The following is a 71,455-nucleotide window of genomic DNA, read 5'->3' as shown; positions in this document are numbered from 1 at the left end:
CTAACCCACACGTCTTTGGGATGTGGGAACAAACCGGAGCATCCGGGGAAAACGTGTGCGGTCACAGGGAAAATATGCAAACTCCACACACACTGCACTCGAGGTCAGGATCAAACCCGCGTCTCTGGCAGCCCCACTACCCGCTGCACCACTGTGCCGCCCCACACATTCTGTATAGACATGTCAAAAGGGCAACAAAAGTAAGATTCAACCATACCTGCCAGCGGGTTGTAAGCATAAAATCTCATCCCTAGATAACGGAGACAGGGTATGAGCTCCACTTCTATTTGCCGGGTTATGGCGTTATACATGCCCTGCAAACAGAAGATAAAATGATTCCAGGCCAGACTGTTTGTATTTGAGAAATATGCCACTACACGCCACTGTGGGCGTCAATTACCCAGCCCCAGATATTTAGCTTGAGGACAATCGATGAGCAATTACAATACACATATTCACTTAAACACAAGAGTTAAAGGTCAAAACATTTAACACTGAACTAAGGCAAGAGATATTAGAACAGGTGGTTCAGAAAGCTGTCAAAATATTAAGTTTTAAAAAATAAAATCGAATCTGCAAATACTGAGTGAGTCAAAGAGCACGCGTGGAGAGTTAGGTTTTAGGCTGATGATCTTTCAAAAAATGAAAATTTTGAAATCAACCATGCTCTAAATTTACAGTGGAGCTGGAGAAGTGGATATGACAAAAATGTCTCGGATCGGGTGGAGGCGGAATGACACAAATGGTGGTAGTGTCTCCAGCTGAGAAAGGGTTATAGAGCTATATGCAGCTTAGAACCAGGCCCAGTAGACCCACCCGTCCGCACTAACCCTCAAAACCATTCATTTTCATGTACCCTCCAAAAGTCTTTTAAAATTTGCAATTGCACCAATCTCTACCATTTCCTTCCAATTACTCACCATTCCATGTGCCCCTTGATTAGTACGGGTTTCAGGGGTTACGGGGAGAAGGCTGGATAATGGATTGAGGGGGTAAGATAGATCAGCCATGATCTGCAGAATAGACTTGATGGGCCGAATTGCCTAATTCTACTATCATCTCAAAATATGTGCGAAACAGTGGCAATAATCCATGTGGATCTATGGAAGGATGTAACGTGGCCCAGCTGAGTGAATATCCAGTCATGAAAAATCAGTCACCTGGAGCCATGGCTGAACAGGCAAAGGTCAGAGTTCAAATTTCTAAAACAATGAAAAAATGTTTTTCTTGACAAATGCAGGAAAAACCATTGAACCAGCACAACCATGAGAGTCGTTCACACAAGTCAACTCCTCCAAGAGGCTTTCACTCCTGACGCACCTGATAGACGGTGGGAAGAATCCAGTTGTTGTGTTTACAGATCGAATAGATTTCTGCCACCTCCCATGAAGTATAGTTGGAGAGGCCAAGTTCCTTAAACTTGCCCTAAAAAATAAGTTATTTTATAAGAAAATCTAAAACCAAGAGACAAGACTGTTTAATTGTTATACGTGCCGACAACGAAACAGTGAAATTCTCATTTGCAGCATTTTAACAAGCTTGTAAACACAATACACATAAATAATATGTTGGAAGGAACTGCAGATGCTGGTTTACAATGAAGATAGACACAAAATGCTGGGGTATCTCCGCGGGGCAGGCAGCATCTCTGGATAGAGGGAATGGGTAAGGCTTCAGGTGAAAACCCGTCTTCAGATGGGTCTCGACCCGAAATGTCACCCATTCCTTCTATCCAGATGCTGTCCGTTCCGCTTGGTTACTCCAGCATTTTGTGACTATCTTCATACATATATAACATATAATAAAGAAAAATGCAATAAAATAATAATCTCAATACGTGCAAAAAACCCATGTCCTTCGTACAATCAAACACAGTCCATAGTTCATGGTTGAACCAGATGTATCATTAACAGAAACATGTAACTTCTGATCACCTCAAAACTGCTCAAAGCTTCTAAATGCAATGAATTATTGAAAACCAGGAGCCTACTTTTCTTGCAAGGACCCAATGGACAATGATGAAACAAAGATTTAATCGAGAACTTCATTGAGAACTGCTGGCCATAACATCTCTAAATATTCCTGTTTACTTCATGACATGAAAGGGATCATTAACTGAGCTACTGCAACAGTCAGGTAAATTGCCTAATGAGGTGAACACGTGAGTTTCCTCCGGGTGCTCCGGTTTCCTGCCACTTCCCAAGGACCTGTGGGTTTGTAGGTTAATTTGTCTCTGTAAATAATATCGTGCCCTATGTAGGGTAGTGGATGTGAAGGTGGGATAACGGAACTAGTGTGAATGGGTGATCAATAGTCAACATAGGCTTGGTGAGCCGCAGGTGGGTTTCCACCTGTACCACTAAACTAAACTGAACCATATCCATGAAAAGCCGGGACACCTACATCTTCCACATCCTCTGCTTTAAACAGTAATCTCTGCATTGTACCTGTTTGTAAAGCTCTTGACAAGCAGCCAATGTTTCCTCAACTGGTGTCTCGTGATCTGGAGCATGGAGGTAGAGGATCTCAACACTCTTCCTTTGAAGGCGCTCCAACGACGTCTTGAACTGACATCGAACACTGTCTGCTTTCAATGTCTTCCCATCCCATGGATTTACTTTGGTTGCGATCAACACTGTACGATTCAGAAAAAATAACAGAAAACCTAACATCTGACCGCATTAACCTCTGGTGCCATCCATTGGTATAAAACTGGCATAGGAAATCACTCATAATTTAATGGGACTGCACGACTCCCACCCATTCTCCGGTAATGGTAACAGCAAAGGGAGTTGCATGAGTATGCACAACCACGTCGAAGGTGTGCGGGGCAAAAGTGCTTTTACACGGAGGGCGGTGGGTGCCTGAAATACGCTGCCAGGGGTGGTGGTGGAGACTGGTATGATAGTGGCATTTAAGAGGCTTTTGGGTTGTCATATGGCTATGCAGGAATGGAAGGATATGGATCATGTACTGGTAGAGATGTTGTTAACGTGGCATCATGTTCAGCACGCACGTTGTGGGCCGAAGGGCCTGTTCGTGTGTTGTACGTCCAGGTGTGTGCGCGTCCAGGTGGGCACGGGGAGGGGTGGGGGTGGTTTCTATGTTAGTCACCGTTGGGTTGTAAACGAGCGGAATATGAGTTTATCTTGGCTTGGAGTGTGGGCCGCGGGGCCTGTTACGAGGGGTGTTGTTACCCCAGTCCCCGGTCTCCGCTCACCTGCCGGGCCCAGCTCCAGGCTGCCGATGATCTGCTCCGTGCGCCCCTCCGCGTACATGAACGCGCCGTCCAGCTCCACGTGCCCGCGCTCCGTGAAGGCCTTCACCATGAGCGCGCTCTGCTGGGCATCGGCGCGGCGGCCGAACTCCATGGTGCCGAGGACGGTGCGGGGCCGTGCAGCCATGGCGCAGCCGGACATGAGGCGGTGAAGGAGCTCCGGCCGACGAGCAGCCCTGCTGTGTGACAGAGCGGCCGTCAACATGGTGGAATGGGCGGGAACCGCCCCCTGCCCTGACATTTAACCAACCCCCGCTCTCGACGCAGTTGTCATCAAAGATCATAATCATAGAGCTCTATGATCTTTGCTTGTCATTGCCTCGCTCTTCTTACAGTCATCCAGGCTGCCCAGTGCAAGCAATTCCTGCAATGTTTTTTTCAATGACATACACAAAATGCTGGAGTAACTCAGCGGGACAGGCAGCATCTCTGGAGAGAAGGAATGGGTGACGTTTCAGGTGGACACCCTTCTTCAGTGCACCAGCACCTGCACCTGCAATATTAGGCTGTCAGTAAGACAAAAGGGTGAACATTCCCAGAACAAAAAAAATTGGATCGGGACCGCAGATGCTCGAATCTTGAGCAAAATGCAAAGTGGTGGAGGAACTAAGTGGGTCAGGCAGCATCTGTGGAGTGAATGGATAGTCAACGATTCGTGCAGGAGACACAAGGAACTGCAGATGCTGGTTTACAAAGAAAGATACAAAGCGCCAGAATAACTCACCAGACCAGGCAGCACCTCTGGAGAACATGGATAGGTGACATTTCCGGGTCCCGACCCAGAATATCTGAAGAAGGGTTTCAGCCCTGAATGTCTGAAGAAGGGTTTCGGCCCGAAACGTTGCCTATTTCCTTCGCTCCATAGATGCTGCTGCACCCGCTGAGTTTCTCCAGCTTTTTTGTGTACCTCAGAATATCACCTATCCATGTTCACCATAGATGCTGTGGATGCTACCTGACTCTCAGTTACTGCTGCACTTTGTGTCTTAGACAATGGACAACAGGTGCAGGAGTAGGCCATTCGGCACTTGGAGCCAGCATCGCCGAGAGTACCCATAGTCTGGATCGAACCTGGGTCTCTGACCCTGTAAGGCAGCAACTCTACCGCTGCGCCACCCCCTTGTTTTGTACCAGTATGCTTTTTCATACTGAAAATTCAGCTGAACATTCGCCCCACAAATACTGTCTATGAGTTCTTCCAGCACTTTATATTTTTCTTAAAAATTGTATCATGGGGTTCATGTCACCGTGCATTCGAAATTCAATCAGAACACAGTGTTGGAGGAGCTCAGTGGGTCAGGTCAGCAATTAAGATAATTATTTCGCAAAGAAGGGCAAAGAGCAAATTAAAATGTAATCTACAAATTTGGGAATGCTAACTTCAATGGACTGGGCAAGGGTAAAGTCGAAATAAGATTACTGTTTCACTAGCAAATGGAACAATTTGGATTTTTTTAAAGATACATTAATCTAACATCGACAAAAAAAGGTTGAACCAAAGCCAGAAATGCCTGGTTAATGAAGGATATACACAAACTGATGGAACAAATACAAGACTTATATGCTGCATGTCACCTGAACAATAAAATGAATATAGGAAAATGTGTGGGGTAGGTAAAGAGGAAAACAAGACAAATAAATTAGATTAGAATGACTGTTAAAGGAAACCATAAACTATCACAGGGTTAACACAGGGGTATAGTGGATTAAGGACCAAGCTGACAACAGGATAGAGATCAAAGTTAGAATATTGTAGGAAGGAGCTGCAGATGCTGATTTAAACCGAAGATAGACACAAAAAGCTGGAGCAACTCAGCGGGTCAGACAACATCTCTGAAGAAAAGATTAGATGTGTTTTTCAGACCCTCCTTCAGACTGAGTGTCAGGGAAAGGAAAACAAGAGATATAGACGGTGATATAAAAAGACATCAGTCTTTAGCAAGGAAAATAACTTTTTATAAGGAAAATAAACACTGCCAATACCTCAGTCCAAACGAAAGTGATCGACTTGTCATAATCGTCTAATTAATCCAAGATACAAAGATTTTGCTAGGGAACTGGTGAGTGTCAAATATGTCACTCTTGTTCAAAGACAATACATGGCAACCACAGACCAGTTGATTGAAATGGTGAGGAGGCTTCTAAATAAAATTAGGGGGAAAAAATGCAGCTTTGGAGACACTTGTGTTAATAGAAGACAGTCAGGACCGAAGGATTAATGTCAAACATGACTGATTGGTTTGATAATTAACAAAGGAGTTTATTAAAGGAAATGCAGAAGATGTTACCAGATGCATTTTGGAAGATATTTGACAAAAGACTCAAACAAAAGGCTAATTATTAATAGAACTAAAATTCATAGTTTAAGGGATATGAATGAAAATTGACTCAGACAGAAAGCAGCGAGTTGAGCTAAACTGTTGCAACTCAGGGTCAATTAAGTTAAATAATGGTATTCCTTAGTGATCAGTATTTTGACCTTCAAAACATTTAACAAGATGTATGCAAGATTAAGGATTTGTCACGTTTTGATTGGTAAATTAAAAAACTCCCTTTAACTACTTTATTTCTTTCACAATTTTTATTTTATTTTAAAGTGTGTTAAAAATGTCTCTAAAATTCTATAAAACATTTCCCCACCCAGTGTATTCCAACTATGATTGGCAAATGGAACAACTGTTGTTCTTTGAGGCCCTAGAACCAGTCTGTTCCCTCTCCTTAAAGCACACAAACAGGCTTGATTATTTCTTCAAAATAAGCTGACATATCTCCTGGAGCAACTCCACAGCTTTTAAATTGTAACTTGCACATATTTCACATTAGTGCACAGTACATTCCTGGACAGTGTACCAAGCAAACCTTTAAAAGTAACTAGACCAAGGGGAACCCGTTAGGTCCCGTCCCCTCAACGCGCCGTTGCAGTGGGGGGGGGGGGGGGGGCGTCACACACACGCTAACCACCCCCCCCACACACACTCTAACCACCACCCCCCCCACGCGCACACAAACACAGACACTAACCACCCCCCTTGATATATTAACATTATTCATTCGCTCCTTTTACCCCATCCCCGCCCTATCCACTCACGCATAGCCCCCAACTCGCAAGTGTGTCTGGAGAGGGAGTGGGGGGAGAGAGAGAGCAGAGAGAGAGCAGAGAGAGAGCAGAGAGAGAGCAGAGAGAGAGCAGAGAGAGAGCAGAGAGAGGGCAGAGAGAGGGCAGAGAGAGGGCAGAGAGAGGGCAGAGACAGAGACAGAGACAGAGAGGGGCAGAGACAGATTTTAACCCTGGCTCAAATACAACCATCAATGTGCAACAATTTCTCCTCATCCTTAATGTAGACAGCACAGCTCATGGTCAAACAACAAGCTATTATTACAACAAAATAATGTTAAAACTCAACCACAGATTCCAATTCATGACATGGTTCCACATAATGCTTCACATTTCATACATTTTCAAAGTTCTTTCCTGTGCGACAAAACAGTTCAGTGATGAAGCACATCCAGTGCCTTTGGATGTCTATTCAACTTGGTCTTATAAGCATTTAGTCAGAATATTTTCTGAGCTCTTTCTTCAACATACAATTGCATCTGTAAGGCAAACAAAAGCACAAATCAGGTGCATGTACCATTGTGAAGATTTAGTTTAATGATACAACATTGAAACAGGCCCTTTGGTCCACTTAGTCTGTGCCGACCAGCAATCCCCTGTACAGTAGTTCTATCCTACACAATAGGGGCAATTTACAGAAGCCAATGAGCCAACAAACCTGCACCTCTTTGGAATGTGGGAGAAGCCGGAGCACAAGGAAAAAACCCACGCGGTCACAGGGAGAACATCAAAACTCTCTGGCGCTGTGAGGCCACAACTCCACCACTGCGCAAATGTGCCGCTTGGTTGTACAGTGTCTTGTAGAATGCAGACTAAAACAGTGATTAATATTTCAGGTGTTACATAATTTTATTTTTAAAAAGACATGAGGCTGCAGTAGGTTAATTCTACAGCCTTGCATAAGTCAATTAGATCAGAAAGTTAATAAAACAAAATAAATAACCTAATTGTGACATTTTCCAGATTTGGAATCCATTTTTCACCTGCGACTACAATTGCCAAAAAATGACTACTTTACCATAAAAATTGTTCTATTAACATGTGAAAAATGTACAGTCCTTAAAATGCACAAAAGTTACTGTCAAATCAACTACAAGTGCAACACAAAATACATCTTTAAAAATAGAAGTGTTACCTTCAAGATATCTGATGTCATGGTTTTCAGTGGGATTAGCCTTGGCTCCCGCATATTCACTTCTTGTTCATCTGCATGAATCCAAGGGAAGTCCTGCGCAAGGATTAAACTCATCAATAAGAAGCAAGTGGCAGAAATACACCACTCTTACTTTCCACATATTGTTCTCTTGCTGTCTATTTTCAAATTGCCCCAAGGAGGTCAGCCACCTTTAATTGCTCCAGTAGACAAAAATGCTGGAGGAACTCATCAGAAAGTGATTGGAATCTGGAATCAACAAATGGTTTATCTCGGTCTGTCAGAGTCAATGCTCGATTGTCAAATATATTGACACCCCTACACCTCCAACGTGATTAATGTTGATTCAATTACTCATCATTTAATTTTTTTGCCGTTCTTTTTACCAAAAATATTTTTAGGTGGTGAACAATACACTGTACAAACATTTTTGAAAGAGAAGAGCATTCATTACTGAGGAAAGGAGATTCATCGATAAATCTAAGCAGAGAGGTTAAGGTTTGAATTCTAGAGTGTCAGTGACAAATGGATATTTGGAAAATCTCGCTCTTACTGGGTACGCATGCAACATCAAAAACACACAGATATCAACATAGTGCATATTCAAGACCAAAGCCATTGTAAAAATGCACCTAAAGAGATTGCTCACCTTTATCACCTGAATCTTCTCCATGTTTCGAGTGGCAACATCTCTAGTGTGAACCAACACGGTGAAGGTACAGCCTAGAAATAAACAGCAGACATAGGAAGCACTGCTACAATCTAGAAACAGACGTGCTCTCTCAATTGCATGACTTGCTAATCCTGGCATCAAACAAGTAGACTGAGAATACCCCTGGCCTTTGTTAAATCACCTGAATTTCTGGGGTAGCAGTCATGGCGACAATAAAAATAAAAGCAAATAAATTAAAATCAATATGTATGTCCCCTCCTGCTTGCTTTTATTTATTTCAGACATCTAGAATTTGCATATTTAAATCCCCCCCCCTCATCATGACTGGATTCTGCCTCTGAACTCCATCCAGGGTCCTCTGGGGATTAATAATAATAATACATTTTATTTATGGGCGCCTTTCAAGAGTCTCAAGGACATCTTACAAAAATTTACACAGGAATAAGTCACTGAGCTCATTTTGGAAATGTGGGGATGTGGTAATCAAGGATGCATTTATCCCCGAACAGAACTATTATCTAACAACCAGTATCACTTAACCTGTCAAGAGTGTTTCACTGTACTAACAACAGTTCAATAAATTCTTAAATGCAGTAGCATAACAAAGCAGTGAACACAATACCAATAGATAACAATGATATAAATAAAATAATGCAAAAAGACCCTAGGTTCTAGTGCAACCACAGGGAGCCGTTGTTCACAGTGGAAGCAAGGTTGTGCGTGTTCAAGAGCCTGATGGTTGTTGGGAAGGTATTCTTGAACCTGGTTGTCTATTAAATGCCTTGGAACTAAATACTGCTTAATCTAAACAACATTTCCAATTAGATTTGTCAGATGGATCCTCTTGAGAAAACCATATTGACTTTGCCTATGAATTTCCAAATATCTGCAGCAAGTTTCCTAATAATGAGATACAACAATTTCACAACAAAGGATGTCAGGTTAACTGGTCTATAGTTTGCCATTTCCTCTTTTTTCTTTGCTTCTTGAATAGTGTTATCATTGCCAACTTCCAATCCGCTGTGACCTGACCATGAAAGGTATTAACAAATGAAAATTGCCCAAAGGCAAAAGGTTAGATAATAAAAACATGTAAATCCTACTGACGTATTGTTCAGCAATCACTCCCAAGAATTGACAATTAAGTCAAGAGTTATTTTTAATTGCCATATGTACCGGCAATGGAACAATTAAATTCTTACTTGCAGCAGCTGAATGGGCCTGTCGTCAAAAGGGCCTCTAGCAAATTTGCAATAGATTCATAAACATCGAAAAAATAACCAGCCAAGCAGTTGCAAATTCACTCTTCACTTCCAGTTTCAATTTTATTACACATTCTGGAAAGCAATATGTGCCCAAAAAAAAACACGCTCCAACAAAATTAAATGCCTTCAGGCGACAAGGGAAAAAATACAAATTAAACACAAGAGCAGAAACCATCCCACTCACACATTATATTTCATCCAGTCAGTTTTTCTACCAATCTAGCTTGCTATAAAAGTGAACGTAAAATAAAAGCATTCCTAATCAAAAATTGACCTGGAGGGTTGGTGTCCAGAATTGCATCACAGACACTAATCTTCAGAATCGAAGCTCGAAGGAGTTGCTCAACGCGGGACAGCAGCGAGTCAGAACTACAAAACAACAAAAAGATTTAACTCACACCGAGAAATCCAAACAAAAACAACGTTTGAGCATGCAAATGTAATTCCGTATTTTCCCTTTTAAACCACTTCCTCTAAAAGCACAAGCTCTTCACGAGTTATGCACAGCAGATATTTGTGTCAGTATGAAACTCAATTGCTTTTGCGGGATGCTTATTTATTCAGTCATGGAAATTGGACATCACTGGCAATGCCTGTATTTATTATTCATCTCTAATTGCCCCTGAAATTAGGAGGTAGGTGAAAGTCTCGTATGGAAGGGCCACAAGAAACTACTTATACTGGAATCTTGAGCAAAACACAAAAGTGCTGGGAAAAACTCAGCAGGTCAGGCTAAATCTCTGGATGGAATGGACAGACAATGTTTCGAGTCAGGACCTTTCTTCAGACTCGGAACCGTAAACCAAAATTGCCTGCTTTTTCTCTCCAGAGATCTTCCAACACTTTGTGTGTCATATAGAGGATCAGAATATAAAGGTAGAGAGCTCTTTCCACAATTGCATATGGCACTAGTTTTCAAGCCTCAAATGCCATAAACAAACAGTACACCATTCCCATCCTCTCCACAAAATGCAACAGCAGACTCAAATCATGGTATTACATGCATATTGCCCAAGATACTCTCCGAGGGAGATTGTTATATTACCCTAAACTGCAGTTTATCAAATTTCTCCAAAGTAAAATCTACAACGGGCAGCATGGTGGCGCAGAGGTAGAGTTGCTGCCTTATGGCATTAACAGTGCCAGAGACCCAGGTTCGATCCTGACTACAGATGCTGTCTGTACGGAGGTTGCACTTCTCCCCATGACCGCGTTGGTTTTCTCCGAGATCTTCCATTTCCTCCCACACTCCAATGTAGTACAAATTTGTAGGTTAATTGGCATGGTATAAATGTATATTATCCCTAGTGTGTGCAGGTAGTGTTTTTGTGCGTGGATCACTGGTGGGTGCGGGGATCACTGGTGGGACCAAAGGGCCCGTTTCCATGTTGTATCTCTAAAACTAAAGAAAACTAAAACATGTCTGATACAGATACAGAAATATATTGCACAGAAATATTGTGCAATTCTTCACAAATCTTGTGATACAAGCCACTGTAACATTATGCTTATGACACAACTCCAATCACATTACATTCTGGCTCTAGTGTTGACAATTGAACCATTTCACTGTGATCTAATTGTTTAGTCCCAATGGATTTGTTGATTGGATTGAGGAAGAAGCATGTTAATGGTTATGATACATAAAATCTGATCAACATCCGAACCAAACAATTATAGAGAATGTTCTATTTATAACATAAATGACTCAGCATATGGGGAGCAGCATCTTGATATACTGCAACAAAGTTCAGATTGGAAATAATAGTTCAGTCGCATTGAGATACCAGAATAGAGAAATTCTCTCACCTGACGGACAGCAAAGGGGGCTGCGATATCTCAAAGACAAAGCGCTCCACAGGATGATGTTCTTTATCCAGGATCACCACCACTACCCGATCCACCTCATTCTAGAAACAAGGAAATGGGTCACAAGCCACATTCCAAAAGATGCTCATTCAACCAGGCAATGATCTGTGTATTTTTTTTAAATACACAGATCAGGGGAGGGGACAAGAACACTCCTACAAACTTCACTTTTTTTCCCATTCCCGAATAAAGATATGAATGGTGGATCTCGCCGAATTTTTGCTCACCACATAAGGTTGCTTCCAGCCAGTGGTAAATCAAGTATTTTAACGAAAGAAATGGAGTAAAATCTTACAACATGAATACAGTCCCTTCAGCCCAACTTGTCCATGCCAATGAAGATGCCCCATCAAACTTAGTCCTATTTATCCACATTTGGCCCATATCCCTCTAAAACTTTCCTCTCCAGATACCTGTCCAAATGTCTTTCAAATGTTGTTATAGTACCTGCCTCAACTACTTCGCTGGTTCCATCTACATACGATCTGTCCTCTGTGCGATAAAGAACAATAGATACCCGGACCCAGATAATTAGAACTTGGGAGGTGGCTGGCGTTTCCAATGGCATTGTTTTTTTTATTTATAGAGCAATTTGCAGGTTTAGGTGAAATAAGTTGGATTTGCCATAGTGTACATGTTCATAGTGCACAACAGAGAGAAAACGGATGGATGAAGTGTAATAGCAGGGTGCTTCGTTAAATGTGTGACTCGGTTTTTCATCACATTAAAATGTTATTGTAATAGCAGCCTTAACAAGGGTGGCACAGTGGAGCAGTGGGTGGAGCCACAGCGTCAGGTTTGAACCTGACCTCGGTTGCTGTCAGTGCAGTTTGTACATTCTCTCTGTAAACGCATGGGTTACCGCTGGGTGCTCTGGTTTCCTCCCACATCCCAAAAATGTACATGCGGTAGGTTAATTGGATTCTGTAAATTGTCCCTTGTGCGCAGGATGCAAAAGTGGGATAGTATGGAATGAGTGTGTGGGTGATTAATGGTGATTAATGTGACCTGGACAGTGTGTCAAAAGGCTATTTCCATGCTGTATCTCTAAACTAAATCATGTGACTAGTGTCTTCTTGGAGGTGAAAATAGTGAGCCATTCAGCACAAGGCTCAATCTTTGGCTCGTTCTTTTATTTTTTGAAGAATCTTAAATACATGAAATGGACAGAAACAAGAAAAGAAAATTGTACTGCTGCACAAATGAAAAGTGAGCGATACACTCAAGCACTGACTAGCATCCCAGAGATATCCCGTGCACGTCTCAGTATCTGCCTTGTATAAGTAGAGATGCACCAGGTGAAGAGGAGTAGAAACTAATTGAGTGCAAATTCATACAAACAGTTCCACATTATGACAAAAGCAGGCAGTTACATTTTTCCTCACCTTCTCGATCAAAGGCTTGATACAGTGCAGCGTGTCCTGGATGTACTGGTTAAGCTCCGGGTGACACGACATCTACACAACCACAACATTGAAAGGTTGAAATGGAGACATAAGGAACCGCAGATGCTAGAATATTCAGCAAAACAGAAAGTGCTGGAGGAACTCAGTGGATCAGGCAGCATCTGTGGAGGGAAGGGACATGTGACGTTTTTAAATATTCCAACGGAATTAGGTTTCTCCCCTTCTCTTTTTTATGAAAACGTCATCAGTGCATTCCCTCCACAGATGTTGGCTTGCTGAGTTCCTAGGGCACTTTAAGTTTTACTCAACGGGTAAATAAAGTTTATTTCAGCAAAATAATGCAATTAACAGTTTTCAAAAGCACAACATTTCTAAATAACAGCTTCAGAAGCTGAACAAACTATAGAGTCATACAGTGTGGAAACAGACCCTTCAGCCCAAATTGCCCATGCTGACCAACATGCCCCCACCACCTGCCTGCGTTTGGCCATATCCTCCTAAACATATGTTATCCATGTACGTGTCCAAATATTTTTTAAATGTTGTTATCATACCTGTCTCAACCACCTGCTCTGGCAGTTCATTCATATACCTATCGTCCTTTGTGTAATAAAAAGTTGCCCCTCAGGTTCCTAAAAATCTCCACCCCCCCCCCCCCCCCTCCCCCTCCTCATCTTAAATCTTTTGGTTCTTGCTTCACCTATTCTGGATAAAAGACGGTGTATTTACCCTACGTATTCCTCTCATGATCTTATACACCTCTATAAGATCACCCCTCATCCTCCCATGCACCAAGGAATTTAATTTTCTCACCTGAACAGGTACATTGTACTTCTTCCTCTTCTGAAAGATTCCAATTGGGTACACCTCCCTCACGTACAAAATCAAATGAATAGCCACTTCTAGAAACTCACAGAGTACGTCTGCAACCACTGAAAGAAAAAGAAAAGAACTGCATGATGGATAGAAAATCATTGAGATACAGTCGCTAGTGTATATATGGGGAAAGGCAGGAAAGAAAACTGGATGATGCAAATTTTGAACCCTGAGGTCTCATCAACTGTTGGCAGGGGAGGGAAACATAGTCAGTATTTTCACTTTTAAACATCCACATGTTTAAACCCCCCCCCCCCCCATACATACACAACTTGCAGAGATAATAGAAAACTAAAAACAATTGAAAAGAAAACAAAGTACTATCAACTGCCCAGATTAAATTATCAAATATTGCACCTTGTCCAAAATTGAGGTCCTGTCGTGTTAGAGTGGCCATCTTCACAAATACCTAGAGAACAATATTATAAGCAATCAGAAGGGTAATATTTAACAAAACTCTAAATGTTCCATTTCCAACAGAGAGCAACTTGGATTACATAGCACCTTTAACATAACAAACACCCAAGGAACCTCAAAGAAGTAATTATCACAAACAAATGTTAAGGCAGGTCACAAAACTGTTCAACTGTTGGAGGAACTCGCCAGATGTAGCTTGACTCACCGAGTTCATCCAGCAGCTTGTTTTTGCTCACGACTGTAGCATCTGCAGTCTCTTGATTCTGCAGAACCATTCACTTTGACTAAGCATTCAAGGAAAATCATAACAAAGGAAAAAAGAGTGAAAGCTAATTCCATTAGAATGGTCCCTCCACAGATATTGCCCGATCCAGCACTTTGTGTTTTGATGAAGATAATCAGTCACATTCCCTTTTAAGGAATATTGGCAAACATTGAGCACTTGTCAGGAAGGAGCAATTTGAACTCTGTTGTTAATGCTGGGTTGCTATTAGGGCCTCTCCAATCCCCAAGTGTACAGATTGATTAATCTGGCGTCAGTCTGGAGTGTTTAATTGTCATGTGTACCAACAACAGAACAATGAAATTCTTACTTGCATTGGTATAACAGGCCTGTAAACACTATACTCATATATAAAATATAATAAACAAAAAACCCCAATAAATCTATAACTTCAATACTCGGGTAAAGGAGCCCGAGCCTGAATAGTTCATTGTAGAAACAAGGGACTGCAGATGCTCGTTTACAAAAACAGACATGGCCTTGTGCGTAACTCAGCAGTACGTGGAGAGACAGCGTATCTGTATCTTGACGTACAAACACCATCACTGGTACATCACCAAGCTTAGACTCGGTCTTGGCCCTGAAACGTCGCCTATGATCCCCAGAGATGCTGCCAGACCCACTCCAGCACGTTTGTCTTTTTTTTGGTCCATAGTTCAGTTTGTGTTTTGCAGTTCAAGGGCATGGTGATCAATCAATCAGTGATGTGGAATTCGCCTCCCCTCTCCCACAGCGCTGATCGCCGCGGTGTTTACCCCGTCTGTCGGCTCGTGTCAGTCACCCGGCCTCGCCCATGGCCAACCGAAGCCGCGACCCTCGCATCCCCCTCGCATCCCTCGTCAAGGCCTCGACTGACTGACTGACCGCCCACTCTCCGGCCTCACCTCCCGCAGCCACCAGCAACCGCGCCGCCCGGGCTACGCAATGCGGAGTGACGTCATCGGCATGCGTGCAAGCGGCAGAACCACTAGCCCCGCCCTGTCTGGCAGACCCCGCCCCAGACCCAGTAGTCCCGCCCAGTTCCCTCCACTCAAGATAGACACAGTCAAAGATCATAGAGGAGCTCCTCTATGATCTTTGGACACAGTCGTTCCAAGTCACATTTATTTATATAGCACATTTAAAAAACAACTCTCGTTGGCCAAAGTGCTTTACATTTGTTAGGTGCGACAGAGGTTCACCTGCATCTCCTCCAACCTCATCTATTGCATCCGCTGCTCTAGATGTTGGCTGATCTACATCGGTGAGACCAAGCGTAGGCTTGGCGATCGCTTCGCCGAACACCTCCGCTCGGTCCGCATTAACCAACCTGGTCTCCCTGTGGCTCATCACTTCAACTCCCCCTCCCATTCCGAATCCAACCTTTCTGTCCTGGGCCTCCTCCATGGCCAGAGTGAGCACCACCGTAAATTGGAGGAGCAGCACCTCATATTCCGCTTGGGCAGTTTGCACCCTAGCGGCATGAACATTGACTTCTCCAATTTCTGGTAACCCTTGCTGTCTCCTCCCCTTCTCAGCTCTCCCTCAGCCCTCTGGCTCCTCCTCTTCCTTTCTCCTTTCTTCTCCCCGCTCCCTCTCTCCCCACCCTACATCAGTCTGAAGAAGGATTTCGGCCCGAAATATTGCCTTTTTCCTTCGCTCCGTAGATGCTGCCGTACCCGCTGAGTTTCTGCAGCACTTTTTTCTGCCATAGACACACAAAATGCTGGAGAAACACAGCGGGTCTGGCAGCATCTCTGGAGAGAAGGAACGGGCGATGTTACGGGTCGACTGAGACTTCAGACTGAGTTCCCCAGCATTTTGTGTCGGTGTAAACCAGCATCTGCACTCTCCCTGCACCCACGCGCCGGATCCGCTCTCAGATGTGTCGGCCTATTTCTAATCCAACCCCTGTACCAAAGATCCCATAGCGATCTTTGCCCTGTACTGTAAGTACTGTCAAGTAACAAGAGAGTCAAGTGTGTAATTGTCATTTGTACCAGCAACAAAACAATGAAATATGAGGCGCTGTTCCTCCAATTTGCGCTGGGCCTCAGTCTGACAATGGAGGAGGCACAGGACAGAAAGGTCAAATTGGGAATGGGAGGGGGAGTTAAAGTGCTGAGCAACCGGGAGATCAGGTAGGTTAAGGCGGACTGAGCGGAGGTGTTCAGCGAAACAATCGCCGAGCCTGCGCTTGGTCTCACTGATGTACAGAAGTTGACACCTAGAACAGTGGATACAGTAGATGAGGTTGGAAGAGGTGCAAGTAAACCCCTGTCTCACCTGAAAAGACTGTCAGGGTCCTTGGATGGAGTCTAGGGGGGAGGGAAAGGAACAGGTGTTGCATATCCTGCGGTTGCAGGGGAAAGTGCCTGGGGAGGGGCTGGTTTGGGTGGGAAGGGACGGGTTGACCAGGGAGTTGCAGAGGGAATGGTCTCTGCAGAAAGGGGTGGAGATGGGAAGATGTGGCCTGTAGTGGGATCCTGTTGGAGGTCGCAAAAGTGTTGGAGGATTACATGCTGTATGCGACGGCTGATGGGGTGGAAGGTGAGGACAAGGGGGACTATGTCATTGTTGGGAATGGGGGGAGGGGGAGCAAGAGCAGAGCTGCAGGATATCGAGGAGAGCCTAGTGAGAGCCTCATCTATAATGGAAGAGGGGAACCCCCATTTCCTAAAGAATGAGGACATCTCTGATTTTGCTGAAGAGTAGTTAGTGGTGTTAGTAGTTAGTAGTTAGTTCATATATGAAACTTTAGTTGATGTTCACAGTGTTTAATAGCCTGATGATTGTTGGGAAGAAACTGTTCCTGAATCTGGTCATCACAGTTTTTAGACTTATCTACCTTCTTTCCTATGGCAATAGTAAAATAAGAGCATGGCCATGATGTGGGTCCTTGATGATGCTGACTGCCTTTTTGAGGCACCCCCTCCTGTGGATCCCCTACAGAGTCCACCAGTTTTTGTAATCTCCTTCATTCCTGGGCAATTGAGTCGCCGAACCAGGCTGTGATGCAGCAAGTCAGCATAACTCTCTACCATATAATAATAAATTTTATATTTAATGGGCGCCTTTCATACAAAATCTCAAGGACACCTTACATAGTAAACATATAATCGGAATATAACAATAAGGACATCACAGAGACACAAATTAAAAACAGGATTCAATCCAAAAACAGAAAATCAAAAACACAGTGTGAAGAGGGAGCAGCGGCAACCAAATCGCGCCAGCGTCCACTCTCTCTTCACGGCAGCCATCTTGGACACAGACCTACAAGACTACAAATAGACAAAAAAAATCATCCCCCCACAGTGGATAGCATATACCTGTTGAAGTTCAAGAGAGTAAGGAAGTAGAGGCGTTGATGGGATTTCTTTATGGTCACATCAAAGTGCTGGGTGCAGAAAAGATCTTCAGAGATATACACACCCAGGAACTTGAAATTGTCAGTAAAATCTGGTTTTACTGATATTGAGGGCAGGTTGTTGTTGCAATATTCAATCAGAAGATCGATCTCCCTCCTATACTCTGACTCATTGCTCTCTGTAATTCCTCCAACAATGGGGGTGTTGTTGGCAAATTTAAAGATGGAGTTGGAACTGTGTCTGCTAGAGTCATGGATATAGAGTGAATAGAGCAGTGGTCTGAACACAGAGTCTATGGGTGCCCCTGAGCTGATGCTCACCAAGGAGGGACTGTTCTTGCCAATTGCTGATTAAGTTCTGCTGATGAGGCAGTCGAGGATCCAGTTGCAAAGGGATGCACAGAGACACAGTTCCTTGTGCTTGGTAACAAGTTTGAATGGGATGTTGGTGTCGAACGCCAAGTTGTAGTTTATGAACAACAGCCTGATGTATGTGTTTTTATTGTCCAAGCAGTCCCATGCAGAGTGGAAAGCCAGAAAGATTGCATCCCCCATTGATCTATTGTGATGGTTGGCAATTTGTAAAACAGGGGAGCAAATGGAAGAATTTTATAATGTTAACGTTTTTATTTGTGAAGGATACTGAAAGGCATAAGGTTCTCATTCTGTAAGTTCAAAAAGGAATTCAGAAACATGTTCTTTACCAAACTGGTTGGAATGAACCCCCCCCCCCCCCTTGAGCAAGCTGATGTGATTTATACAGATGAATTTCAGAGGAAGCTTGAAAAAAAAGCATGACTGAATAGAAGTGTATACTAATAGAGTAAATTGAAATGTGATAGAATGGGGACTTTCTAAACCCTATTGCCCAGTACAGATAAATTAAGTCCGATGGCCTGTTTTAGAGCAGGATAGTCACTGTGATTGCTTTTAGTAGTAAAAAACAAAATTAAAACTCCCAGTCTGCATTCCCTCCCTCTCCGATGCCACTTAAATGCCCAGACACTTAAATGTTCAGGGAAAAGTGCTGTCCAGCCAGTGACTTCTGCGTTGCTTTCGTTTATTTGTTCTCTATTGTTATTTGCCACCCATAAAATAAAGCAGGTATCTCCATCATCAGCTAGCAGGTAAGTTTAATTTAATCACATTTTCTTGTCGTTTATTTCGGTTTAAATAACCTCCGTTTTTTCCTACCAAGCAATTTTCCTATAATCGCATTTACCTGCTTAGTTTGAATTTTAGGAATGTGCTTCTCTGTTGAGCACTCCAGATAACCAAGTTCCACCGCTGTTGAACGCTTCAACAGCCAAAGCCTATATTGCATTTGTCCACTCGCATTATGGTCATATGTGTGTCAGGCCCATTCAGATCAATTGTTTCAGTTTGTAGAAGGGTTCCGACCCGAAACGTCACCCGTCTTTTTTCCTCCAGAGATGCTGCCTGACCCGCTCAGCTACTCTAGCACTTGTGTCTATCTTCGGTATAAACCAGCATCTGCAGTTCCTTCCTACACCTGTTTATGAATCATGGGTCTACAGTACAACTGCTGTGACTGTACGTCCTCGTTTATATTCGTTTTCCCGAATGAAACCATTAATCTTTGAGATCTCTTTTACCAGTTAGCATTTATTCTGAATCGAGTACCTCGTCTCTAAAATCTCTTTGTTCATCGGTCCTCATTCCTTTTTTAAATTTGTCTCCCACATTTAGGCGCTACCTCTGTGCGATGCGTCTCAGCTAGTTGGTCCATTCTCATCTAACGGCTGATGTATAATGTCAGCCGCTTCCAACTTCTCTCCGAAGATATTTCTTGGTTTTATTTTTCTATTTCCAAAATATTTTAGACATTTTAGTTGATTCACCGTTACCTGGGCGACCGCATAACGGTTCTACGTGCCCCGACCAGTTTCTCATCCAAAACACCAGGATCCCTTCAACTGCAGTGTCTCACGTGTTGACCAACCCCTTCATCTCTCTCCATTCACCTTCACAGCAAGGTTCAGACAACGAACCTCTTGCTTGGACATGATCTCCGCGCCTCTGTTCGTATCTTCATTTGTGTTTATCTTGTTGCATTTCTTCCTTCCTTCAGTTTGTGCCCGCCCCTGTCTATCGCTGACATCATCGTCGGGAGCGCGCCCGCGGAGCGCGCAACTTCATTCCTCTCCCAGCCTCTGAGATACTGGATCTTCGCTTCTATCGGGTTGCCGGAGCGGCCGCTCTCCGCGTCCCGTTTCCGGGTAATAGGCAGGTAGGCAAATGTTTCGGCCAACGACTGGTATATCTAGTCCCGAACGACGCGTATTTATGTTATACGGATCGAAGATTGTGGCACCTGCAACTCAACTGTCAATGGGTATTTGACGATTTTCAGAATGTTTTGTAAAGGCTACACAAAAGCAACGTGTGTGTGTGTGTGTGTGTTCCTCTGTCTATCAGAGTATGTCTATCAGTGAGTATACACCTGTCAGTGTATGTAACCAATCACGAAGGTGGTGGATTTATGTATAAATTGTTTCCTTCCAAACTAAAAAAAATGAGTCAAAGGTGTGTTTGGATGGCAAGCATTGAACATGAAAACTACCTTGTTAAATGGATGCATTTGATCGCCGGTAGTTTGTTTGCATCGAGAATGGTTCTCTTAAGTGCGAGGAGTTGTGTGGGGGCAGAAGTTCGTACGTTGCATGAACCCTTGATATTGGTATTGTACGTGCGCCAGACGACAGGACTCCGGCAAAGCTTTGAACATTTGTCCAGACGCGGGAGAGATACCAAGGGCAGCGTAATTGGAAACGCCGCTTTGTGCAGCTTGAGCTAAAATAGCACAAAGTGTTGGAGGAACTCAGCGGGCAAGGCAGCATCTGTGGAGGGAGTGGATAAACAACGGTTCAGGTCGGGACCCTTCTGCAGATTGATTGGGGTAGGAAAGAGAAAGCTTTGTGAATCTGACACCGAGCCCATTCATGATTGTTTGTGGGCTAGTTTAAGGCAGAAAGAAGCTCAGTCGCCGATGGTGGAGATGAAGATGGAGAGCTAGAATTTTCAGACAGCGGGTTGTTGTGTGGGGTACAATAGAAGATGCTGTAAACATAATCCTGAAGCTGGAAGTGATGTTTGGTCCTGGAGCAGATGGGAGGTGAGGGAGATTCCCCCGAGAGCAGCTGATAATTAATATTGACCCTGGTGGAATACCAGTTACAAAATTGAGATGTTAAGTACAAATACATTTCAGAAAATGGCTCTCCTTTCCGACTACTATTTTTCTCGGCAATTTTAATAGCTACTGCTTTATTTTGATTTCAAAACGATCGTGTGGTGTTGTATTGTGATTGTGTGTCATGGTTTGTAAAGCCTAATCTTGTGGTTCATCAATCACATTGATCTTTTCCTCTACATTCCCCCCACCCCCTTCCACAGTTCCACAGTTCCATCCATACATGCATTAGCTCAGTGCCATATGTCCCATAGTAGGATCACTACCGACATAAACCCTACCCTCGTCTAATGCACAGCAGCTACTTGTGCATCTGGTTGGAAGCACTCAATGTTATCCAGGACAAGATGTCAATGAGTTCTCTCTCCCTAAATCTCGGTGTAGAAATATTTGTAAACAAGAGTGAAACTTTCTTTGTATGATCCCATATGGTATGTAGAAATGCACGTCTGATTCTCCTCTACTCATTGCGGACATTGGACATTGTATCTGGAACTTGTGCTACAATGCTGAGAACTACAGGATATTCTGCACTCGCTATACTCCCTTCACTCTAGCCACTGCACTTGATTTTGGCTTTATTGTATTTATGTATAAATGTATAATGGAAAGCATTCTAAACAGAGCTTTTCACCGTACCTCAACGCATATGACAATAATAAACCTAATGGTTGATAATTATTTTGGGAGGAAATCACTCCAATTATGTTGCGATGGGGGATGCCCTTTGATGTGCGCATTGTAAGAGCTGAGCTCTGGATTTAGTTGGTCAGTTTGTCTCCTTTTTTCCCTTGAAGGCACCATCTGTTACAGGGGAATGGGTCCAGTGGGTATTATTGCATTAGACCAGAGTTAAATTTCCCCCCACTTTGTTACCTAGGGACATGAAGATAAATTGAACTGCTCCCATAATCAATCTAATTATATCAGCTGGAACTAACAAGCATTTGAATTCCAACCCCCTACCAGCAGCTGAGTATAATACAGAGTCTTTAGCATCTAAGCTATTGGAGATGTTTGCACTGTCTTTACACACTCTGAAGCTGAAAAGTGGTAAGCATGATTAATCTGTGCCTAAATGGTGTGCAAACCATGCACCATAGAAAGTATACTGTAGACACGAGGATTTGCAGTGACTGATTGACAAAAAAAAAGACACAAGGAACAGAAGTAACTCAGCGAATTATTTCTGGGGAACATGGATAGGTGACATTTTGGAAGAGAGGTGGGTCGGGACAAATCCTGGCAAGTGATAGATGGATACAGGTGAGGGGGGTTTAGAAAGCAAACTGTCCAGTTGCGTTTGGGAACAGTTCTCCCCAAGAGCATAAGAAATTACAGAGCAGTGGATGTAGCCCAGTCCATCATACAGACTAGACTCCCCACTGTCGACTCCATCTACCCTTCACACTGCCTTTGAAGAGCAGCCAACATAATCAAAGACTTGTCCCAACCCGGTCATTCCTTCTTCTCCCTGCTTCCATCTGGCAGAAGGTACAGGAGCTTGAAAGCATGCTCCAACAGATTAGGAACAGCTTCTTCCCCTCTGTTATCAGGGTTCTGAATGGTCCTTTAATAAGCTAGGGTTCACTTCTACCGCATTGTGGAGATAGGTCTATGGAACTGGTGCGCTACAATGCTGAGAACCATATACTGCACTCTGTATCTTCCCCTTAGCTCTATCGATTGTACTTGAGTTTGACGATTGTATTTATGCATATTATCTGATATGATTGGATAGTATGCAAAACAAAGCTTTTCACTGTACCTTGACAATAATAAACCTAAATCTATATCTAACCACCTGATCAGCAGTTGAAATCAATATCATTGGTTCACCTCGTGTGTTTTTTTTCTTCAGTTCAATCATAAAAAGGAAATGGCACGGTGGTACCTCATGCCTCCTTTCCTCTTCATCCTGGCGTTTGATGCTCTGAGTCAGGTTTGTGCTCTGGAAGCTGACAACAGAGATAAGAAGAGCATACAGCAACCATCTGACAGCAGCAACAATCTGAAGAAACATGACTCCTGGCCAGACCTGCCCAGACCAGGGCGCAAACATGGTACCCAGAGGAAGGAAAAAGCCAACACAATGGTGACCAGAGTGATGGATGGAGACAGGCCAGATGGAGATGGTGTGGGATTGGAGAGTCTGACACCAGTACGTGTGGAGACAGACAGTCTGGAGAGAGCAGCCATACTGGAGGAGGGAGCTATAGATCAGAGTGGCCAGTTTTATCCTCAAGAACTAGAAAATTACCGCACAGTGGAATCTGCAAATAAAGGGAAAAAACACCACAGAGATCACAAGAAACACAATCGAAGAGAGCGAGCCCGACAGAATAAAGGTAAGAGGGACCATGGAATGGTTTGATTGATTGACTGATTGAAAGATACAACATGGAAACAGGCCCTTAGGCCCACCGAGTCCACTTCGACCATCGATCACCTGTTCACACTAGTTCCATGTTATCCCACTTTCCCATCCACTCCCTGCACACTAGGGGAGGTTTACAGAGGCCAATTAACCTACAGACTTGCACATCTTTGGGACATGGGAGGGAACCCGAGCACCCTGAGGAAACCCACATTGTCACAGGGAGATTGTACAAACTCCACACAGATCAGGTCGAACCAGCATCTCTGGCACTATGAAGCAGCTGCTCTATTAGCTGCATCACTGTGTCACCCTTGTGTTCTGATGAATACATTTTTATTTTAAATATATTCCATGAGCTGGAAAGATTCTCTAGGATTAGAAATGCCCAGCGAAAATTAGTTGTTATAACATCGCATGTTAAAATTAAAAATAATGTATAACTTATGTAAATCCAATTATAGTGTTGATAGTGTAAGTGTTTTTTCATCAACATTATTAATTTGAAAAAACCCAAGAATATCAATCCCAGAAAGTTCCAGACTGAATGACTGTTTTTACAATTGTCCCATCATCTTGTGTCTCATTCTGTTCATCTCCTACCCTGCATATACTGTGGTCATCCGGAATTCTGCAGCCCATATTCTACCCCATGGTAAGTTCTGCTCATCCATCACCTCTGCTTTGCCAGTTTTAAATACATTTGAAGCCCTACTCCTTCCTGTCTCCGAAATATTTTCCAGTTTAATAACTCTCCTGAAACTTAACGGTTCAAACTGCAGTCTCTTTCATATCGTGTACACATCTCCACCCCCCACTCCCCCATTCCACATTTAGTGCCTTTACCTTCGACCACCAAGATATTGTAGAATTGTCTCTCTTAATTTCTCTTCACCATTTCACCAAAAGTGCAGAAAAATACTTTAGTAGTGGCACAGGACAGGAGAGATGAAGGTTGCCATTACTGCAGAGATGAAAGTTAAGATTTTACTGATAGTTTAGCTTTGGTGCTTAAATTTTAGTCAGAAAGGATGTCCTAGGTTGTGTTCATCGGGTGCAGGATGGTTGAGGTGTTCGAAAACATTTGGTAAAGGGAGACATAATGTTGAAATAATTGGCATTACTTTTACATACAAATCAGTAGAAAGTCTGATTATTATTTCCAGCATTTTTTTTTTGTCGGTCTAAACTTCCCAAACTGCGATGGTGACATTTGCATCTATGTCAGACCTTCATATCTATCTCAGTGCAAAAAGCAAAGTGTGAGAGGAACTTAGTGGGTCAGGAAGCATCTGTGGAGGAAATGGACATATAACATTTTGGGTCAGGACCCTTCTTCAGATTTCTCTATTCCCACCGCATATGCTGCCTGACCCACTGAATTCCTCCAACACTCTGTTTTTTGTTCATGATTCTAGCATGTGCTGTCTCTTGTGTCTGCATTTTTTCCCCTCGGTGCCCGAATTAAAATTTTCACCAGGTTGAGATTGATAAATCACCTAGTGATTTCTTTCATTTACTTTAAAATCTACTTTGAAATTCATGTATGTGATTAATTTGTCCTAATTTGGTCTTTGTTCAAGTATCCTTATTTTGTACTCTTTTGAACATATTTCAAACAAAAAGCATTATATACACCTGTGGTCTATCTGCTTTCATGTTTTCCTGTTTTCATATGTTTATTTCAGTATCTCATCCTGCCTTCTGTTTCCTTTCACACCCCCCTCCTTTTCCCAATAACTATTTTTTTGCATAAGCTTTGAAGCAATCTTTGCCTCTCTCTACCTCTGCTGCCACTTTTCTCCTCTTCCTTTCTGTGCTTTCCACATTATTCATTGTCCCTTCTTTTTATTTAGATTTTCTCCACTTCTTCTTCCTCGGTCTCTTACTCTCATTTTCTCTCTCTCTCTTATGTGTTCCTCTCCTTGCTTTTCTCGGGCATTCACTTACATTTCCTTCAGGGCATGCATACGGTTAATTGAGGTTATTGCTCTTGAATCAAATTGCAGTTTTGGTCATAATTCTGCTAGACAGGACGAGCTATACCATATCTGTTCTACCCCCAGCCTTGCTTGGGGGTGTTTGCTACATTCCATCTGCACGCTGTCTGCTCTGGTTCAAACCTTGTTCAGGGACTCTGCATTCTATTTGCATCGCTTCCATTCCTATTTTTGGATATGACATGTCTGAATAAATGTGCATTTGAAACCAAAAGTAATGTAATCAATTGCTGGACTAGTGTACTACAGTCATTGGCTGCTACATGCAAGATAAAAAAAAGAGAAAAAAACAGACAGGAGAAAAACGCAAATTAATATGAACAAGAATATTCTTGCTGTGGTTTGTCCAAAACCTCACCTCTTTGTTCATTGTGTGAAATAATAATTTGATATTAAGAGGCAGCTCGGATCTCTCTGACAACGCTTTTTGTATTTCAGCTGCTTGGGTGATTGGATAGGTCGACCCCTATGGTGAGAATGTAAAACCAAGTGCACTGACTCCCTGCTATTGAGCCTAATTTGGTGCAGCTTAAGGCAAGAGGCTTAAAGAAATGTTAGCTGAGTCAATGGGGATAGCTGTCTGTGACCACACCTGCGTCTACCTGACTGTTATACAGATCAGCATTGTACTTTTGGCGTCGTTTTCTCCAACATACAGAGCTGGAAGTCCCTGATCACGGTCGCGATCAAGGAAAGCCAATTTTCTTTTGACAAACTGCATTTAATTTATTTGTAACTAGCATTCTCTTCACTCCATGCTGATCATTTATTAGCAAAGAAGATTGCCTCCAAATTCTCTACAGCAGAATTACTGATTGAAGCAAACAACGGCTCTGTAATTGCTTCCAAGATATATTGAAAATACCAACAATCATCCTGATTTACAACTTTTATCAGCTCACATTCTCTTTGATCTCACGGTGTTTTGGTGAGAACATGTTTTTTATGATCAACGCTGTGTATGTTTTGTGCCCTTCTGTGACTTGATTAAATAGAACCTCCAAAATTAATCTGAAATGGCCAATGAAGTCTCTTGCAAAATCACTGAATTTGTCAGTATAACCTCATTAAAAATATATCAAATAACAGGCAGTGTAATGTTAAATAAAGACCAGTACACCAGTACATTTTAATGGGGTCTATGTACCAGCTATATAGCTGCATGGAGTCTTGTGTAGTCAGTAGAGTTCCCTGGGGATTCAGTTCAACATTCGTCTACCAGCCTACATTAGTAAAAGCACATGTTAATTTCCTCATTGTTGTTTGAGGCGTCGTGCTGCATCTACATTTAGTTCCCCATTTCAACATTTCCACCTACCTTTTTAAACACTTTACCATCACTGAGTACCCCATCATCAACAACCTGAAACTCAAGACACATAATAGTCCAGACACATAAATAAAGTACAAGAGAAGATCAGATATTGGACATCATGCAGCAAGTTACTTACAGCCAGATACACTAAGCATTTTGGCTTTCTTGGGGAATGTTCCCCATTTCCCTGGATGTGTGCAGCTCCAACAATACCAGAGATGTTTAACACCATTCAGGGCAGTGCAAAATGGGATGAAGAATGTTATTAAGGACATATTCATGTGGTAGATCAATAATGTACAGGGCATTAGTTTGGAAATGATCAAGCTGAGAGCAAACTACTCCCTGTCGATCACAGCACTTAGTAAAAGCAGCAGAGGAAGAAGAGCTGAGAATTAACTTATGTTCAAAACACAAAAGTGCCGGAGTAACTCAGCAGGTCAGACAACATCTGAGGAGGGAATGGACAGGCAACGTTTCCGGTCAGGATCCTTCTTCAAACTGTTCGCAGAAGGGGGGAGGTAGCTGGAAATATGAGATGGGGACATGACTGGGGGGGGGGGGGGGGGGGGGGGGGGGGGGGGGGAGAGAGGAGATATGAGCCTGACGCCATTTGGCCTTTTTCTTTCATCCTGGCTCATGTTTTCAATCTTAAACCAGTTGTTACATTGTAAATGCTAAATGAGGATTATCTATGGTATATTAATTGATTGAGATGATTATTTCTTTACTTTTCACAGCAGTGAGAGTGAGCAATTGTGACAGGGAGCATAACAACCTATCAAGTGACACAAACTAGAGGCTACAAAATAAATAGATGATTATGCAATCCAGTCACACCAAGGTGTCTCTCTTACTCTGTCACCCATTGCCTTCTAGTACAGTAACATTGCTGCTGCACAGCAAGTTCTTGGCAGTCTACCACACAACAGGTGTTCTTTACTCTGTTTCTTCCTGCCAACCGACCTTTGTCATCTTATTGATTTGTTTTTTTTTAAGCATCTGCTGATTAATCTGTCACTTTTTGATCCTCTCTTGGCAGTGAAAGTATCAGAAGCTGCGTTAATCTCATCCATAAAGGGTATGACACAAGGCAAGGTGAAGGATGAGCTTTCCACAAGGCCCCTGACGATGTCCAGCGGTGTGGTGACCAGCACTTTGCTGACCACCATTACAACAGAGGAAGTTCCGGCAGTAAAGACCAGACAGCAAACCAGAGAACAGGTAAACCAATTGTACCTGGTCACCCTCCCATCACCAGCAACAGCAAATAGCATAAAGTGCTGGAGGGACTCAGTGAGTTAGGTAGCATCGGTGGAGGAATGGACATTTCAGGTTGGGACCCCTTCAGACTGACAGAATAGGGTAAAGAAAGCTTAAAAAAAAGAGGGATGGGGCGGGATAAAGCCTGACAAGTGATCGGTTGATGCAGCTGAGAGGGATGATTGGCAGATTCCCGGAGTAAGTAACAAAAGCTGGAGGTGAAAAGGAGATGAAGAGTGTCAGATAAGGAGAGAAGAGGAGTGAAATGTAAAACAGAGGGAGGGTTCTGGAGGACAAAGAGGAGGGTAAAGGGTGAAGATAAAAGGGAAATGGGGGACTTGGGATGGGAGTTGAGTGTAATCTTATTTCAACAGAGTTTAAAGAAGAAGAAATGTCTTTATCAAGGGAGGTTCTCATTGTAATTCTATTAAATCATGCTGTGATAAGTGATTCATGTTGTTACATCATGATCAGCCCTCCCTCAGGAGTTTGTGAAGTCCATCGCGTAACATCACTGACATGTCACAGAGCAGCAGTGGTACTTGGAGGCTTGATTATCTCCAGGAAAATGCATCTGAATCTTCCAATCACAAATTAAGAACAAAAAGGAAATTGAATATTTAAAGTTTGGCTCAACAACTGGTTTCTTTTCCAACTATTTCATTGTTGTTCATAGATTGCCATCACAATTGTGGTAAATACATACTCATGTGATGTCTTTGTTATAGAAAACCTCTTTGGGGAACAAATCAACTTTGGCCCAAAGTGTAGAGAGATTTAGATAATGGCAAGGATTTTTAAATCAATACACTGAGGGAATAGTATTGGCTGAAATTTCTATATGCAGGCAGTGCTAGATAAAATGTAGGGAGTTTAATTTTACAGAGTGGAACTTATAAAGGTTAAAAAGAACCACGCCATGTAAAGCGGCAACAAAAGTGCTGAAAAATACTTTAGTAGTGGCACAGGACAGGAGAGATGAAGGCTGCCATTACTGCAGAGATGAATGTTCCGATTTTACTGATAGTTTAGCTTTGGTTCTTAAATTTTAGTCAGAAAGGATGTCCTAGGTTGTGTTCATCAGGTGCAGGTTGGTTAGGGTTCAGAAGGCATTTGGTAAAACTTCCCAAACTGCGATGGTAACATTTGCATCTATGTCAGTGCATAATATCTATCTCAGTGCAAAAAGCAAAGTGTGAGAGGAACTTAGTGGGTCGGGCAGCATCTGTGGAGGAAATGGACATATAACATTTTGGGTCAGGACCCTTCTTCAGATTTCTCTATTCCCTCCGCATATGCTGCCTGACCCACTGAATTCCTCCAACACTGTTTTTTGTTCATGATTCTAGCATGTGCTGTCTCTTGTGTCTGCATTTTTTCCCCTCGGTGCCCGAATTAAAATTTTCACCAGGTTGAGATTGATAAATCACCTAGTGATTTATCTCTGAATATTCCTAAATTGTTGCTGTTTCCCAGTCATCTCTATTCGTAAAATATAAATTCTTCCAATCTAATAGCCGTGACTTTCTTTGCTGTTTCATTTCATTACCACTCATTGCCATGACCTCTACATCCTTTTTAATATTCTTTATTTTACTTCTCAAACAATTAATTCTCCTTTAATGACCCCCCGACTCCATTGGCCATTCATTTCTCTGCTTCCCCTGCCCTCATCTCTGACCCTCTCATCATTGCCCTGAGCTCATGTAGGCTGGAGTAAGAACAGTCGCTGAGGTAAACCCCACACTCGACATGACGCTCTTTGACTGGACAGATTATGAAGACATGAAGCCAGATATGTGGCCTTCAGCAAAAAAGAAAGGTAACAGATGGAGGCACAAAAGGATGTTGGCAATGTGAATATAGGGAGTTGGGGGCATGGGGAAGTGAGCGTGTATGATTGGAGTGAGCCTCACTCAGAAATTTAATTACTTTGGAACGGGAGAGTGCACTTTATATCTACATTGTGTGGAAATATTTTTTCTTAACACCACCCCTTTATTATTTTAATGTTATTTCCTCTTGATTTGAATTTCTCAACCAGAGGAAATAATTTATTTTCATCTGATCTTATTCATTATAGAAATGCAGTCCCTTTGGCCCAACTCGTCCATGCCGACCAAGATGCCCCATTTAAGTCGGTCCGTGTTCGGCTAAAATTCCTCTAAACCTTTTGCATCCACCGACCTGCCCAAGTGTCTTTTAAATGTTGTTATTGTACAACCTGCCTCAACTGCTTCCTCTGGCGGCTCGTTCCATACACCCACCAACATAGTATTTCAGGTTCCTGTTAAATCTTTCCTCTCTCACTTTAAATCTATGCCCTTGACTCCCCCTACCCTGGGAAAATGGTTCCTGCTCTGACAAATCCTCTAATTATCATTAATATCTCAGTTAATCATCAATACTTGAGGGTATGCAAGCCTGTCGGTACAATCTGTCCTTAATATTTAACCAATTTGCCCATGGCTTGGTGAATCTGAGCAGTCACACTACTGGCATGTATTTCCTCTTGAACGCTTGTTTTTTCTTTTCCTTGCAGATAAGCGTCGCAGCAAGAATCTGAGTAATGGGAACCTTACGTCTGTGGCTGAAGTAGAGCCGTGTGATCATCACCTTGACTGTCTGCCTGGTACCTGCACAATTCCTACCCAGCCTGAGGCTTTAACCTTTTGTTCCTTTAAAATAATGTCTGAGGCATTCACTGTTACAATCAGAAACCAGTCGTCTTCTAACTGTGACCTTAAATGACCATTAATTGCAAAGACAAGCAGTCGGCTCATGACATTGCTGTTGGGAAATGGATTGAAATGCCGTTGCTAAGGTTTGAGATGTGTGTGACTGTCAACATTACGGTTCAGCTGTAGTCTCCTCTTTGGTACCATGGCCATTGTGGCAGTTTAATTGAAAGGTAATGAGTTGCGAATGTGTCCTGATGCTGTCACCAGTTCTGCGTCTTGCTGTGGTGTCAGAGTGAGAGGAAAGTAAAAGAGACACAAACAATACACTGTGAGTGACAGCACCTTGGTTATTAGTAGCATCTTGTCTTATGTTCTGGTTTGGCTGAGTGAGAGTCTAGAATGTCAGAGGTGCTCCTCTTTAAAAATGCTGTTAAGCTGAAGACCATTATAGATGCAAGTAAAAATCAAACAACTCTGTTTGAACGACAGCAATTCTCTCCAGCATTCTGGTCAAATATTCAAGATTCAAGAATGTTTAATTGTCATATGTACTGACATGGGAACAATTACATTCTTACATGCAGTAGCTCAATCGGCCCATAAACTCAGTCAATGCACACAGATAAATACAATAAAAAATATAATAAATTATTAACCTTAAAATTAGTTCAAGATAAAACAAAGTCTGTCGTGCAGCCAAAGACATAGTCCATATAAGTCAATAGTTGTGGTTCGTGTTCAAGAAGGAACTGCAGATGCTGGAAAATCGAAGGTACACAAAAATGCTGGAGAAACTCAGCGGGTGCAGCAGCATCTATGGAGCGAAGGAAATAGGTGACGTTTCGGGCCGAAACCCTTCTTCAGATTAGTGTTGTGTTCAAGAGCCTGTTGGTTGCTAGGAAGAAGCTATTCCTGAACCTGGTGGTCACAGCTTTCAGGCTTCTGTGCTTCTTCCCGATGAAAGGAGTGAAATGAGAGCCAGGATGGTGTGGGGTCTTTGTTGATATCAGCTGCCTTTTTGAGGCAGTGCTCCCTATAGCTCAGCACCTGTGAAGGTAGTAGGCAGAGTCTACCACTGTGATGATCTTGGGGCCATGTTGTACAAAAATTGGCTGTCGTAATTTCCCATGGAACCACAGTGAGCACACAACATAAGTCCTTCACCAGCTGAATGCAATTTTAGATTATCCCACAAGTACTACATAAATAGAAGTTTCTTATGTTTAAATGTAATTGGCTGAAAGCTTATTTGGTTAAACCTCATAGTAGGTACCCTGGTACACGTCAACATAAACCCTGAAATGGTTAATCTAATTGCTTACTTTTACTTCATTCGACCCAGTTATATTTGTTGCAGACCTTTCTCTGAACATCCCCGACATGCCTAGCTTTTCAGACTCTGTGCAGTTAATTAAACAGAGACTGAGAAATCCAGTGGGAGATTCATTAAGATTAATTGCTGAACACAATAATCTAATGATTTTGGAGAATGGGGGGGATTAACTGTGAATGCTGCAGGCAGCAAAACATTGGCACTTTGGAGTTACCAACTCATGCACGGAACAAAGGCACTCTGGATCGTGTCCTGTGGTGCTGTGCCTTATGCACATTCTCTGTTCTGCTGCCATCTCTACACAGCTGCTGTATAATCACTGGAGGCACTGACTGAAACAGTTATAAGGCGCACGTCACATGCCTGTCTTGTGATCATTTATGTCATTCCTGATATCAAATGATTTATGGAGATAGTTGGATTGCTGGGAAGCAATCAAGGAAATCTTGTCAACCTTTCTTCGTTTTCTGTTCTCTGAGGCAGAAGAGATCCTCCCACAGTCTAAAGTGGTCTGTCCATCAAGAGGTAGATGGATATTATCTTCACTGATCTTGGCTGCACTATAGATGTTCTTTTTGTACTAATATTATGGTTATTAAAGTGATAAATGTAATAACTAGCATAAACCACTGTACATAAAAAAGGCACAAAGTGCTGGAGTAACTCAGTGGGTCAGGCTACATCTCTGGAGAACATGGATAGGTGACCTTTGGGTCAGGACCTTTGTTCAGACTGAATTTTGGACTTTTTAGGGGTTATTCATTTATTGATTTTTTGTCCATTATCTATTACTCATGAGTATTGTGTTTATTGTGTTTACTGTTGAAAGTAAGAATTTCATTACTCTGAGGTTGCAAAGATGGGAAGGAACAAAGTAATGGGGGAACTGAGGGAACTGAAAATGAGGAAGCATTTGGAACCGTAAGCCTATAGTATACACATGCATCATGTTCTACACAGATATTGTGGGCCAGAGGGCCTGTTCTGTACTGTTATATGTTCCATGTAATCATTAATGTGAAATGGTGCAAAATAGGATGCAGGCAGATGCGATTTGGATAGGCTGATGATAATGGAGCAAGAGTGGGAAACATGGCCAAAAAAACATTGCTGTAAGTTAGTGTAGAGATAAAAAGCATAGAGCATGCTTTCAGGAGCAAGTGAGGCAAGTAAGGGGCAGAGAATAATGTTACTAAGATAGACTATTTTAAGAACAGAGATGATATAGGATCATATGCTCAGTTGGGTGTTCAATGGGACAGATAAAGGCTGCAAACAACCCGGTTCAATCTTAGACATTGCCCAAACAGAAGCATAAGAAAAGAAGGTAAGAAAGAAATGAATAGCAGCAGGGACTGAAAGGATTTGACCTTCCCGATAGTTAATTGGAGAAAACTTCTACTATAACTATGTATTTTATATCTGACATATATCTTTGCATTATTAGAAACAGAAAATACTGCAACTACTTAATCAGTTCCTGTAAGTGGAGAAATTATGATAATATTAATTTAATACATCACCAATTTCTCTCTTCACAGGTACATCCTGATTATTTAGTATTTCCAGCATCTTTCTGTTTAGTTTTCAATTTTTCAGCTTGTAATTATTGCTTTCCTATTGTTGCAGTGTTTTTCATTATGGGTGGAGTCTGTCTTTCTGTCTGCCACCTTTTCAGCAATTGTGATAATTTGCGGCACAATCTCCCTTGTAAACCCGTAAGTGAAGTAATTCGTTTGTACCCTTTTCCACAGGTTGGTGCTGTGATCTCCGACAGCACATCTGTAAAGCCCATAACCGCGGCCTCAATAACAAGTGCTATGATGACTGCATGTGTGCAGAAGGTGGGTGCTACCTATGGTTTAGACTTTAAATAATGGATATTAGACCAAGACTCTCATATGTTGGGTAGTCTACAACCCAATGATATGAACACAGAATGCTCCAATTTTAGGTCATCTTTTAACAGCCCCCACCCGCCCCGTTCTCGCCTTCCCCTCCACTGTACCTCATCTGGACTTGCACCTATTTCTTCCCTCCCCTCCTTCCTACATTCCTACTTCTGGCTTCACAATTTGCAACTCCTCAGTCAGTCTGTCTTACATCTTCTCTTTTAATCTCTGACCTTTGTTCCAACCATCTACCGTTCAAACAAAACTTGCCTCTGTCCACCCATTATCTGCCACACTTTGTCCTACCTATCCTCTCTCCCAGCTCCCCCCCACCCCCCCTACAATTAGTCTGAAGAAGAGTCCTGACCCAAAATGTCACCTATCCATGTTCTCCAGAGATCTGCTGAGTTACTCTAGCTCTGTCCTTTTCAGACCTGTGAGTGTTGTCTCCTCATTAATCCATTCAGTGATCATTGAAGTGACAGGAATGGTATTAGTGTGGGTTTATGATTGGCACGTGCTGACATAATTGTAATAAACTTTGTTTTGTTTGCTATCCAGGCAAATCATATCATTCTTGAGTACAATAAAACCATAAATGAGCACAACACATAGTGTAGAAAGAGAAAGGAAATAGAGTGCAAAGTATTACAGCTGATAAAGAATATGCAGAATTAAAAAACAGTGCAAGGGCCGCATCATGATATATTGGGAATACACTTAGTAGTCCATTCAATAGGCTGGTAACAGCGAGGAAAAGCTTTTGTATCAGATTTCAAGCTTTTGTACCTTCTGCCTGATGGGAGAGGGTAGAAGAGGGAATGATTGGGGTTAAACGGTCCTTCATTATGTTGGCTGCTTTCCTGAGGTAAAGTGTAGATTGGAGTCATGGTTTGAGGGCAGGGGGGGACGGGGGGGACAAGGCGGTTTGCACGATGAACTAGACTGTGGCCACAACACTGACATTTCTTGCATTCTTGGGGAGAACAGTTGCCAAACCAAGACCTGATGAATCTCGATAGGACGCATTCTGTGGTGCATCTGCAGACATTGGCAAGAGGCATTGGTCACATGCTGAATTTTCTTAGCAGTTTGAAAGAAACCCAGTATCTCGTGAATGCAATCCTATACTGCCCCTGAAATCAGCTCAACATCTCCCATTCATGCTCACAGTCCTTCACTAAAATTCTATTCTCCTCTTGGTGCTGTGTAAGGTATAAACATCTACTGTAAACTGTTAATTATAGGTTTCAGCATGGTAAATAAGGAAAGGGAACGGATCTTGTTGCTGTAGTTAAAGCTAATAATCAAACCATGTCCAAGTAAGCTGCAAAGCCTGAATCCCTTTATAATTCTTCTCTGTTCACCAGGTCTCCGCTGCTATGCCAAGTTTCACCGGAACCGGAGAGTGACTCGAAGGCGAGGGCGTTGTGTGGAACCTGATTCAATCAACGTTGATCACGGATCATTCATTACGGTCTGAAAAGACTTGAGACGGAATCCAGCTTAATTGGTCCATGCAACCAGTCAAGAAATGATCTCAAAGTAAAAAGTGGCTAAAATCTTGATGATTCCAACATATGCCTGATAGACCAAGAGCTGCCTGGAATATAATCAGTCCCATGTCATTCCACATCTAGCCCATCCATTCCACTGTCAAACTCATACCCAACATTACAATCAACATTCTCCTGTTTCCCAACATCAGTCAGTACCATCCAACACGCTCTCTTTGCAATACATTGTACTCACTCATACCCAAAAATTCAATGTGACAATTCTATTCTCCCACACTGAATCAAAAACTCCATGTTCAATCAACATCCAAGATATACTGCAGTTGTAACCAATATCTCACCACTCCAATCAAATATACTTAACATATTCTGTGTCCCATAACTATAATCCTATTTCCCTCGCTGGTCCAATTTAATATTTTCCATTCATGCCCAGAATTCCATTAGCATAATTCCGCTTTCATTTCACACTTTTTACCTATTACTTAAGCATCACTATCCAAAACCCCCCAATCATATTCAATATCCTTTATGCCACATTAACATTTCCACTCATAGCCAGTATCCAGAACCCTATCACAACAATACAACATTCATACTCAAGCTAACACCTCCACCTATACATATTACCTAGCTTTCCATTAATGCAATCCAGCACCCAAATCTAAATACCATCATTTCAATTCCATACCCCCACTAATACCCCCCATTACTGACTACTGCCGCCATTGCTTCCATTGCCCCATTAATACCCATGTCTTCATACAAATCACCATTCCCACGTACTCAGTACATATCACTTTAATCCACTATCCTCCACTATTGCTCCACTACTCAATAATTCATCACTATAATTTAGTAAACCTTCATACACCATTACTTGTTGTTGTTTTGATAGTCTGTTCCTGGCTATTACGATTAATGTTAAAATTAACATTTGTATGCAATGTTTATAAATTGATCTTAATGTCATTTCGAGAAAAGGTAGCTAGAACAAACTGCAGTACCCTGACTCCACTAATGATGCATAACATTATGCTGTCAACATTTATTTCCGAGAAGCCTCTCTACTGTACACTCAATCAACTTCCACCTAAGGCTACCCCCCACCAGGCCATCATCTGGCAGATTCTCCTGCCCCCCATCATGTGTTGCTCTTTACCAAGAAACTGTCTATCTCCCTAATTATACAATCACCATACACATAAACCTCCTCATTATGATATTCTTGCCCCTTTAATATCTTGAAATACGAAGTGTGCCCTGGATTACTCTGCCACCTTTTAATACCACTTAAACAAATACCCACCAGAGAGCTTTCATTGCTACTGCAATAGAATCATGCTTTTAAAGTAAAATGTAGCTCTGCTCCAGTTCAAGCCTGCGATCTACTCTATTTGTTGCGTTGTGTACAGTTAATCCACATGAATCTAGCAGCCTAATCCTACCCATTTTAATTTAAGCCTCCTTGGATGCTGTATCTGCTGGCATCTTTCCCGACTGACTATTGGTTCTGTGTGAGTCTAGACTTTACAATTAAGTAGACGAGAGACACAAGGAATTGCAAACACTGGAATCTGAGCAAAACACAAGGAGCTTGAATATCTCAGTGGATCAGGCAGTATCTGTGGAGGGAATGGACAGTCGACATTTCAGATTGACAAGTTGACTATGGAATGCTATATTTGCCCCATTCTCATGTGACATTTGGGTTGCCTACTAATCAGAAACACTGGGACACAATCATCTCCCAAAGCCGACTTAGATCAAGGTGGTGTGATGTTAATAGGACTGCATGTACAACATAAATCGTTTATGGACAGACTTCAGATAGATGATAATAATCAGCAGGTTTGCCATTCTCATTCTGGGGAGGAATGCTGCTGCCTTCCCAAACTGGTGGCCAAATGACTTCCATTCCATAGCAATGATTCATTCAATGATCATGGAAGTTTCGCAAATACTTAAGAACAGTTAGAACCTGAAACCAACCATAAGCTCAGCACAGGCTAAAATGCAACAATATAAGAAAAAAAATAGTTGCTTGTCTCTTTGTTTTTTGTTGTAGTTGAATTGAAGCATGCCAAGTAGCATCATCGAGTATTGATGCAGACTCTGTGCAATATTTAATATCATCGCCAATGAGGTGCGATCACTTGAGGAACAGCTGGCCTTTCCTATTTTCAGAGCACTGCATTAATTTATGTTACTAGACATTTTTACAATTATTTTACAATTTCTGTCCTGTCTGAAAAAGGGTTCCAATACAAAACGTCAACTGTCCATTTTATCCAGAGATGCTGCCTGACTCGCTTAGTTATTCCAACATTTTGTGTCTATCTTTATTTTCTGTCGCTTGATTCAAAAATTATTTCACAAATGTCTTACTACCTTTCTAATTTGTGTAATAATCAAGAAAAGGATAACGTTTACAAATAGTGAAAGCAATCAGCAGATTGATACAGAATGGAGACTCGCCACGTCAGCTTTAGACACTGGAAAAGTATCTGCATTTTTCTATTTCAGTGTGCAAGTGACTCGTATCCTGTAACTCAGACAAATACGCTGATTATCTACTGTGACATTGGATAATCTTACAGAAACGGTCTGTAAGGCTCATGCCAGAGATGATACATCCTCCATTAATAGCAGTTCATTTCAGCCAGTCTCCTGTATTGTAAGGTGGCATCAAGTCAGTGTTGACTCCTGGTGACCTCTCAGAACGACCTACCCCAAAAATACATCTTGAATTTGCTGCATAATACTAGTGGATTTTTGACTCCATGCATCTACTTTTTTGCAGCCACATTCTTCTGTTTTCTTCCAGTTGTATTAAAACAGCGTAATAAAGATATCACTGGAAACAGGAGAGTGTGATGTGAGAATCTCCACCTGTGAGTAACTAGGCGGAGACACAAGAAACTGCAAATGCTGGAATCTTGAGTAAAAAACAAAGTGCTGGAGGAACTCAGATGATCAGGCAGCATCTGTGGAGGAATGGACGGGCAACATTTTGGTTTGCGACCCTTCCACAGACCATAGGAATGTAACTCGCATAAAGCCACTTTTAAAAATAAAGTGTTTAAGAAGGAACTGCAGATGCTGGAAAATCGAAGGTAGACAAAAGTGCTGGTGCGGCAGCATCTATGGAGCGAAGGAAATAGGCAACGTTTCGGGCCTGAAGAAGGGTTTCGGCACGAAACTTTGCCTATTTCCTTCTCTCCATAATGCTGCCGCACCCGCTGAGTTTCTCTAGCACTTTTGTCTACCTTTAAAAATAAAGTGCTCAGATTGAAGAAAGGTCCTGACCCAAAACGTCGTCTGTCCATTCCTCCCAGTCACTGCCTAACCCGCAGAGTTGCTCCAGCACTTTGTGATTTACAAATAACTAAATTGAGAGAAGAACAGCACGTTTCGTTATAATTATGCTGTTTGGCATATTGGTTTCCTTACATTGCTTCACACTTGTAGTTATCTTGCCTGGCACAACAATGCTGGTTTGTACATATATCACCATCTCTTTCTCAAGAGCAATTAAGAATGGGTAATAAATAATGGTCTTGGTAGCAATTCTACTTTCCCATGAATTAATTAAAAAGTATTGTTTGGATTACATTGCACGTCTTAAAACTATTTGTCACACTATTATACATTGCTTGTCATTTTTAAAGTCACATTATTCTTCAAACATAGTTACATTATTTAGATATTTTATAGTTACACTGTACATCATGTTATTTTAGTTATGTTGCTTGCCAATGTTAAAGTTACATTATTACAGTTACATTATTTATAGTTACACTTTTGACAGTTATACGTAATGCATGTGAATTTAGTGATGTAATGCATGATGAAAGGATGGTATCACCAATTTTTTCACTTCTTTTGTTTTCTATTTAATTTTAACTTGAACCACATGAACCAAACTATTGGACAGCTAATAAATAGTATGAAATGAAAAACCTTGGCTCAGTTCATCGTAGAGCTCAATTTAGAGCAAATTTCCTTTGTAATTGTATTGTGAGGAAAGTCATGAAATCCATGCTGAACAAACAGGCATTCCCTGCATAGGGCTCTGTGGGAAAGCCTTGGCCACATGGGCTAAAATAATTCATAAAAAGCCTATTGTCATATTTCCAGGTGAAGTAGATCTGGACTACAATTACTGGTTTTGTCAATAACATTCATATCTGAAGATTACTATATTTTGAAAAAAAACACACTTTTTGATAATTTTGATATCAAATAGTTTTCAGATACTGATTGAGTGAAAGATACAGCGTGTAAACAGGCCCACTCATTACAGGCTGACCATCGATCACCCATTCACACTAGTTCTATGTTATCCCACTTTCACACCGACTCCCTACACACTAGGGGCAATTTACAGAGGCCAATCAACCTACAAACCTGCATGTCTTTGGGATGTGGGAAGAAACCGGAGTACCTGGAGGAAACCCACATGGTCATCGGGTAAACTCCACTTAGGCAGCACCTGAGGTCCGGATGCCACCCTTGGCAATAAATAAACCAAACACTAGGCAAGTTTGACTGTGCTTATGATCAAATAGTCTTCAGATATTGATAGCATCTGTGGTCTGAAGCCAGCTGGGCATGTTCACTGATAATTGTGCAGTGTTCACTCTATTCACAATCCTTCAAGTAACATTGTCCATGCCTAGCATGTTTGGATGGCATCTCTATATAACTAAAAGTCTTCATCTTGTTTGTGCACACGATGTGTCTCTGTGTCAATCTGGTTAATTCCTATCTTCTTCCAAACGCTAGGCCACAGCCTTCCCATTTTCACACACCCTACTCACATTTTTCCCGTGGTGGCGATAAACATCTTCCCGTCGCATTTCCACCTACATTTCTAAAGTTATTAATCATTGAAATTTAGAAAATAAGCCCGATTTCTTCAAACTCACCCATTTCGGGAAAAAAGAAATCCGAGTGACATCACAATGCACTTGCAAGGCTGGACGGCCACTCCGGGAGGGAGAGAAGGGGCACTCCAGCGCTCCAACCCCCCTCCCCCCCTCCTCCACCTTCCCTCCCCTCCCCTCCCCTCCAACGTTCGTTCTCCCCACCACCCCCTCCCCCCTCAGTTTTTCCTCATCTCCGTTCTAAATGGCCTACCCCTTATTCTTAAACTGTGGTCCCTGGTTCTGGACTCCATAACATTCAGAACATATTTCCTGCCTCTAGCGTGTCCAATCCCTTAATAATCTTATATGTTTCAATAAGATACCCTCTCATCCTTCTAAACTCCAGTGTATACAAGCTCAGTCGCTCCATTCTATCAACATATGACAGTCTCGCCATCCCGGTAATTAACCTCAGAAGGGCGTGCTGGGGTAATGGGGGAGGTGCATACTGGGGGATAGTAGGTGGGTGTCACCTAAAATTGCAGAATCCAGGGTGCCTCTCGGCACACTCTAAAATGCTCGAGGAACTGAGCAGACCAAGCAGCAAACGTTTCAGGTGGAGACTCTGTATCAGGACCAGCCTCCACAGATGCTGAGTTCCTCCAGCCAGCAGTTTCCTTTTAAAGCACTTGGTGAAATGTACAGTTACACTCGATGCAATAATAGCTAGCTGCTCAGCGATCACTTGATTGTGGGCCAAATGTTCCGGATGAATATTAATCTGATTTCATGCGCGGAGCAGCTGATCTTCACAAAAACACACATCAGGCTGCGGGGTTGGTCAACTCGAGGTTGAACGGTTAATTACTGGAGCAAAATGTCACAAACGTCGAAGACAGAAACTTTGAACCTTGGATTATTTTCGTTTGACTGTTACTAAAGATTAAGTCGGACGCTTCGACAGTACACTGAAACAATAGTATTAAACTTCTTGGTGTCCCAATTTCCCTTACGAGTGGTGAAATACAAGTGGGGACGGGCAGGAGGACCCGGGAGCCGAGGAAGTGCCCTGCAGAAAGTGGCCTGGAGTCATGTGGTTGTGGGACACGTGATTGTATTTGAAGTTTAATTCCGGGAGAAGAAGCAACGATGGGTCTGCCGGTGATTAATCTGAAGGTAAACACTCGGAAATTAACAACGGGACAGGGATTGTGGAGTAACCTCGGGTTTTCAGAGACATTCGAAGGCAGGGTTAGTGGTGCCGATCTAAAAGCGGTAAAAAAAAAAACCAGGAAAACAACAGCACAATTACAATACAACGCCCCAATCAACTTCAGACAAGTATCCAACCCCCCAAAAAGTGGTGTTAACAGTTCCTGACCAAATACTTGCTCAAAAATGCGCACGATATACGGGAGGGTGAAATGACTGGAGAGGACGGCAGAGAAATGAAGGGAGAAATTATGGAGGAAAAAAAAGTGACGTCTGTAGTTCCATTCTTGACACTGCTTCAAAAGCAGCCAGCATGGATCAGCAGATATAAGGTTAATGGGTGAATGTAACTTGGTGCAAAGTGTTGAACGACCTTGTATTTATGTAAGTTTGGACCATGTAGGATAGTTAGGAGTTTGTTTAAATAAATCAATTCCACGTGATATTTATTTTAACTGCTGTGATACATTTTTTTATCTAAGTGCTTTCGAATCTCATTGAGTCACCCCACCCAATTTCATTTTCCCGGTTTATCTGTGGTATTTGCTGTGGTGATGTGACTTTCCACACAGATCCTTGAGATATTTTTTCCTTCAACTCGGTTTCTCCGAGTCACACACGATAGTTCTCGTTTGCATTTTGACATAGTCATACAGCACGAAAACAGGCCCATTGGCCCAACTCGTCCACATTGACCAAGTTGTCCCATCTAAGCTAGCCCCTTTACCCATGTTTGATTCATATCCCTCCAAACCTTTCCTATCCATGTATCTGTCCAAATGTATTTTACATTTTGTTATTGTGCCTGGCTCATCTACTTTCTCTTGTGTAATTGTAAAATTGTGTAAATTTTGTGTAATCTCTTTGTAATTTGATGTTTCAATCGTATATTTTCCACATCTCTTGTCTCCTCTTGAGTATCAACAATGCTAGAATCACCCCAGTTCCTGCCGTTCATCTCATTAGCCTCTGTGTTCAAAGGATATCATTCACAAATTTGGTCACACTCTTTCCTCTCTTTTTGAATGGGCCATGCCCTTTGTGACTCCATAGTTTGTTCTCCCATCTCCATCAACCCTCCCCCTTCTCACGGCATTTTCCCCTGAAAGTTTCTTGTGTCTCCACTCAAACTATCTGAATGGGCGAATCAGTAATTCACTCCAATCTAGTATACTGCATGTGGTCTCTGCTAATTGGAGAAGATTGGGTAATGGCCTTGAGGAAACAGACCCGTTCAGTCCCCAGAACTACCTTAACCTTGCAGTTCCGTACAACGTCATTAACCATGCCGCACCTATTCTGATTTTTCTGTGCCCTCCTGCACCGTTCCAATGCAAGCTTGAGGAACAGTATTTCCTGTTTTGTCTTGGTCCTCTGTAGCCTGTGGGAATTGATTTCAAAGAAGACAGATACGATAATGGCATTTGAGGGTTTTTTAAATAGCCATAAGGTTAATGGAGGGATATGAATCACTTGCAGGCTGATTAGTTTAACTTGGCATCATGTTCTTCACAGACATTATGGGCCAAAGGGCCTGTTCCTGTACTGTGTTCGTAACATGTTTACATTTTTTTTGGTGTGTGTGCACGCACACGCACTATATATATATATATATGACATTGAGGATCATATGCTTGGGTTAGGATCTGTTAATCTCACTGGAACTGCAGAGATTGTTCAGATATACCATAATGACCTGGTTTTGACCCCCCACAGATGATCATCACTGTGCACTGGCTCCTTACAACCTGGTGAGTAATGAAAGTTTGTTAATCTATTCTTAAATCACTGCCTTCCTTTTTAAATAATTGTATAATGCTAACAAATAACCACCTGCTACATTTCTGAAACTGAGAAAAGTCAGAGCAGGGATTAGCCAATAGTCCCTTCGAGCCTGTCATGTTATTTCACAATGATAATTGCTAAACTTGTATAACAGTTGCATTTTCTCTCCCACACCACTTGATGCCTTTTGTACCTTTAATTCAATATATTCAGCAACTTGCCCCTCACAGCCCTCTGTGATTACAAATTCCCCAGTTTAACCATCATCTGACTGAAGAAATTTCTTCTCCTTTTGTTCCTAAGTGTCTTAACTCATCATGAGACTGTGATCCCAGTTCTTAGTCCTTCCACTGCACTCTCAGCTAGATGAAAAGAACTAGAGCATGTTGACAAAACACAAAGGGCTGGATCATCTGAGTGGTTCAGACAGTATCTGGGGAGGGAATGGGCAGGCGACATCTTGGATCAGGACCATTTTTCAGACTTGCTCAATTAAACCACCTTGAAACGTGATTTCATTCTCCAGATTGAAGTAGGGTCCCAACCTAAAATGACACCTCTCCATTCCTCCCAGATGCCGCCTAACAAAGTTCATCCATCACATTGTGTTTTGCTTAAGATTCCAGTAACTACAGTTTCTTGTTTCTCCAGAGCCTATTGAACCTTGGCAGACTTTTGTACATTTCAATGAAATCTCCTTTCATTTTTATTAATTCGAGGCTTTGTTGATTCAATCTTTCCTTGTATGACAGTCCTACAATCTCAGAAATCAGTTGTTGTATTCCCCCTGTTGTTGTATTCCCCCTATCACAGTTGTATCCATTCTTGGGTGAGGAGACTGAACTCTCAACGGGACTTCAGGTTTAATCTTGCCAGGACCCCATATAATTATAATAAACTATTCACTTATGCCTGGATTTAAAAAAAAATTGTAATGAAGGCCAACATACTGTTTGCAACCTTCACTGTTGCTGCACATATCTAGATGTAGTTGTGTAGGTAGCAAACAGTATGGTATTGCTGGTGTACAAAGGCTATCAGATCACTTTGTATATTAACACCTCCTGGTCTCTTCCTGTGTTAATAACAACCTGACTTCCTCCTCTTCCTTCCAAAGTGGATAACTTCACATTTATGCGCAATGCACTGGACTTGTCATGTACTGCATTTTCCACTCACTCAATTGAACCACCTCGGTCTTCCGCTCACAATTCACAATCCCACCCACTTTTGTGTCATCAGCAGCACCAATGGCTCCTTTAACAAGAACAAGTGTTACACTGTTGTTTCACAGAGTTGTAATGGAGGAATAACTGAAAGCAAGGCCGAATAGATGAGCATTAGGAACATTCCTAGAGAATGAGAATCAGAATGTCTAAGTCTGCCAATGGTGGATGCTGGTAGATTTGCAAATGGCTGGAACTGGTGGAATAATGGTTAGGAAAGAGGACATCATTGGGATGGTCAAGGTCACAGATGATGAGGGGAGAGCCCACAAAAGGAATTAATAGTAGAAATTTTTTGTATTAATATGTTTGCCAGGATTGGGTGCCTGTCATGAGTGTAGGACTGATATGAATAGAACTTGAGGCCAAATAAGATGTGGGCTTCAGAGTTTAGGAGGAGCAGAAATTTGTGGAGAAGGATGGAAGTCCAGTAGAGCATCAGTAATCTAAGCCCAGAGGTGATATTGATTGGTACGTTTTTCAGTGGCCGATGGGCTGATAGGGTGGTGGGCAGTGTTTGGGTGGCAGGATTATCAAAAAGATGACTCCGCTTGCAGCCAAGAACCATATTAAAGCAGTACTTTTCAAAACTGAGTGATTGGGCAATTTTATATTCACTGGTGATTAGAAGATGGGACAGTTAAGGGCCTGTTCCACTTGGCGATTTTTTTAGTGACTGCGGCATCATTGACTGACGTATCAGGTCACCGAAAAATTTGCGGCATGATGATGTTTGACGCGCGGTGTTTTTTCAAGTGTCGCAACATTTTTTGTCCCTGCTGGATTTTGGAATGTTCAAAATGTTTTGCTGACCCTGATATGACGCCGGCAGACGCCGAAAAAAATCGCCAAGTGGGACTGGCCCTTTAATGCTACTCACTCGCAAAAAAGTCACTTTATTCAGAGACAAGTAGAGGTAACAACCATTGTTTATAGGAATCAGTATCACTTGGTTTCTCTGTAATATTTTGGGAATTAATTCCTTTTTAGGCTCAGAACTTGAGCAGTAATGGTTTAGCTGAAATGCTAACCCGTGTGGGGAAACCCAACTTATTGAGATATAAAATTATCACTTTGACCTTTTTTGTTAACTTCCTTCAGCAACTAAGTACAGAAAAGTTAATATTGTAATGGTTCTTTAAAATATTGTATAGTTTTAATGCTGAAAGTTAGCCAGTAGCTCTGTGAATCTGATTATGCAGTTATGCTGTAACTTTTAGGTTTGTGTCAGTGATCTGGTTTCAGATAGTAGAGCTCAATTTTACAAAACAATAACCACACATTATGAATTTTGGACAAAAATACTTTTAAAGCTGAACTCGAGCAAAGCCATTTATTGTTTAAGCAGGATCATTTTTAGAATCTGTCCCATCTAACAAAAATTGTACTATTATGGCAAAGGGTATGTAGAAATGCGGAGGTTGGAGAGAGGCAAGTCAAATCTTGTTGCATTTGGTTGCTTCAGTCTAGTTTCCTATTTCGTAATGGTGTTTAAAATTCCACATGCTTCTGTGATCTTGGCTCTGACTAATTGATGCAGGGAAAGGTCATGGTGTTTTCAATAGGGAAGAGTCAAGAATCACAAAATGCCAGAAATGATTCGGCAGTAGTTTATTTAACTGAGATTTCTAAAATTCTCAGTCATTGTTATTATTCATTTCAAGCAAACCATTCAATATTAAAGTTGCAGTCTTCAAAATTGGTAATAATCTGACTCAGCCATCTAGGATGTAAAACAACTAGTGGACTGGTGCGGCAAAAATAATCTAGAATTAAATGTCGACAAAACAAAGGAGATGGTTGTCGACTTCAGGAGAGCGCAGCCAAAGCATACACCCCTCAACATCAGTGGCACTACAGTGGAGAGAGTGGAGAGCATAAAGTTCCTCGGTGTGCAAATTACAGACAGCCTCACCTGGTCCAGGAACACCACTGGGACCGTCAAACGGGCCCATCAGCGACTGCACTTCCTGAGGAAACTAAAACTGGCCTCACTCCCCACCAACATCCTCAGGACTTTCTACAGGGGTACGGTGGAGTCTGTACTCACGTACTGCATAAATACGTGGTACTCCACCTGCAACTGCTCGGACAGGAAGGCTCTGCAGAGGATAGTGAGGGGAGCAGAGAGGATCATTGGCGTCTCCCTACCCTCGGTACAAGAACTGTTCCTGAGCCGCTGTCTGAAAAAAGCTCAGAGAATTGCTAAGGACAAACTGCACCCGCTCCACATACACCTGGATCTCCTGCCATCAGGCAAGAGATATCGCAGCATCAAAGCCCGGACTACAAGACTGCTAAACAGCTTCCTGCCATAGGCTGTGAGGTTGCTAAACAGTCACTCTGTACTCAGTCACCTGATTCTGCGGCTTGGCACGGACACTTTAATAACTGGCACTGGCCACTCAAATCAGCTGCCCCGGACATTTTTATGATTGGTTTTACTGTATTTTAACGTTGTTGTTTTACCTGCTTTTAACTATTTATACTGTTCCATCAGGGACTGGATTGTTTTTAGGGTTATTATGTGTAAAATGTTTTAAATTTCATGTGCGATGCTCCGGTATTCCCTGGGAAACGTCTTTTCATTTTGCACTGTACAACTGTTGCCTGCAAGATGACAATAAAGGTTGATTGATTGATTGATATAGATTATTACAGGTCAAACTCAATTTGTACTGAGTTGTCAAAGTTAGAGTGAGGCATTAAACTGGTTTGTGAATTTGAAGCAATTTTTGGCCTTTGACTGGTTGCTGTAACTCCGAGGATATTGAAAAGGATAACTGATTTATCCCAGGAACTTGCCAAATTACAAAAAACAATGTGTGGAATCAAAAATATTTTTTAGGTTTATTAAGCCATGCACCAAAGTGAAAGTTCAGTTAACACAATCAGTGCCATTTCAGCAATTATTATCCAAGTGCATCTTTGATTATTTGAACAGACGTGGACTAAAAGTGTGGGGTGTCCCCTGCCTTGGGTATTAATGACCCTTGGCAGCTGGGATGAATTGTACCAGAAAGGGAATGTGTGTGCAAGGGATAAGTGTGTGTGTTTGATTTAATTATTTGATGGTTTGTTTTGGAAAGGAATGGATAAGGTGATATCAACTGAAATTCAGCATATTCTGATGTTGCTATGTTGAGGTCCACTTCCTCCTCGAGATTCAATCGATCTATTTCAGTTGCTCTTGCACTCTTCCGTTACTATTACAAAACAGCAAAACACATATTTTTTTTTACCCACAGTGAGGCACTGATCATTGCCACATGCAGAAGTATATTTACAGAAGGGTTCAGAACTACTTGTTTGGTATTCTGAACAAATTTTGTTCCTACCATAGTAGAACAAAATACTCCTGGGAAAAATATTTAACCTCGATATCAAAGGGAAAGTGGAGGAGAAATCAGGTGTTGTGCAACTATATAATCATTAGAAATCTGCAATATTTTGGAAGTTTTCAAAATGTATAAAGCCATTGGCTCTATACATGGTTGAGACTGCTATGCATCCTTTGAAGAAACGGAAAAATTCCCCACAGAAAGAGAAGCTTAAGGTGATTTGCTTTTTGACAGGGGCTGTTTGTCTTTCTGGCTTCCACAACCATACATCTGGAGTAATTATGCTGTTCTGGCCATTGGGGTTTGGGCCATTGCTCAGAGAGACTCTGTTGATGCTCTTGCCATGGTGAGTAGTTCTGTCCTAACATTAGTATTGTTTTCCATGTCGTGGTAATATATGTCCTTACTACTGAACTGAACCCATTTCCACCTCCTAATCCACTAACCTTTGTTGGGACACAATTCATGGATCCTGAGCACTTATTTTTCCTTATCCAAGTATCTTCTTTACATATATGATTGTTGCTGACTAATTAAATGTGGGGGCATCACAGGTGAGCTTATGTCTGCTAGCTTTCTGTACAGTTATCAGACACACTACTCAAAAATTATGTTTTGAGATCAATGTAGACCAAGGACAAGTCACACACTGCTTGAAAGTTCAATAAACATATCATCACTATCTTCGCTGGTTACGGTGATCAGTTATGTTTAAAATAACCTAGAATTTTCCTGGCATGTGGTTCACCTCATATTTTACATATGCTACCTATGTAACATTTGTTCTGTTTCATAACCTACTGTGCAGTGGCCTTGTAAGGTTTTAGGCATGCTTCAGTAGAATTGCAGAGATAATTTAAGTAATAAGTAAATCCAGTGAAGCAAAATGCCCTTTAACAAAAGTGACCCAGAGTAAATTTTGTTGGGATTTAAAAAAACATGCCTGCCTTGTTATTACAGTTGCTGCCTCCTTTATATCAACGGGTACAATGCAGCCAAATTCACTACATGTTACTATATCACAATCTGTTTTATCACCTGAATAGTTACCATGGCTTAGCTGGTAGTGCTTCAACCACTGAAGATCATAGGTTCAAGGCTTGCAGCGGTGGTTGCTTTCTAAATACTGAGCCAACGACCTGCCAATTGCACTGTTGAACACCTAATGAACGTCAAAGGTGCTGAGAGACAATTTCAGTGTTCGGTGTCTAGCGCTAATTATTTTGAAATTGTGGTCTGCACATTGCCTGCATTGTTCGGCTACAAAAACAGTGACTGCACTAAAACAATGTATCAAAGCCCAAAGGGATGAACTTATTGGGATTCACTCTTCCCCTTTCCCTTCTCTGTTAGGCATCTGTTCCCCCACTCCCTCTCTTCAAGCCATGAATATCTATAAGTAAACAATTCATTCTTGGAACCAGCATTTCTTTTATTTCCTGGAATAGTCCTGCACTATTGCATACTCTTAAATTCTCAGCGTGGGGTAAGGATTCCTCCAGCCACATGGAGCCAGGAGTGTAGTCATGAATGTACAATGCAATGAGTTTGGTCGGTAATCTGCCTTTTATTCTCTTCTACCCTCCTCTTGCCATGTTAAGTTAAGAAACTGAACTTGTCGGTTGAATCTGACTTTGTCTCTTTGTCTTTCAGTACCTGATTGGGATGGTAATAACAATCCTCCTGGACATCATCCACATTGCAGTCAACTATGAGCGTGTAGCTGATGCCCAGATTGGCAGCACTAGGGACCAATTCCGTTTCAGTGTTGGCATGGCGATTTTGAGCCTACTTCTGAAACCAGTTTCTTGTCTCTTTGTGTATCAGATGTACAAGGAGCGAGGGGGCGATTGCAATCTAAACATTGGTAAGATTTCAAACCAAATGTTGTTGTCATTATGTTCCAGGGAACAAGGGACAGGTGGGAGCTGATGGCTCTTGGATGCATTAAAGGAATTATTTGAACACCATAAAGTCTAAGATGAATGCTTCATTGTCTTCCTTGCCACCTAAATGCACCCTGTATTGTTTACTAACTACATGACTTGCCACCCTCCCTTCCCCATCCAAAAATCCTATTCAAATGTTCTAGTTCAGTGTGTCTCTCATCCCCTGCACTGCAGGAGCAGCTCCCCACAGCTAATTCCTCTAATAATGCATTGCAGGTGGAACAGTCAAATTCTGGTGATAGCACTGATACACCAGCATACTATGAATTCTATCTCCATTTGAAGGTCAAGCAAACATGTACCAAACATCTTGATCCTATGAGTACAGGTGGGTTGTTATGGGGCCATGTGATAAAGTACCCAGGGTTAATAACTTCACCCAAGTCATAAGTGATAGGAGTAGAATTAGGCCATTCGGCCCATCAAATCTACTTTGCCACACAATCATGGCTGATCTATCTCTCCTTCCTAACCCCATTCTCCTGCTTTCTCACCATATCCTCTGACACCTGTACTAATCAAAAATCTATCTATCTCTGCCATAAGAATATCTACTGGTCTCTACAGCCTTCTGTGGCAAGGAATTCCACAGATTCACGACCCTCTGACAAAATACATTTCTCCTCATCTCCTTCCTTTAATTCTAAGGCTATGACTAGTCCTAGGCTGTCCCATTACTGGAAACATTCTCTCCACACCCACTCTACCCAAGCCTTTCACTATTCTGTATGAGATTAAGAGTGGGATCCATGAATATATAATCAAAAATGTTCCCAGGTTTTGGTTTTGGTAGATACTGGCTTTATTCACTGCCTCAGGCTCTTAAATACTTTTAAACCTTGGGTGAAGTATTCAGGAAAGTAATTAATGGAATTATTCCATGAGCAGAGATTTAGTTTTCATATAATTGTGCTTTGTGTTGCATCTTTTATGTTTGTGTTGCATCTGTTGTGTCTTTGTTGCCTGCTGTCCAACCTCACAAAAATGTTGTTTTCAAAGCTTTATTTTCTGCTCTCTCTCCCTCCATTCTCTCCATCTCAGACCTGGACAGCTCCATTGACAGCAGGTTTACGTGTGATAGCGTTGAATCCCGTGCTTACTGTGGTCGCTCCAGCTGAACCATCTACCCCTGCCTATCCTGCAGTGTGTGTACAATCTTCCTCCCTTTGCTGCAGTCCACCTGCTTTGATTGGTGATCTTACAATAATTACTTGATTCTTCCCAGGCTGCTGAAATGTTGCTGCTACTTTTGCTATATATTATTAACTTGCATGTGACAAAGAACCTGAATATTACATACTGTGCTTTTCATTTGTGTACATTTTGAGTTTATGTATTTGTTAACATTCATGTTGAATGGGATTTTATATGAGAGAGAGTGAGAGAGACAGAGAGACAGACCTCGGTCAGCTTTCATGAATGCCCGCTGACCAGACTATTTGGTTACATCCTACCTTTTGCTAATTTGAACTTTTGAAAGCCATGTAGTAATAGAAATCCAATGAGAGTAAAGTTGAAGACATAAATTATATATGATTATCATAATGGCATTAAATGGCCTAAATAGTAATCTTCAGACTAGTGTGGAAGCAATGGGATAATAGCTTCCTTCAATTATGCAAATTATGATACCTCGAATACAGAAGATTAAAATAAATGGGTAAGAAAGGGAATGGGCAAAAATTAGTTAAAATAATCTTCATTAAGCGTCCCCATTGCGGACATAGGACATTTTCTATGGAACTGCTATGCTACAATGCCAAGAGCTATATTCCACACTTTATTTTCCAGTTTGCTCTATCTATTGTACTTGTGTTTGACGATCGTGTATTTATATATAGTATTATCTGATCTGATAGCATGCAAATCAAAGCTTTTCACTGTATCTTGGTACACGTGATATTAATAAACTTAAGAACCCACAGAGGCTCCATTGCTGAATCTATTGAAGATGAAAACTGATAATTTTGGAATAACAAGGAAATGAAGGGATATGAATTATTGCAAATAAGTTACTGAATGGAAGACCAGGCATCAGGTGCCATTGGCTGCCTCGTGCTTCTGTTTATGATCTGATGGACCTCTAGCTATTGTGGGTACTCCTCCTTTAACCACCTTGGTAGCACTGGTTTCCACTTTTAGTCCTAGAGTCAAGCATTCTATTCTTAATGCTCTGCCTGCACCTTTGTTAGCTTGACTCACTCTTCGTGATAATTCTATTGACTTGTTATCAGTTAATATATGATTACATTTCTGTGAGGGGCCTTGAGAATGGTTTGTAATCTGTTACTGATATTTATAAAGCTGTTTAAAATGATAAAAAACCGAAGGTTAAAAAAATCCTATGAGTGACTATAGATAAGAGATTTTGGACAAAATAATAAAAAACATTATTTTAGAGCTGAGATTATAGAATGTATTACTGGAGCCTGCAATTGAAGATAAAATAACATTTGAGAACAGCTATAGTGTCTGCAGAAGGAAAAATGAATAAAGAAAACTGGAAGCAGGAATGGACTTGAATAAATAACGTATTTTCTTGCCAAAATTTCTATTTAATTTGTTTAGGTTACAAATGGCTTTACTATTCACCCCTGGAGAGATGCAGAGTTCCAAGCTTTGTTGAAGTTCTGGATATTTGGTATTTTCATTTTATTCTGCTGGGAGCAGGGGTGGGTGAGACGTGAAAAATGACTTTTCTCTGAATTGTTCCATGCAGGTTTTCCCGATTTAACTCGTAGTCGAGATCGAACTTCATACCAGACCATTGGTGAGCAGGAGCCTCACCGCCCACCTTCTACTTCCTCAGAGACAAAGATTACTGTCCCAGGCTATTAACTTAGTTTAATATGCTACCAAAAGAAAACTTGTATAAACATCTTGTGCCTTAGATTCAGTAACCACCTACTTCTGAATGTTGTGTGTGTGCGCTTTGGTCAAATTGTCAGTGTTCGGTGCCTGGACCTCTGTTTATGTCATCCAGATGGTAACATTACAATAATGACCATCCACAAAAAAAGCAATCTTGCCTGTGACAATACCATCTGGAGTTGAAGATTGCAGATTGGAACATCATAAGAAAAATTCTTATCCTGGTGAATTCAAATGTGGCTATTAGGTCACAATTGAATAACTTACTTTCAGGGCATTACAGATTTGATTAAATTAAAGCTCTTGTAAGTCTCTCTGAGGTTTAGAGCCAGTACTTGCTGTAGTTATACTTGGCATTAATGACTAAAGGGTTGAAGATGATTTGCCTCATTCCTTTATGAAAAGGCTTTGGAATAGCAGACATGACTGCTGTCGACTGTAATTTTTCTAAGTTTACTAACATACCTTTCTTTGCGGATAATGGATCTTCAGTGTAATGGAATGTAATAACAATGAGCTACAGAGCCTGGTTCGTACCAAACATAGACACAAAATGCTGGAGTAACATAGCATCAACATAACGTAGGTCAGGTAGAATCTCAGGAGAAAATGGACAGTTGTAATTTCAGGTTGGGACCCATCTTCAGTCTGAAGAAAGATCCCGTCCCGAAACGTCACTTGTCCATTTTCTCCGGAGATGCTGCCTGAACTGCTGAGTTACTCCAGCATTTTGTGTCTATCTTGAGCATAATGGATATGGAGGTTGTGGTATATGAAAAATATTCAGGAGGTGAGCAGCTTTTGCTGTTTAATATTGAAGTTGCTTTATTAGCAGGTTTAAATGTGACCAATTGCACCCTTGAATATAATTGATTCAGTTACACAACATTCAATTAATAGCATTAACAACAGAAAATGCTGGAAAAACAGTACATTAGGCAGCATCTGTGCAAAGAGAAATAGTCAACATTTCGGATGAGACCAGTGTTTAGCTTTTTGTGATGGTACACCGCGCCAGCACCTCTAAGTTTAAAAACTAAATTGGTGTACTGCAGCCAATAGCGCTGTATGAACTGTTATATGTATAACTGTTAGATGTCTATTAAAAAAAAATGTATAAAGACCCTTTGTCGGAATCAGCTGATGGGGATTTATCTACCTGCAAATCGCTGCAAGTGTGATATAAATCAGTTTCTGAAACATGGTTGTTTAAAAATTGTACTAACATTGAACAATAAGTTTTGTAACTTCTGTAATTTTGCCTTGATAAATATAATCTCGCCCAAGATTGGGTAGAGTGTAATACTGATTTGAATCGGAATACTGTTAACAATATTATGGTCCCAGGATTTAGCCCGAGGGGTTTCAGGAATCATATAGTTGTGATACCAAGTGACTTCTCTCTCCAAGAAAGTAGCAACTTGCCATTTTATAATTGAAGGTCTGGTTTCCACACAGTAACATTGGTAGAAATCATATAACTCTCCCATTTCATGAAGGTGTGGAATCAGTAATAACATTGCAATAAAGGAGAGGGACTCATTCCCTCCAAGACATTTCCTGTCCACAAGAAGATGGGGCTTGGATTATGTTCACATTTTGAATATAAATATGTAGTGTAAAATATTAAAGTAATTGACTTTAAAAAGCTGAAACTTCTTATTTTGTATAATTGCTTATTTATACATGTAACAGGAAGTAACTGGCGAGCACCAGTGCATGCAACTATCAAGGATCCGCTGTATTGTTTGTTGAAAATGGCATACAGTGAATGATAATTTCCATAATAGCCATTCTTCCATTCCCACATTCAGTTGGTTGCTATTCTCAACAAGTAATCTTATTGCTATGCAACCAAGAAACCAGGTATCAGTATTGGCCTTGGTATTTATGGCTGAACATTTAATTCCAAATCCCAATGTGTAATTCAGTTCTATTTTGTGCCATTTATTCTGAATTGACTACCTTTTTTTGCATACTTATTGTTAAATACATTATTATTGCCAATAAACTTGATTAAACTCATCAGGCTGCAGTGAATGAATCTCTGAATCAAGGTTATTAAATACAATGCAGAACAACACATGTTTTAACATCTAAACCATATGGACTGGTTGCATTAAGTTTTCTTCAACAGTACGAATTCCTGAATTTTAGGAAACCTAAACCATAACAAGGTATGGATGTGGACCATTTAAAAAAATGCATAACACTGATGATATTAGAATGAATGTTCATGTATGTGAGCTTTCTTGACATCAAGGCAGCATTTGATGAAGACATAAAGGATCCCATGGTAAAACTGGAGTTGCTGGTAATCAAGGGGTAAAAATGACAATATTTGGATACTGTATCTACGGGTGGCTGCTCGGCGAGTACTTCTTCTTGTGTATGGCGTGCGCAGCCTAAAGTTGTAGGACAACTTGTTCTATTTGATTGTGCACACCAGGTTGATTGCATTCAATAACCTATCTTCCACCATGAGATCAGACGTGGGGATATGTGCTAATAATTGCACAATGTTCATTTCCATTCACATCTCTTAAGCAAATGAAGAGGTTCAACAGGAAATTATCACTGTTTAAATATAAAGTATTTCTATTTTAAAGCTAGGCATTTTTTTTTCCTTTCAGGATAGATTTCAAAATGCCCTGAGGACAAGCCTTTAGATTAGTCTCATGGTACAGCTAGATGGATTATTGATAAGCAAAGATGTGAAAGGTTACTGTGGACAGCTTTGAGATTATAATTAAATGGCAGAGCTCAAGAAGTTCAATAGCAGACTCCTGCTCCTAACACATTCAGCCACCTATCCTTGACATTCGATAGTATCAGCTTTGCCGAGTACCCCAATATTAGCATCTTGGGCATCATCATTGACCGGCACATACAATGGCTAAGAGCACAGGTCATGCTGAATAGCTTGCAGAGTCCGAAATCTATAAGCCTTTTCACCATCAGCAAGGCACGGTTAGGAAAGTGATGGAACATCCTCAATTGCCAAGACGAATGTAGATTCAATAACACTTTTGCAGCTTAATGACATCCAGGACAAGACTTAATTGCAGCCCATCAACCACCCTAAACATTTATTTGGATGTGGAACTTATAATTATCTGAAAAGTTTCAGTAGGAGGAGGATGGAACCGTATTCTAGTATTAATTCTGCACACATCAACCTGCCACCAGAAAGCCAGATGCAGCTCAATGAAAAGGCAGCCAAGCAGCAAACTTTTCCAATTAGAGATCCAGGGATTTTTGTTTTAAGAAATCAGTTTGCACACTGGTAATAGTTACAGAATTTATTGCATCTATTTCTGACTGAAGCCTTTTATTGAGTTGCCGCATTGCTTTGTAAAGAGCTACATTTTTCCTCACCCACTTCTTTTCCATCCAGTCTGTACATAAAGCCTTTTTAAAACAGTTTTCTCTCTCCCAGTAATATTTCTGTGCACCAGAATTAAAGACAACAGATATGTTGAAGCCACTGGACATGTGACAAATCTAAGACATTCTATGTCAGTTTATTTTACTGCTTTTAATAGCTATTTCTTGTTATAACAATAATAAATTGTATTTATATAATTTAATGTACTATCATGCACCATTGAGTACTAAAGAATGTTAACACTGAGCTACAGGACAGATGAACAAAAGCTTGCTCAAAGAGGTAAGTGATAATTAACATTTTAAAGGAAGAAGGGGATGTTTAGATGGGCAATTTTAAATCTTTGGTGCTGAGCAATTGCCGTCATTCAGAAAAGTCAAGAATGTTTAATTGCCATATGTACCACAATGGAAGAATGAAATTATTTCCTACAGCAGCATAAAAAGTATGTGAACACAGTACTCAATAGATAACATAAAACAAAAAAAGTTTAATGAATAATAAAATCTAATATTAATGCAGAACAAAACAAAAGCCAAAAGTCCCCAGTTGCAACTATAACAGTTCATAGTTCAAAGTTTAGCTGCTGCTGTTTGTAGTGTTCAACAGCCAATTGGCAGTTGGGAAGAAACGGTTCCTGAACTTGTTTAGTTTTTTTTTTAAATTTAAAGACACAGCACGGAAACTGGCCCATCGAGTCCACACTGACCAACGATCCTTGCACACTAATAGATCCTACACACACAAGGGACAATTTTACATTTATACCAAACCAATTAATCTACAAACCTGTACGTCTTTGGAGTATGGGAAGAAACCAAAGATATCGGAGAAAACCCATGCAGGTCACGGAGAGAACGTACAAACCCCATACATACAAGTACCCATAGGCAGGATCGAACCCAGGCCTCTGGCACTATAAGGCAGTAGCTCTACCGCTATGCCATTGTGCCGATGGAGATAACGGTTTTCAGACAACTATACCTTCCTGTTGGCAGGAATGAAATGAGATTGTGGCCAGGATGGTGTGGGTTCTTGATGATGCTGGCTGCCTTGGGGCAGTGTCCACCACTTTTTGTAATCTCTTTCGTCCCTGGGTGTTCGAGTTACCGAACCAGGCTGTGTGCAATCAGTCTATACGCTCTCCTCCGTATACCTGTAGAAGTTCAAGAGAGAATTTGTCAACATACCAAATCTCCTCAATCTTCCAAAGACGTAAAGGCGTTGATGGCCTTTCTTCGCGATTGCATCAATGTATTGGGTCTAGGACCGATCTTCAGAGGTATGCACACTCAGGAACATGAACTTGTTGACTCCTCCCCCACTGACCCATTGATAAAGACAGGTTTGTTTATTTTCGTCCTTCCTGTTCTAAACTCTAACAGCTCCTTGGACTTAATGACATTGAGAGCAAATGTTGTTGTTCTAATACCATTCAATCAGACGATCGATTTCAATCAAATGATCAATCTACCTCCTACACTATGACATCATTCCCCATAATTTGTCCAGCAAGTAGTGTTGTTGGCGAAAAGATGGAGTTGGAACTGTTTCCAGCTACAGTCATGGGTATATGAACCAGGGGAATGAACACACAGCCTTGAGGTGCCCCAGTGCTGATGGCTATCAAGGAGGCAGTGTTGTTGCCAATTCAAATCGATTGTCGTCTGTTGATGAGGAAGTTGAGGATCCAGTTGCAAAGGGATACACAGAATTCCAGTTCCCTGAGCTTGGATAACAGGTTTAGAGGGGGTGATGGTGTTGAATGCCAGGCTGTAGTCGATGAACAACGGCATGATGCATGTGTTTTTATTATCCAAGTGGTCCAGTGCACAGTGGAGAACCACTGAGATATGGTGATTGGATTTCCCAAAGTATCGGCAAGGGATGGAGCAGTAGGAATCTTTTATAGTGGAATAGCAACGGTCGAGGGTGCTTATCATCCACTGGTACTGGCCTTGTTAGTCCCCAGCTATGATAAGAAATGCGTTGGCATACGATGTCTGGTTAATCATGAGACACCTTCAGGCTGGAGGGCTGAGTCTGGAGAGCTGGGGGTGAGCCAAATCTCTGTGAAACAGAGCACCCAGCATTACCTCATCTCTCTTTGATAAAGCAGCTTGGGCCTTAAATTCTCAACCTTATTTTTTTGGAACTGTACATTAACATGTAGGATGGTAGGGACAGGAAGGGGTAATAGTCCCTTCCACTTTAGCCTTACATGCAGGCCGTGTTTCTGACCACAATGGTGGTCTCCACGGTATTTTCTGGCATTGTATTCACTGTAAGTGCGATCTTCTGCAAGGTTGGAGACTCCCCTGCCACCAGTTGGTAACTCGCACTCCAGATAGTGTAATCCATGTAATTGGACTAGCAGCTTGTGAGTTATTAAAGTGATTAAAACTGAAGTTGTTTATTAGGCTAGAATAAAATAATTCAATTTCTATGACTGCAAAAGGTTACAGTGTTAAGGAGGGTTATGGCTATGCAGATATTCATTACCAAAGATGGGAACTTTTTGAAATTTGAGGCATTGTCCCAAATTAAAGAAACGCACGGATTATGAGGTTAGTTATTTCAGAAATAAGTGTACAGATATACAAAGTTGACAACAAAGATTTTCGGTAGTAGATCAACTTTGATGGCTGAACTGGTAGATGCCATTCAGATTGTGTGTGGTACATCGTTAATTTCATCATTAATAATGCCTGTTCTTTTGCAGCCCTTTGAGAGTTGTAGGGGAGGGGGTCTCACAGGCTGGAGAACAATAAAGAATATTCACTTTGGAGTTGTAAACCAGTGTGGCCTCAATAATTGAATTAGATAATAATTGAACAGAACTTTCCCATTCTGTACTGACTGAGGACAGTTTGTATTATAATCTATCATTAACAACATTATTGGGAGAAAAGGCCCCAGGGACACAATTGAGATAATTTGGTTACTTGTTTGATGTCCAGTTCTGCATTAATTCCTTCCCTGATCATTTACAGTGTGGCTTGAGGTTGTGAGGGGACAGTGAGTTGAGTCTATCTGCTCTCTCCTTGATGGCATTTCTCCACAGCAAAGCTGTTTATTGGAGCAGATATGTGGAAACCATTGGGCCTGTGACAAATCTGAGACATCCCAACTCAATTTGCCAGCTTTTAAGCGCTATTTCATGTTACTCATAACAGAATAAATTATATTTATATCGTTGAATGCAGTATCATGCATCATGAAGTTCAAACTGTTTTATTGTTCTGGCATTACCCAGTGAACACGACATTGTGAGCAGAAGGCACAATGATTAAAAGACTACATTACCTAATCCCACTCCTGTCCCCCAAAGCTGCCGAAGTTGTCGGTCCTTCGGTTGAACCAAGCAATTCTTCTGTCGAGCCACCGACCGGCGAGACATCCCATGGTTAGACACAAAGTGGAGCGGAACGGAGCTCTATGATCTTTGCGCCGAACAGCCTCTCGACTTCCCGCCTCTCGACTCCTGTGAGGGGATCTGCGGGAAACCGCGCGCGTGGCTCACGTGGCCAGTCCAACGGCTGCTGAAGGGCGAGGTGGGTCTGAGAGGAAGGGCTTGAAATAGGATTGATTTTGGGGAATAGATTGGGATTGAAGAAGAGATTGGGATTGGTTTTGGGGAAGAGATTGGGATTGAAGAAGAGATTGGGATTGAAGAAGAGATTGGGATTGGTTTTGGGGAAGAGATTGGGATTGGTTTTGGGGAAGAGATTGGGATTGGTTTTGGGGAAGAGATTGGGATTGATTTTGAAGAAGAGATTGGGATTGGTTTTGGGGAAGGGATTGGGATTGGTTTTGAAGAAGAGATTAGGATTGGTTTTGGGGAAGGGATTGGGATTGGTTTTGAAGAAGAGATTGGATTGGTTTTGAAGAAGAGATTGGGGTAGTCTTGGAGGAAGGATTGGCAGAGAGGAAGATGGCAGGGATTGACAGGTAGAGAATTCAATGAGAGAGGCAATGAATGAAGGGGGCTGAGGAGGATATCGGAATGCAAGCGATGAATGATGTCTTACACTTAGCCCATCCTTGAGCTACACAGGGACAGTTATATGACTGAGCAGTTCTTTATTTTGAGATGGCGAGCATGATTGGAAGGGTGAATGGTTGAAGAAAAAAATTGAGATGCACTGTGTGCTTAATGTGATTAATATATTTAGTGACATTTGTCTGATTGGTAGATAAAGTAAGCTGTGGTCACTAGGTCGTTAATGAGGGACAGGCCAAACATTGTCTTGTGCTTAAACAGAGTGCATGAACCTTTGTCCCAATTCACTGAATGTCTGTGTCATCCGCTTAAAACTTTAGGTGAAGGCATATAATAATTGAGAAAGGAGCTGTGCTGTTCAGTAAGAGCAACTCAAGACTTTTGTTTTAATGTTCCATGGCAAATAATTATTTGTGTTTCTTTCAAACAAAACGATCTCCAGCCAATGGTGGTGAAGAAACACCTGAGCCACAATGTACTGTACGTAACTGTTCTACAATATATTGTAGCCTAAATTATTAGGCATGATAGAGATTTTCCAATTATCTACTTTGTGTGGCTTTCTTAGATTATTTTTAACCAATTATCGTGATCCCCCAACCCATTTATCGACTGTAATTTGATTATTTGCAGTGGGAAGAACGTGAAGCCGAGTTTTACAATGTTTGTGACATGCACTGTGGAGACATAATACACAGTTAGTTGGAGGAACAAGACCTTATTAATTCATGAAAAGAACATTGTTCTTCAATGTTATTGTTTTTTTATATAGCAAATTGCAAACCATGTAAAGCTGTTTAGCCTAGAGTAAGAAATCTCTGATTGTGTATTGGGACCCCAGTGCTGATGACATTTCTTCATCAAGTTTTTTAATTTTCCAGTGCCTTCAAACTCTATTGGAATCTGAGGAAGTAAATAAATGAAACTCACAGTTGCTGAGGAGTGGGATGACTTTTAGAGTCATAGAGTTATGCAGCACGCAAACAGGCCAATCGTTCCAATTTGTCCATGCCAACCAAGATGCCCCATCCAAGCTGGTCCGATTTACCCACTCTTGACCCATATCCTTCTAAACCTTTTTTTATCTATGTAACTACAAATGTCTTTTAAATATTGTTATTGTACTTGCCTCAAGTATATGCACCACCCTTTATGAAAAGGTTGCTCCAGAGGTTCCTATTAAATCTTTTGCTTCTCACCTTAAATCTCTGCCTCCCTAGTTCTTGATTCCCCTACCCTGGAAAAAAGACTATCTATACTTCTTATTATTATTTTACACACCTCAATACGATTACCCCTCAAGTTCCAATTTTAGTCTGCCCAACCTCTGCCCTCTGGTCCTGCTGCTGACAATATGCCCCTGGCTGAAAGTTTGTCATTTGAGTTGAAGACAAAATGCTTGTGACTAATTTTTTTATTTGAGTTTCTTGAGGACATTTATGCTTCAAGATTCACCAGATGAAGAACAGAAAAAATGAATGGTCCCGACCTGAAACATTGCCTATTCATTCCCCCCACAGATGCTGCCTGACCTGCTGAGTTCTTCCAGAACACTTGTGTTTTGCTCCAGATTCCAACAGTGGTCTGCAGTTCCGTGCATCTCCTTGATCATTGAAACTTGTGCTCCAGCACATTTCACAATTTGAGTATACATTAGTGGGAATCTTGACCAAAGGACTCAGTAGAATTAGGATTAGAGCTTCAATCATTGCCTTGTTTGTAGTGAGCACATTATTCATGAACTGCGTTTGATTAATTTTGTACACATTACTGAATTATGAAAAATTATTTCCCAGAAATTCACCCGTAATTTGTATATGAGTTCTTCGGTGTCTTGCTGTTATTACTCCACTGTTTCTCTGAATTTGAATAGAGTCCTGTTTCTAATCCATTTGAGTGAAAAGTATGTAAACAAATAACACAAAGTACTAGAGGAACTCAGCAGGTCAGACAGCATCTGTGGAGGGAATGGACCGGCAACATTACAAGTTGTGGTCCCCAACCTCAAGAAGGGTCCCAACCTGAAACATTATCTGTTCATTCCCTTCACAGTTGCTGCATGGCCAGCTGAGTTCACGTTAACTCAAGTTAAAACTTAATGGTTTGCTCAAGATTTCAGCATCTGCAGTTTCTTGTGTCTCTAAACAAAAAGCACATTAAGCATCTTCCAGAACTCTTTTATCCACAGGCTCAGTATTTGATGATTGTCCTTTTATTAAATCTTGCTTAAAATAAAGTGCTTTCATACTCAACACTTTCAGTTGTTCTTTCTCACCCTTGTGATTCAGCATTTTCAAATCTTTTGGTGTTTTCTAGTTTCCAGAAAAATTCAGGAGAATCTGAAGATGAAAGTTTGTACAGAGAATGATGGATTATATTATGGCCCACATCCAAGCTTGGTTTGTTCTGGCAATTTCAGACAGAATACAACGCAAGCCTGGTTCGAGAGCAATACAAGGCACAATGCAAAAACTATGGCCTTCAACAAGGACATACGCAACCAGCGATTGGTACAAACCAACTTGACCTGCGCTTCTCAGAGCTATGGGCAGCCAGTGGTGTTTCCACTACCAGCAACAGTTTCACACTGTGGACAGCAATCCAATGTAGAACTCTTCAGACAGAAGCCTAACCTTGGAAACTCCATGAGGGACAGAGGCAATACAAACTCTATGTCGCTCGTAGAATCCAAGGTTTTACCAACAGAGTGGGAATCATATTCACAGGATTCTGAGAGAAATATAAACATTAATCGGAGTAAGGGATCTGCTGAGATTAAGAAAGAAACCCACAGGAAGCAGAAGAAATACTTTCATGGGGATGAGAATTTGCCTCCAACAAGGTTAAGCAGTCAAGATGTTTGTGGCACAAATCTCTCGCACGTCTTTGAGAATCATTATGATTCAATGAGTTTTGATTCTCCAAATAACGTCAGCCAATCATTGATAAATGGGCAACCCAATGCACAACGCTCTGTTTTGAAATCATCCCGAACATCTGCAAGTCTGCATCGCTCAATGATCAGGCTCAGTGATAGTGACTATAAAGCAAGACACATTTCAAGCAAAGCTGCACACACTAATTTGGCCCACTACCCTTTAGACTATTTACATTTTCCTCTTGGTAATGAAAGAGAGGAATCTTCAGTAAATATGTATCCAAATAAAACAAAAAGCCAAGATATATCAAAGACACCGGACTGCGATTGTTCGGTTTTATATAACGATTGTCTTCTGAATGATAAATGGTCACATCCTGTGTTGCATGTGCCTGAACTTTGTTCAAACACCAAGAGTTGGTTGTGCCCTCCTGGGCTAACATGCATTTATGGCAGACATGAGATTGCTGCCAGTGGTATGATAATTTCTGAATCAGAGGTTTCTGTAGGTGACTGTCACAAAACCTCCCATGTTATTGCCTCTGATAGGAAGATCCAGGAAATGACTGGCACACTAACATTTCCCCAAAAGGACATAAAAGACTTGCATCACCCTTGTGCTTTGCGTCGAACATGTGCAGGTATTTTATGTTATATTCCAACAAAGTCAATAGACTTGTCTGACTCTGTGATTGAAATGGAGACTAATCGGAGAATGCCAGATGAAGGAAAAAAATCAGGTACTGAAGACATGTTTTCAAATGATGTGGAAAATGAGAAAATGTTATCAGAAAAGTCTATGGACTCCAGCCTGAAACATCGAGTTAAACCCCGTTATCCTGGCATCATGAGTAATATTTACAACAAACACCACAGAACTATGAATGATTTGCAGAAACAGGAGTCTGGCCAAAGCCCAGTTTATGGAGGTCTCTCCCTGGCACCGTGTGAGAACAATTCAACTTGGGGAAATTTCTGCAGCAAGGTACAGGGGGAAGAAATACTTGATCTGGAGACAATAGCGGATGAAAACGGAGCAGTGGAAATGAATCCAAATTCAGATTATTCAGAGAATTCCACTCCTTGGCGAGGAGAGGGAAATAACGATGGAGAAAACTTTAACATGACAGTGGCAGATAATACAACTTCTTTCAGCTGGGAACATGAACCAATCCTAATGGTATCTTTAAAATGTAATGTCACAACAAAGCAGCTCCTGCAAACATTCCCATCGATGGACAGCCAGATGTTACAGGTAAGATGATAATAATTGTACAACAAAAATATGACTTCCCAAATCAATTATCTCTTGACTGAAAGTATGAGGTGATGTGATTTGATGAGAGCTCTTGATTTTGATGAGAGTTTCTGAGCTTGGGTTATGGTGACTTCTCATTTAGTTGCTTCAAATGGGAGAATCTTTCTGTTTATTGGTTATGCTGTTTGATTTATTGTGTGCGCTGTGCCGTTCGACATTTGTCATGTCAGAAAAAAAAGTTATGGATGTGGAGAGACTTATTAAGTCTAATCCATTGCATCATCGATGAATGTGCTTGATCATTGTCAGACAGCACACATTGTGAAGTTTGGAGGAACACTGCAAATTAGACTTCAACTTCAGAATCATAAATATTGCAGTTCAGATAAGGTTTATTCAGCCTGTAGTTTTTGTGTTGACTCCCTGAAAGAGTTACATAGAGTCATAGAGTATACAGTGTGGAAACAGACCCTTCGGCCCAACTTACACTGGTCCTTTACCCTGCTGCAAATGTTTCTCCTTCATGTATTTATCCAACTGAATTTTGAAGGTTATTCCATAAAGCAGAAGCTGAATCTGCTTTCACTTCCCATTCAGATAGTGCATTCCTGATTTTCATAGTGACTGAATTTAACAGAAAAATCTCGCACTGCCCGACCTATTATTCAATTGTCAGTCCCCTGAAATGTGGTCTATTTACAGATTATTCTGCCATTGGAAACAATTTCTTCTTATTTACTCCTTATGCTTTGTCATTTTCAATACTATGATTAAATCTCTCATTAACCGTTCTGTTCCAAGAGAAATCCTATTTTCTACAACATGCAATCCTGGTTCCATTTTTAGTAAACTGACTGTGTACTTTTTTTTTTAAAGACTGTAGTATTCATTGTAATCTTCAGTGTTCAGGATTAACACAATTCTCTACCTTTACTGACTTAAACAGGATGTACAATCTGAATTGGGAGTGTTTTGTCAGTGTTTAGGCCCAAACATTGTGACAGCACTGAATAGCTGCTCAATTCTTTCTAAGTAGAGTAAGTTTGCAGAACAAGGCAAACAGGGCCTCCCCCCCTAAATCCTGCCCAGATATTTAAATGACTTTTAAGACCATGCAATTTAGAGTTAATTAGAATTCATGAGATGAATTATAGATTCATCTCATGAATTCTACACTATATTTGTTTATTTGCACTGAATTATTGCACTATATTTGTTTATTTATTGAGTATGTTGAATGTGTATGTATACACACTGAACTTTCTTTTTAATCCCGTTCTGTACTAAGTTTACTTGTTCTGTTGTGCTGCAGCAAGTAAGAATTTCATTGTCTTATCTGGGACATATGACAATAAAACACTCTTGACTCTTCAGTCCTCATTTTTTTCTATGTCATTGGGTGAAATTTAGGTTGTAGTGTGGATGGGTGGTAGGATCCTTGATTGTTGAATAAATACAGTGGGCTTGGTAATGTTAATGTGTATTAACATTAATACTTTGCTGGAATTCCTTGCATGTATGACAATTGACTTTGTAAAATTAGATTCAAAAATATATAATGAGAGCGGCCACTTCAGTCTTTAATTTGTGAAAACTCTACCAGTCCATAAACATAAATTCATCTCCACAATGCACTTGAATTTGAGTCTATGTTTTGCACAAAATATTTCACCTTGGGATGATAAAAACGTACACAAAGAATTTGTAAAACATGTAGATAGGGAGTGAACTTGTCGCCCATCTAACCCCGCATAACTGATAAAATATGCCTGCTGCAAAATCGATGCAAATCTGTGATCATGATGTAATGTGCATAAATGTGATTTTGTCTTAAGTTGTTGAACTTTGGCTATATTCCCGTTGGAACGATGGACTGGAATGCCTATTGACTTGGGTTTTGTTTTTGACAGAGAACTAAATATCGAGGATTTTCTTTGGATGATAGGACAAAGATACCCGTGGAAAGGTAAAGCATTGTGTGGGGAATAGGTGAAAGATATTTAAGACTGCTTGATACAAGTACAGGCAGTTTTCAGTCCCCACCAAAACAGTCAAGACAATATAGGGCTTGAAAACAGAATTTCAGTTTTATTTGCACCAACAGTCTAGAAACCATACAACAAAGGAACAGTTAGGAAAAAATAGATTATATACATCTTATGCATTCTGTAGAATATAGAACTTTAAGGAATACTTTGAAAGGAACTGATATGATAGACACATTTGCTGCTAATGCAGGTGTGTAAGATAATTGAGATAACCTTTAAGCTAGAGCATTAATTATTCAGCAGCAAAGTTTGGAAATATTTCTTAGTACAAAAATTGGTGAAGCGTGGCACTCACAATTAACATTTAAAATGTGAATTCCACCGACTAATATCAGGAGAAATCTGACAGCGTGCAGAACAAACACTTAATTCAAGACTGACACTTTTTGGAACACATTTGCTGATTGTTTAATTCTCATCAACATTTTTACGTAAATGGTAAAGGATTATTACAGATCTGTGTGCAGCCAAATTAACAATAAGAGCACAGGAACTGTCTTTGTTAATTACTGTATTTAAGTCAGGTTTAACCAATACCCTTCCACAGTTCTGTGCTCCATTTCCTTTAGATCCATGTCACTGATTTGTCAAGAAACATAGTTATATAATAGTGCTATTTTTTTGTACTATTATGCAATTGACATTTGATTTCTTTTTTTGGTGTGAAATATCATCATGATAATTTCTGGGTAATTTAGCATCATTCCAGAAACATGACCAGATACTACCAGGATGTAAAGGCATTTAAGAGGATGCAGAGGAGGTTCACCATCTGTTCCAATCCAATTTCTCTGTTGAAGTGTGCAGATTACATCATCTCTCATGCAACTTTTTTTAGGGTCGCTCGGACCATGTTGAACAATCTGGTCTTCCAGTTGGAATGATGGACTGGAATGCCTATTGATTAACTCCCTCAAGTACATTTCATTCTTTGTGCCATTTCCTCCTTTTCATAACATCCAAACTGATCAGGTAATTCCCACCCCAAAGTCATCCACACACTAGGTTCTGATGAGTCCTATTCAACACCATTGAACACATACATGTATTGTTTTCCTACCTGTCGACCCTGCATCACCAGGCTCTAATTTTCTACTTTTCTACTTTTTAATGGATTTTGGTTATAGCGACGGGCCTACTGACGCTGCCAGCGCCTCTCCCAGAGAGCCGTTCTTCAGCAGCTGCTGCACCGTCGGGTTGATGCCGTTGCTGTTGCGCCTCACGTTATTGCCTCTGGGGCAGCACTTTCTTCGGGCCTCTGCCACTAACAGGACGCACTCAGTCACTGTAGCGCTCCCTCCCCTCTCAACAGCTGTCATTTCTTCCTGTTAGCTGTCACTTTGTCCAGTCGGCCTCTCCTCCCATCACCACCACCTCCTCAGATGTCGGCGACTGCGGGGTAGAAGGAGGAGGAGGAGGAGGTGGCGGTGGAGCGGGGAGCAGACAAAGTGATGGCTGACATGGAGAAGCAGCAGCTGGTGAGAGGGGAGGGAGCCCCATGGTGACTGAGCGTGTCCTGTTGGTGGCGGTGGCCCGAAGAAAGTGATGTCTCCAGAGGCTACAACGTGAGCTGCAACAACAGCCATGTAAACGGGACCATGCGGTAGCCAGTGAATAAGGGCCCACTGATGCAGACCAGCGGCATTGACGCCTAGCTTTAAGCTGAAAAGACACAAAGTGCTGGAGTAACTCAGCAGACTGGAACAGTCTGAAAAAAGGTCCATCCCATCAAGTCTTTAATTCTATTGACATTAAATTACACGAAGGATCAATTTTACAGCAACCAAATAACTTACAGGCATGCCTTTGGAATTTCAGAGACAAGTCACAGTGAAATGCTTTGCTTGCATCCCCAAGGTAAGCAAATAGTCACCACATAGAGGGCGCTTACAAAGTTACAAAGTACCTCCGTGCCAGGTCCCCCTTTGTTCTCTCCCCCCTCCCCTCCCCCGTCCTCCTCCCTCATGGCGGTCCCCCCAGGCGGCATCCTCCTTTGTTCCTTTCCACACATACAGTCTCCGAGGTCAGTATTGAACCTGGGTCTCTAGAGGTGTGAGGCAGCAGCATTACCTGCTGAGCTGCCATTACATTTAAACAAAGATTTTATGTTGTCAAAATGGAGATTGCAAAGATCTAATTAATGTAAGATCCAGTGGCAACATTTAGAAATTTCCGAATGAGCCACAGATGGCAAATTTGTGCTTTAAAGATAATGGAAACTTTCTCTTCAAGTTTAATTATCATGTCTTAATTTCATGCAATGCATGAGGGATTGGAATAGTACTAATGTGGTGATATATTATATTTATATTCAGCATTTGGTACTAATAAGTAGTTACAAGGGTGTAATATAACACAATTTTCTTTCAGACCCAATTTGTTTTACTTATCTCCTGACACTCTTACAATACTGAACCATTATGTAGCAGCTGGAATATCATGTCCAGTTCTCCGTGCAATACATTAAATTAAGTGTTGGGGTCCTACACTTGAAATTTGTAAGAATTATATCAGGGATGAATGATTTCAGTAACGTGAAGAAACTTAAGTTGTTCCATGAAAGCTTAAGAAGAGAATTAATAGAAGTTTTCAAACGCATGATAGATTTTGATAGAATAAATGTGGAGAACATGTTTCCCGTAATAAAAGTGGATGAACACAGATTTACACGGCCAGCACAGTTACGCAGCTGGTAGAGCTGCCTCACAGTGTTAGAGAATGGGTTCAATCCTGACATTGGGTGCTGTCTGTGTGGAATTTGCAGGTTTTCCATGTGACTGTGTGTGTTTCCTCCGGGTTCTCTGGTTTCCTCCCATATCCGAAAAGACGGCGGGCTTGTAGGTTAATCAGCCTCTGTAAATTGCCCCCAGTGTGTGAGGAATGAATGAGAAAGTGGGATAACATAGAATGAGTGTGAATCAGTTGGTGGGCCAAAGGGCCTGTTTCCATGCTGTATCTTTAATAATATATATCAGTTGGCAAGTAACAGCTCTATATTACCAAAACCAAAATCACACACAGCAAAATGTCTCTTTTGAGTTCATGGCTTTGAAAGATGTTGCACACAACCTATGGAAATGAAGCATTTGTGTGAACACTGAGAACCATTTGAAAGATGATTTAGTCAGCATCTCATTCCCATCTCAGTTGGACTTGCTTAAGTGTTTCTTTTAAGTGAAGCATTTGCAGCAACTGCTGTTAGTCTGTGTCTGCTTCCCGCTGTAACAACACAGGGTCAGTGGGACGTCTCTTGTACTTTTGCGTTTCTATGGAGATGAGTACAGATGGGGCTCAGCGGGTTAGGAGTAGTCTGATGTAGAATAAATCACGCAATGTGGTAGATTTATGTGCTTAAGGAGAGTGTAATGGAAAGATCAGAAACATTTGACTGCAGTCAAACCTGACAGACTTCACAATTAGATTAAAATTTGTTTGGGGTTCAATATTGCAGAAGATTTATGATGTATATTCTGAAAAATCATTTAAATCAATTTAGAAGTGGCAAACAGTTTGAAAATATTTTTTTTATACACTCATCAAAATCATGAGGAATTTTAAGAAACACCTATATAATCCCGACAGAGTCAGTGTAACAATAAACTGTGAATGTCAAATTATTATTTTTTACTCGTAAATCCGAATTGCATGCAAAAGTGGAGGCATTGCATTTTGTTGTTCAAAAAATAGTGTAAAGAGGGAATGGGGAAATAAATCATTCACTACTAAACACCTTTCACAATAGCACTGTTGCAATCAAACCATCAAATATTGACTGCAGTTTAAGGTTTTTGCAAATGGAAAATACTGGAGATGTTGGAAACCTGAAGGAAGACAAAAAAATGCTGAATATACTAGGAAGTTGGGCAGCTTCTCTGGAGAGCGAAACAAATTAACATTTCAGTCAACGCTTTTTATTCATTAGAAACAGTTTCTGAAGAATGGTGTAGGAAGGAATTGCAAATACTGGTTTACACCAAAGATAGACACAAAATGCTGGAGTAGTCACAGGACAATACAATTCACACTATTTCTGCCTTTAGAGATGCTTGACACTTTGAGGTCACATGTTGACTGGTTGTAAACCAACTTGATAATGAACTAGCCTGCTGGATGTACAGTTTTGCAAAAATCTGACCTTCAATGATTCAGTTTATCTTCCATTGTCCAGTTGAGTGGAAATTAGTTCAGGACCTCAGAAAGATATGGGAACCTCTTGGTATTGCTGTGAAATTATATTCTGCACTAACATCAAACTCTAGTGCAATGAATAGAACAAAGGAAAAGATACAGAAGACAGAATATAGTTCTCAGTATCGTACCGCACTACGTCTTGTACTTATGTATGGCTTGATTGTGTTAATAGATAATATGATTCAATTGGATAGCCGGCAAACAATGTATTTTTAATGTATCTTGTACAAGTGACAATAATAAACCAATACCAACCTGAATTTCATCGAGAGATCGCACTTTCAGAAGAAGGAAGAAAACTGGCTTCAGCAGGCAAGAAAAGGCGATTCAGTTTCATTTAAAAGTTTGATTGAATATTGGTAGCAAAGCAGGGATACATTATTCACCTTGAGCATGGAGCTATGTGTGTGTGTGTAAATGATTCTGACATTTGTTTCTTTTAGCAACTTAAAACCATGTCACAAAAGGCTTCTTTCACGGTGCCTTTGTGCTTGGCGCAATGCTACGCAACAGCATTATGCTTCAGCTATATCACTACAGAAACATCAGTTGCTGAGGAAAGGACTACATGCGTTGTACTGGGCAGTACAGTTCACCCAAATGCAGAAGGAATTTTTGGAGAGAAGGCAATACAGACAAGTCTTGGCTCATTGCTTTAACCAAGTGAGTGTTATCAGAATCATAGAGAGTTAGCAAGTGGGAACATGGGCAGTCCCTCACAAATATTGTATGCTTAACTTTAATTATCTTTGTTAGCGGGTCACGCCCCTCCCTTTGATAAAATGTCTAAGTGTAGATGAGTGGGATGCTAGTTTTTGGATGGGGATTCTAATTTATACTCACACTCTGCCATTCAAGAGTCAAGAGCATTTTATTTTTATGCATATAAAGGAACAATTATTTTTTTCCTTGCAGCAGCAAAATAGGTTTATAAACACATTACTCAATAGATTATACAATAAACAAACAAGAAAATGAAGATCAATAAATTAAAAAAAACAATGCAGTGCAAAACAAAAACAAAGCCCGAAGTCCCCAGTAAAACCAAGGTAGTTCTTAGTTTAGTTGAAGTTCGTAGTGCTCAATAGCCTGATGGTTGTTGGGAAGAAGTTGTTCCTGAACCTGGACGTTAAAGTTGCTATACCTTCTTCCAAATGGC

At 41.2% G+C, this 71,455-nt stretch overlaps 4 protein-coding genes across 11 annotated transcripts in view; 2 read left to right on the top strand and 2 right to left on the bottom strand.

Moving 5' to 3' along the window:
• The window catches only part of LOC116990512 (aflatoxin B1 aldehyde reductase member 2-like), a 20,401-nt gene extending 16,904 nt beyond the window's left edge, over nucleotides 1–3,497 (bottom strand). The window contains exons 1-4 of the mRNA XM_033048262.1: nucleotides 3,221–3,497; nucleotides 2,448–2,635; nucleotides 1,321–1,425; nucleotides 218–314 (exon numbers count right to left, since the gene is read on the bottom strand). Coding sequence (XP_032904153.1) covers nucleotides 218–314; nucleotides 1,321–1,425; nucleotides 2,448–2,635; nucleotides 3,221–3,482 — 652 coding nt within the window. The 5' untranslated portion in view covers nucleotides 3,483–3,497. The remainder of the gene's footprint in view (nucleotides 1–217; nucleotides 315–1,320; nucleotides 1,426–2,447; nucleotides 2,636–3,220) is intronic.
• Nucleotides 3,498–5,216: 1,719 nt separating this feature from the next.
• mad2l2 (mitotic arrest deficient 2 like 2) lies at nucleotides 5,217–15,305 on the bottom strand. Of its 5 annotated transcripts, XM_033048254.1 has the most exons (10): nucleotides 15,219–15,258; nucleotides 14,257–14,335; nucleotides 13,992–14,043; nucleotides 13,572–13,690; nucleotides 12,738–12,809; nucleotides 11,293–11,393; nucleotides 9,758–9,852; nucleotides 8,195–8,268; nucleotides 7,528–7,620; nucleotides 5,217–6,871 (listed from the first exon to the last, which is right to left on the bottom strand). In XM_033048254.1, exons 2-10 carry the CDS (start codon nucleotides 14,263–14,265, stop codon nucleotides 6,830–6,832), a joined length of 657 nt encoding a protein of 218 aa, XP_032904145.1. In that variant the 5' UTR covers nucleotides 14,266–14,335; nucleotides 15,219–15,258; the 3' UTR covers nucleotides 5,217–6,829. The 5 variants fall into 5 exon arrangements, with proteins under 5 accessions (XP_032904145.1, XP_032904147.1, XP_032904148.1 ...); XM_033048256.1 differs by lacking the exon at nucleotides 14,257–14,335 and having other exon boundaries at nucleotides 6,427–6,871; nucleotides 15,219–15,305; XM_033048257.1 differs by lacking the exons at nucleotides 14,257–14,335; nucleotides 15,219–15,258 and adding an exon at nucleotides 15,090–15,213 and having other exon boundaries at nucleotides 6,427–6,871.
• Nucleotides 15,306–19,828: 4,523 nt separating this feature from the next.
• On the top strand, nucleotides 19,829–37,314 carry draxin (dorsal inhibitory axon guidance protein). Its single transcript, XM_033048253.1, has 7 exons — nucleotides 19,829–19,934; nucleotides 22,759–23,245; nucleotides 27,632–27,813; nucleotides 29,563–29,674; nucleotides 30,395–30,484; nucleotides 33,621–33,710; nucleotides 35,129–37,314. The coding sequence occupies exons 2-7, from the start codon at nucleotides 22,777–22,779 to the stop codon at nucleotides 35,239–35,241; spliced, it is 1,056 nt and encodes a 351-aa protein (XP_032904144.1). The 5' UTR covers nucleotides 19,829–19,934; nucleotides 22,759–22,776; the 3' UTR covers nucleotides 35,242–37,314.
• Nucleotides 37,315–41,216: 3,902 nt separating this feature from the next.
• LOC116990507 (angiotensin II receptor associated protein) lies at nucleotides 41,217–54,558 on the top strand. 4 transcript variants are annotated; one of them, XR_004416565.1, is made up of 6 exons: nucleotides 41,368–41,690; nucleotides 43,075–43,109; nucleotides 47,945–48,056; nucleotides 49,364–49,577; nucleotides 50,701–50,851; nucleotides 52,379–52,488. XR_004416565.1 is itself a non-coding variant. In XM_033048251.1 (6 exons), the coding sequence occupies exons 1-5, from the start codon at nucleotides 41,571–41,573 to the stop codon at nucleotides 50,775–50,777; spliced, it is 558 nt and encodes a 185-aa protein (XP_032904142.1). In that variant the 5' UTR covers nucleotides 41,368–41,570; the 3' UTR covers nucleotides 50,778–50,804; nucleotides 52,379–52,476. The 4 variants fall into 4 exon arrangements, 3 of the variants coding, with proteins under 3 accessions (XP_032904143.1, XP_032904142.1, XP_032904141.1); XM_033048251.1 differs by having other exon boundaries at nucleotides 50,701–50,804; nucleotides 52,379–52,476; XM_033048252.1 differs by lacking the exons at nucleotides 41,368–41,690; nucleotides 50,701–50,851 and adding an exon at nucleotides 41,217–41,322 and having other exon boundaries at nucleotides 52,379–54,558.
• The last annotated feature ends 16,897 nt before the right edge of the window (nucleotides 54,559–71,455 follow it).

Source organism: Amblyraja radiata, chromosome 31 (genome assembly GCF_010909765.2).
Source record: "Amblyraja radiata isolate CabotCenter1 chromosome 31, sAmbRad1.1.pri, whole genome shotgun sequence".
Taxonomy (NCBI): domain Eukaryota; kingdom Metazoa; phylum Chordata; class Chondrichthyes; order Rajiformes; family Rajidae; genus Amblyraja; species Amblyraja radiata.
Note: the sequence above shows the minus strand (reverse complement) of the source record. Positions and strands in the feature narration are given on the sequence as shown.

Excerpts from the sequence above, each read along its gene's own strand:
- draxin (XM_033048253.1), top strand. The coding sequence starts at position 22,777 with ATGGCACGGTGGTACCTCATGCCTCCTTTCCTCTTCATCCTGGCGTTT. Across the intron at positions 30,485-33,620 it reads TCACCTTGACTGTCTGCCTG|GTTGGTGCTGTGATCTCCGA; the intron begins GTACCTGCACAA and ends CCTTTTCCACAG. Across the intron at positions 33,711-35,128 it reads TGACTGCATGTGTGCAGAAG|GTCTCCGCTGCTATGCCAAG; the intron begins GTGGGTGCTACC and ends TCTGTTCACCAG.
- LOC116990507 (XM_033048250.1), top strand. The coding sequence starts at position 41,571 with ATGACTGGAGAGGACGGCAGAGAAATGAAGGGAGAAATTATGGAGGAA. Across the intron at positions 43,110-47,944 it reads CACTGGCTCCTTACAACCTG|GGGCTGTTTGTCTTTCTGGC; the intron begins GTGAGTAATGAA and ends GCTTTTTGACAG. Across the intron at positions 49,578-52,378 it reads CGATTGCAATCTAAACATTG|GTTTTCCCGATTTAACTCGT; the intron begins GTAAGATTTCAA and ends TGTTCCATGCAG.
- mad2l2 (XM_033048254.1), bottom strand. Across the intron at positions 12,810-13,571 it reads AGTACAATGTACCTGTTCAG|ATGTCGTGTCACCCGGAGCT; the intron begins GTGAGAAAATTA and ends GTGGTTGTGTAG. Across the intron at positions 7,621-8,194 it reads AGAAGATTCAGGTGATAAAG|GACTTCCCTTGGATTCATGC; the intron begins GTGAGCAATCTC and ends ATCCTTGCGCAG.